At 38.9% G+C, this 72089-nt stretch overlaps 1 protein-coding gene across 1 annotated transcript; it reads right to left on the bottom strand.

The window, feature by feature from the left end:
• Positions 1 to 20530: 20530 nt before the first annotated feature.
• On the bottom strand, positions 20531 to 57838 carry tacr3a (tachykinin receptor 3a). The gene is made up of 5 exons (XM_035417067.1): positions 57077 to 57838; positions 51088 to 51276; positions 50656 to 50806; positions 27594 to 27790; positions 20531 to 25817 (listed from the first exon to the last, which is right to left on the bottom strand). Exons 1-5 carry the CDS (start codon positions 57442 to 57444, stop codon positions 25505 to 25507), a joined length of 1218 nt encoding a protein of 405 aa, XP_035272958.1. The 5' UTR covers positions 57445 to 57838; the 3' UTR covers positions 20531 to 25504.
• Between the last annotated feature and the right edge of the window lie 14251 nt (positions 57839 to 72089).

Here is a 72089-nt window from a genome sequence, read left to right as displayed (position 1 = left end):
CATTGCTTCAATTCCCTCTGCTCATTAACTTAATCATAGTGATTTGTCTTTGGCACGCATTTTTAAATAAGGCCCCACATCTTGATTGCCCTAGCCACACTGTATGGCAACTAATTTTTATTAAGATGAAAACAGCAAGAATATACTACACTAGATTTCCTTGGACATGAGCCGCGGATATACTATTTGGCCTCAGTCTGCATTCTGGAAAGCTTTTGTCTCCTCGCACCACCCATGCAATCCAAGATGAGTCAAGCCAGAGTTCAGAAATATCAGCGAGCGTGCGCAGATCCAATGCAGAAGCGGATGTTCCCCCTGAAGCTTCGGTAAGAGTGCAGTTGGTTCACTCGGCTGGGGACCTTAGTCTTCAGCTCAGCAACTGAATAGCACCACTTGTTCTACAGCACAGCTAGCTAGGGCCCTAACCCCTGTTACACCTGAGCAGGTAGCCACTCACCATTAAATAAAGGATGGCCAGCAGCCATTGGACAAATAAAAGGTAGGTAGATGTATAACAGGTTTCATTGTGACATGTTAGGTTTTGGTAAAGAATTTTGGCTTGAATCTTGGAAGAAAAACATTTGGGTTGTGCTGAGAGATGAAGCATATATTGTCAGAGAGCTGGAGAGATTATAGAAAAACATCCTGTAAAATCAATACCAGACCATCTCTCTCTCTGTCCACAATGACTCGAATGCATTAGGGAAACAGAAAAGTGGACCCGAGTGCCGCCTGACACAAAATATCTCACAATGTATGATCCATGAAACTGAAAGAGTATTTCACTATTACAGTATAGTGTGGAAGGTTATAAACATATGCTTTGTCTTTATTGTACAACAGCAGCCCCTCAAGTCTCAGTGTAGGAGTCTATGAGTCAGTGGAGCATAGGAGATGTATGGCACCTGTCTGTGTCTCGAGAGTTATAAAGCTATGCAGAGGGTAGAATCTGTAGAACAGTGTGCCATCTACTGGACAGTGTATTAGTACCAGAAGATCATACCGCCTTAATCTGAATATTTCATTGCCATTAAAATGATCTCTCACTCTCCTTCTCTCTCTTAATATACATTCTCTCTATCTCTCATTCTCTCTCTCTCTCTGTCCTATTCATACTGTATCTCACAAAATCTAATCTGTTATCACACAAGGCAGGAACTCTATGGCATTTTTTTTTTTAAAGGTGCAGCAGGAGTCACTGGCGGTTAATTGAATACAGTGTTTTCTGAAAAGCTACTATAGGAGGCAGAAAAGCTTTTTTTATTTGATCTTTATACCCAGTCTAGTTCTGTTTCTTTTCCTCAATATAAAAGAGTTCCAGCTTAAAAAACTGCACCCTTCAGTAGCCCATTCTCTTTTTTTTTTTACTTCTTTGTACATGCACAGATGTTGTGGAGTTTCTTTTGTAAACTTTGCATGAATGTGATCGACTTGGTTAGATATAGAAAACGGTGACTGTGTTTCTTAATGAGATTCAAAACCAGAAGAAAAAAAACAAAACAGATGCAATTTCATTATCGGCCAAGTACTCCTATGAGTGCATCACCTGTGGCCACTAATTGCATGCCTTCTTAAACTCAATGGAAAGTGCTCTCCATACTTAAGAATGAATGGAAAATAATATCTCTGCGTGTGTGTGTGTTTGTGTCACAGTAAGAAAGTCTCTCAAAAGATGCATTTCAGACTCCAATGTAAAAAAAAGAGCAGGCCTTCAAAATGATTAGTATTTTAAAATGGCGCAAAACCTCTTTCTAAATGGAACTGGCATTTTTATTGACAGTTTATTTGGACCATTTTAGGAAGCATTGCATAATAAACAGCAGCTGAAGTTATTGATTAAATGCAGTACGAATATAAATGATCCTGTCTAATACATTATTCAAATCGCTCTGCATATCTGCAGCCCTCTAGTCTTTATACACTGCTCACCCACTTTTATAGGAATTAATGAATCATATAAATCACTGAATGTGGTTTGAAGAGACACAGCTTATGAAAAGAATGGGGGAAGGTATGGATAAAATCCATAAAACACAGGTCTATACCATATAACTTATGTGGATGCCTTACTTTTTTTATAACTTGTCACTTTTATGGCACATATATGGGCCTTCTACCCCTTCTTAGTGATATCACACTTTAATTTCTGAAACTAACACTGCTGTCTTGTACTTCTATAAAGGTGGCCTTATACTAGACAACTTCTAGACAACTAAAGTATGACACGCTCTCACATTTAACCGCAATCATGGGCTATTAGTCTTAGAGGGGCACATATCAGCAATGATGGGGAATCACTTGCACAGGATTCTTTTGGAGATTTTTTAACTTAACCCTCCTCCAGTGTGCTGATGTCAGATGAAAACAGCGCACCCATTGGCTGTTGGCAGTGTAAGATCATAAATCACGTCATTTACCATCACAAACATATTAAACAAGTTTGATTTTGTTGGAATAGACGAGAAGAGTCACAAACTCAGTCAGAGCCATCTTAATACAATCTTACTCTAATCGTGAGTTGTGATGGCACTTTGCACTGACTGAGGCGAGACTGGCTAAATTTTAATATGTCTTCTAAGACTTATATATCTTATTAACTGAAGTATAATCATATAAAGCACGCCATTTATTTATCTACAGGCATGGGACTGAGTGGACATCAGCTGTGTTCATTTACTGTTCCCTTTTCAATAACAAGCCCATAGACCTTTGTGCTTTCATTAAAACAAAATATGGTATAATTAACTGAAAACTCTCTTCTCTATGCCCTTCATTTAAGTCATGAAGTCTGGAGGGAGCTTGCATAACAATTGTGTCATATCTCATTATTGGTGTGCAAAATTATATCTGACCTACACAATAAGCAAACGAAATGGTACAAGCTTTCATTATCCTGGGTTAACTAACCAGAGGCAAAAAAGCAGCTATATTTCTGACTTGGGTATGGGTATAATGGCATGCCATTGTACGCTTATGGTACAGTATATCTTTTGACAATCAATAAAGGAAGATACCACATTGACACTGCTCTTAATTTCCTTTCATATTTCTGTTTACCCCCATTTCCTGATCATGGAAAACTAATCTTAAATCAAGAGATATAAAATAGGAGGGAAAAAAACTGTTGTGTCTCTCTGTGAAAATAAAGGCATACCCTTGCATTATATGCTGTTCTTAAATGTAGTAAATGCAACATGGTTTGTTATTTTATTTTCATCTTAATTTAATTAATTTCAGCAACCACTGATGCTATGTAAGTATTCAAAGCAAAGTTAAAGTAGTTTATCTCAGAGTTAAAATCAATTTCAATAAGAGGCTTATGTTCAGTGTACATACACTCAGTAGTAAATTCAGTGTAAGACTAAATGTACCTTCTCCAAGTGTTTCACAAAAAATCCAGGGATATTTATACAGTATATGTATAAAGGCAAAAGTTGGACAGAGAATGCATTTTAGTCTGTTGGGGTAGGAGGGTGGGGGAGGGGTTTCTCAGCAAGCTAGCATGCTACATGAAAACTATACGATCTGGTAGTCACTAAAAGACTCCTTACAATTGCATACTCTTTGTTATGCACACACAATACAGCAAAAGACTTAAAAAGACAGTAAAAAAAAATCACTTGCATATAGCCAAAACAAACTTTCGGCAATATCTCCCAAAATATTTATTGAACTCTCCTGCTGTTTGTTGGAGACAAAGAGGTGGCAAATGAATATGTTGTTCGAGCGGAATGCCTCTACTTAAAAAGTCTGTGTTACTTTTTACCACGTGTTAGATTTTGCCCCGTTCGCCTTTACATATGGTCCCAGTTTTTTGTCTTTTTGTTTCCGGTCAAGTGGTTACCTGTTAATGGTCATGGCACTGGTTATTTATTTATTTATTTATTTACTGTATAGCAGGCTTGCCAGTTGTAATAAATTTCACTCTTATTAATTCCATTTTACTCACTGTCACACAACACAGTTACAGCATTGGTCCTGTCCACTTAACATTTAATTAATTTATTACAGCAAAACATATGATTGTTTTAAAAATATATATCATTAACAACCACAGAACTGGCTTTTAAATTAAATCAAATTTTGTTGAGCCAGTATCATTAAATGTGAACAATCACATTTTCAGTGGTGAATCAGTACTGCTTCGTGCAATGCGATAAAATATAAATGGTAATTCTCATATAAATTGCCACGCTCCATAATTTTGAAGCAATCAAGCAAAAAATGTTTCCTGAATGGTTGTAAAACAAAGGCATTTGCTCTCTCCTTTGTACATCTCACTGGCTTCCTTAGTTCTGGTTCTTCCACTGTGCATAAACAGTAATTGACAGGAATACAAAATAGCAGAGTCTGTCTGTTTTCGTTAATGGAAATTGTTGCAATATAATTAATACTAAATCAGCCGTACGTCTGTGCACAGAAGAAAAAGCATGAGACCGATGTTTTCCCCTTTCTTTCATTTTCTTATGATTTCATCTCTCATGATTTCCTTGATCTTGTTTCCGATGCATTTTTTTTTGTCTGTCTCTTCTCCTGGTGCGGTATATGTGGGCCTCCTTCCAGCTCCCTGTTACTCTCATGTTCATTATTCATCTGTGTGTTATGTTTTTGGTTGCGGCCGAGGCTCTCTGTGCATAATTGAAATAGCACAGAGAACCCTGCCCGGTTTTAATGAAGCGTATAGCCGCATAGCGCTCAGACCAGATGTTCATCTTCCGGTTGACATAACCGTAAGTCCAGAGCTGTGCGTTTGCCCCGTGCCAAGATGCAAAATATTTCTAAAATGCTATTACTGAGCGGGGTAATTTGCGAATCGTGCTAAAGCACGAACTAGGGGAGGCACAGGTGACACTGATGAGAAACAGCTTGAGGTGGAGGTCCCTTTAGGTTATGCTCGCACCAACAATGTGATACAACAAGCCTCCCCGTTTGCAGTCTGAAACGAGATCAGACTTTTTGTTTCAAACAACAGGTAATCGGAATTACTTGCCCAGACCCAACCGTGTCTGAATGTGAACGTCAAAGGTACAAAGCAAACATAATTAGCCGATTAGAGTGGTAAACAGGCACTGACGGGCTGACCAAACAAGGCTTCAAGCACAAGAATATTAATATAAATAATAATGGCTTGCATTTATGTAGCACATTCGTAGACCCAAAGTGCTTTACAATTATGAAGAAGAAACTCTTCTCAACCACCACCAATGAGTAGCACCCACCTGGGTGATGAACAGTAGCCATTTTTTCACCAGAAGTCTCACCACACATCAGCGGAGGTTGAGAGGGCGAGAATGATTCGACCCAATTAAATTGGGGGATGTTTAAATGGCAGGTTGGGAGCGCCAGGTTGGGGATTTAGCAAGGACACCGAGGAACACCCTTCTCTTTGTGTTAAGACTGTGATAATGCATCAGTGCAATTGAGAATAATAAGTACCCAAGAGGAGCAACTGAAGTGACTTCTTTGAAAACTAATTTAGTTCTTCAGCACAGGCGAGTAGTTATTTATGAATAAGACTTGATCTGGGATTGCCGCTTGCCACTATTTTCTGAACATAGTTGGAATGACCACATGTATGTGTAAAGTTTCATGTTGGAGCATGCTCAAAAACCATAAAATAAGTATTCAAATTATCATAAGTGTTATTTATTTTTTATATTGAGCAAATTATAACAAGGCAATCAATTAAAAACATTAACAATAAATCATTTTTAGAAAAGGTTTTTCTCCAAAATGACATATCCAGTGTAATTTTTAATTTAACGGTTGTAGTTATAATAAAGCCACATTTGATATTCCTTCATTCATGTTTATCTTCAAGGTGGAAAGAGGAAGGATAATGATATTGACAGAAAGAATAATAGTTCTGTTATTTTCATTGAGCTCCATCAGAGGAGGACGACTTCTCAGTGTTTGATTGTATCTCAGTGGGGGAGACACTTCAGTTTTCCTGGAGAACTGATTGTTTACACTTTTCCAAGCATCTCAGCAGGCCAGCCATGGTCACATAGCAACCAGCGGCATATTAGATGTTCCAGAATTGCACAGGGAGAAAAAAACTTGCACGGGGCTTCACGCACAGAGAAAAAAAGGATATGATGCTGTTATTTTTCTTCAATGTCTTTGGCCAAGTCAATACCGCAAAAGAGAAAGGGGAAATAACCCTGTTCCGTGATTACAATATTTTCTAGAACAGGTGATGGTTACCAATCTCTCAGACACTGTTATTTATTTACTTCCTGACTGGCGCTCCAACCTCTGCCCAACAATGTCGTCAGCCATCAGTACCACAGACCATGTCATGTGACATTACATCTATGATTGATTGGTAAAGATTTGAAGTTCATTCTGTGTTGCTCATCTTACAGGCCAGATCTTGCATGGCTTTTATGTATAAGTTCCAAACATAAGCATGCATTAAGTCTTTTTTGTATGTTGCGGTTAATATTTCATCCAAAAATGAATTTGTCCTGTGGATTGTAGTTTGGACCATGCCAGCAACTATCTGATCTGATAAAATGTACAGTACAAGTGCAACAAGACATTCTGTGTCGAAAAATACACAAAAAACTAAATTGTGTATCATCATTATTTGGACGCTCCCCATTCTCATTTTTAACATCACTCCTGCTTATCTTCAGCTTTAGACCTTAGTTTATAACTGGCAGTATAATGTGGGAGCAATTTATTTGATAACTATAACTATTCTGCATTTTATTTTGCCCTGAAGGCATGTATCTACCACTACAATAGGGCTTAACAAAACAAAATCTGCCTGTGGACAATGGGTGTACTTTGGGACCTTGCTTGGAAGAAGAGATAGTTTGTTCAATGCATTACAGCTCCCCTCTGACCCCTTATTGAATCTCCCCTACTTTTCAAAATCCCCACGCTCCTTTTTCCAAACCTCAGTTCCCCTAGTGCCCAGTCTAATGGACTTCATACAGACAGGGTTAGAAAAAAAAAAAAGTTTACCAGACAGGGCATTAAACTTGTTTTATGGACCTGACAAGAACAAGTTCACCTTGAGCCTCCAGCTTCACCAAAGTCATCAGAAGACAACCTTTTTGCTCCAAGAGGGGCGCCACCCTTCATAAGAACAACATGGGCCCCCAGAAGATGCTGCCTGGGTTGAATCATGCTTTCACTGATGATCTTCGGACCCGTGTCATCATCATCATATTTTTGACTTTTGGTCCGAGGGAGAAGAAAGGCACGCCAATATGGAACATAAAAAGGCTCGGATTGTGCTCCGCAGAGGCTTCCAACAGTGCAGGTCAGTGCACAAGACCACTTAGTGATCTGCGTTCACCCCACGTTCAGAAAAAAAGAGTCATTCACAGAGCGCAGTGCTGCGTTAAGCCCTTGTTTCTGTAGAAATGGAACACATATCAAAGAAAAGGTGCCGAAAAGGATCTCATAGATATTTATCTGGTATTGTATTTTAAATATTATATACATACGGAACAGCCAAAAAGTACAGTATTAGGCCACCTGTAGTTTTTTTTATAAACCTTAGGTAGGGAAGAATTCAATTAATATATGCACATTTATTGAATCACATACCAAAGAACAGACATTTTTCAATGTCTACCTACAGCACAGAAAGATGGCTTTTTCTTAAAAATATTCTTAGACATGACTTTCAGCACAATGGTCTCCTTTGGCTTTGATTACAATTGAATTCATTATATGAAATCTATCCAATCATTGTGCAAAGTGGGTGGGGTGGGGTGGGGGGGGGTTATGGGATGGAAGTGGAGGAGTAATTAAATTGAGTGAAATCTTAAAGTATTTTTAAACCCCAGGTAGCTTAATACCTTCAGTCTTTAGTAAACTAGGCACTAACATTGCAATAAATATGGCAAAGAAGAAGGCCTTAGGCAAAAAAGGTTATTCCCAGTGAGGAATAGCTAAGAAGCTTAAGATTTCCAGGTGCAGTGTTCAATACTCACTTAGAAGGTTCCATCTGATGGACCGCAACATTAACGGGAGAAGACCAGGAAGATCAAGAGGCAGAAGACAAATATCTTATGTTTTTGAGCAACAGAATCCGTCACATAACTGCACCACAACTACTGAATAAACTCAATGCAACTAAAGAGAAACCCGTTACTCTGACTACAGTGAAATGGCAGCTACGATCTGCAGGTCTAAAAGGATGTACATATATAATTAGATTTTATTATTATTATTATTATTATTATTATTATTTTATTAGAATGTGTATAAGTAATTATGTGGCTTAGGTTTCTCAATAAGAGTCTTTTTTTCCCTACTACTTTCTTGTCCTTCTATTGTCTAGCAAGGAGTTTGTCTCCTGATGTATCTCCGGGTCAGGGCTTCTTTTGGAATGCCGTGTTGACTGAAGGCAACTCGATTGCTCCGGTGCAGATCAATTCCACCAAAACAAGTCTGCACTATGCAGCACACAACAGAGGGCTCTTGTGCGTGTGTGCTGTTTGAGCAACGGAAGTGCAGGAGCACAAAAGTGCTCTAACCTCATCTTCAGCGAGCTGACATTCAAGCAGTGGGGCTTCCAGGACAGAATGCACTGCGGCGGTGGGCTCATTTAATCTCGGATCACATGAAACATCTCCAAAGCCCGTTCTCCCTTTCAGGACGATCGAATAACGGCGGGCGTAATTCTCTACCCGTACCCCGTCTTCCTTTCTTTTTCGGCTGCAATAACAGAGCCTTTAAACCTGTCCAAACAGAGAAGCACATTTGCTCTTTATCTTCCTTTCTGTTTGGCTGTTGGGTACAGCTGAGAAATTCTAATGCATTTCCCCCCCCTTATAAATGTATGAATATATTTATTTCACTTCAAGAGCAAATCACTTCTGCTACACCACATTGTCCTTCTTTATCTGTGTCTCTTTTACTTACATTGTACGAAACACATTGTTTGGTAGAACTATTTTTCTGGGAAAAAGCTCAGAACTTTCTGACGTGCCCTCAAGATCCCTGTGGAAATTTCAAGATACTCAATGAAAATTGCATACATTGGTATGACACTGAGCAGGTAGCAGTATCTTGCTGCGTTTTGTGCAGAGTGACTTGTGTCCAGCATGCACAGAATGTTCACTGGATGAGAGACCATAGCTGCACGGAGTTGTAGCAGTGCTCACTCACTGCTTAAAATAAGGGGGCAGAGGCGATATCGCCTTCAGTAGTGCCTGGACACATAGCCTCAGGATATAATTCAGGATTATGGTTTAACCCTTGAGGTTCCAGATGGCATTTAAAGGAGAAGTTTCAGGTTCGAATCCCAGGTCGTTAACTGCCCCAATGCAGTAAAGGAAGATTCTTTGGTATCTATCAGGTTGCATTAATGAAAGAAATGTGAAATCACAGAGTACCAAAGTTGCCCTAGACATGCTCAAACCACTGTGCCAGTAAAGTCACCACAGGGCTTGGACCAGTCATTACATGGTAACTTTGCTTTTTCTTGGATATTTAATTGACTCCGCCATTTTCTTTCCATCTTGCCCTAGACGTGATGACAAAGAGACGAGCTGGCGCTCTTCACAGCTAGACGGGTCTGTCGCTAGTGATAGACTGCAGAAGAATTCCTGCAATGTCTGAGGCACCTGGAAGGATTGCAGGCCTCCAGCACCTGAGATTACAAGCGACGTCCCCGAGGGTGGGAAGTCAAGATGATGGATTGGCCTTGGTTTCCCTCCAGAAACAGGCCCCCACCAAAGTACACAGACACAACAGTGCTCATCCAAAGAGGAGCGCGTTGACAGCCTTGCCTGTCCACTCATATCATAGAGCATAGAGTGCTCTGTGACAGGACCCATAATACTGCTCCTGAGGCGAAGTTCACAGAAAATGTACAAAAGTTAGCTCATAGCTACTGCTGTTAGTCATAAAGATGCACAAGTTCTTTTAATCACTCTGTCCCACAATGATGATGTCATTACACACAGGACAAATCTTTGAGCAAACATGGTAGTCTTTCCTTGAGCTCTTTCTTTATGTTAAAGTAGAGGCTCTGGGACGCTCTCCCCTTCTGCCCTACCTTTGACACAGTTTCCTAATGTCCTCACTGAAAATGGCCGCTAGTCAAAGCTGATCTGAGACTGATGTCTAAAGCAATAGCCAGATCGTGCTCTGGGGAGCTTAAAGGCTCAGCACACATTAATCAGAGATCCCCCAGCCCGTCCTTAGCAGGGCTGATAAGCTGTTCAACGCGACGAGTGTCCACCGAGATGCCCGTGATTGCCAAGGTAATTGCGGCCATCTTGACTGATGGAGTGACAGGGACCCAGACATCTCCATGGCATCGCCCTCAAGTGCCGCTGAAGTGGTGCCCCGCTCTCTTTTTTCCTTCTTACGAGAAATTAGCTTTTCCGCCGCGGTGCGACGGGGCCCAGGAAATGGGGCCCTCCACGCGGCCGGCCTCCGGGTCTGTTAAACGTTAAAGTGGTCACTTATGCTAAACGCACATCCCTTTTTAGAGAGGGAAGCATAACAAGAAGTGATTACATTACTCTACACTATTTACATGCACTCCCGTGTTATGGCGGAGCGGTTGAGAGGCCACTTTAAGAAGCGAGTCGCTATTCGCCGACGGGACCTAACTTGAGCGCCAACTGCGTTCCTCGGTGGTGCGGTGTCAAATCTGTATGAAATGTTTAAGAGCTGCTCACTAGATGGTCGTGCCGTGTCAATGGTTCTACAAGGGGTCCCCACTCTGATCGATGCCAGGACACTGCGTGTTGGGTCTCAACCTTGTGTTCAGATGCAGCCTCTCTGGTTCATCAGGTCTAAGACTTGTCAAACATGTCTCCAAGTTTCCCCATGTTCCGTCCTCCTCCACGTCGAGTTAAATTTACAATAGGCAAAAATAGATCTTTTGCTTAAATAGCTGCTAAGTACTACTAAGTACCTGAGCAACATAGCCATTGTGGAAGGGGACTTGTAATCAGGAGGTGCAGGTTTTAATCCCAAAGGAGGATGGTCTTTTTACCTTAGACAAGTATCAAGCGATATCTCATAGTTTTATAGCTGCTGTGTTAATAAGTTGCCCAAGAAAGAGCCATTTCTTTTTCAGTTTCCTAACTGACTCAGTCAGCAAAAAGCATTTCGCCACAGGTATTGCCTGGCCACTATAAAATGTGCATCAGTCTTGGCTCTGTCATCGGCAGGTTATGCCTAAGACTCTGGATGGGGTACAACTGGCCTCATCCTGCCAGGGGTCGTGTAGAGCAGAGTTCCTATGGTTACTGCAGATACACCTCCCCCCCAGGACTGCCACTATCTGTCCAATAGTACTGTCTGAACTGTATTGTATAAAGTCACTTGCTCACTCTTCAGAGCCACTGGTGTGTTGGCATGGGTAGTTCAAGAGGCACAAGCAGCAGCTGGGGAGAAAATAGATGCAAAATTGTTTTTAAAAATAATTTTTTGTCTTCAGATGTAACTGTTTTTGAAGAGGAAGTCTCCTGGCATACCGGACTGTGCACTGATATTCTGACAAAATGGCTGCTGGCATTTCCCAAGTGGGGAGATATCATGTGTCTGAAGCTGACGGGAGTCTGCTCTACAGGTCAAGGTGAATCAGAGCATAAACATCAACTGACATGGTGATCCACTGAGACAGCTTCAAACATTTCCCCCTTTAGCCCACACCCTGACCCAATGAACCAAGCTTGAACATAATGTCTTTTCACCTATTTCTAGAAACATTCAAATACAAATACAGATGCAAAAAATAAATAAATAATAATAAACTATCCAGGTACACACACTTACATTGTAAAGTTGAAATGGCATTTTCCCAAACACTGTGTGGCAGTCACAGAAATAAATACAGTTTAATAAATATGCTTATATGCAGGACATGGAGTGGGTTTTGAAAATACGAAAATGTCAAATTCAGACATTTGTTTTACATTACAAAGCCCACATTGATTTAGACATGACCACTATTCTAAATAAGCAAACATGCTCACATTCTCTAGTCAGTTATAAAAGAAAAAAAAAAACCTTTTATTCAAATAACTGATTATGCCACTTTCTGGGCCTTTTAAATTAGATTCTGAGCAGAAAACAATAATTAAATCTACATATTTTAAAATCATTAAGTTGTGGGATATTACATCTAACAATTCTAATTTTATCAACTTATTTAAAGACAGTGTAAATTTCCCTGATTGCAAGTGACAATTCATGGTGGGACATAACAGCTACTCCTAACACCTTACTTACTGCAAAAAAAAAGAACTAAAAAAAAAACATATCTTAGCACTTGGCACTTCTGACTTACTGACAAACTGAGCCTGAGATGTAATGATGAAATCATTTTACAGTATCATTTTCCACAAATATAAATAATTTCAAATGAGACTGTTTGCTGTTGCCATATTGATTATTGCACATAAATCATTTGCCTGATGTGGTTACATAACATGAAGAATACATTAAAAGCATTCTGTGGGAGCAAACATGTGAAACTTGTAGGCTATAGATTAAGCCAGGATGTGACCTTGTTATGTTTACAAAGTTAGAGCATTACAAACCTAGAGCATGCATGGTTGTGGTATCTATACATAAGAATGCATTTTACAGTATATATTATGTTTCTGTAAAACCGTATGTCAGTGCAGGTCTTCACACTTCACATACATACAGTAAGGCATACAAACGCACATGCATGCACAAACACAAACACACACACACACGCACTCAATTCATCAGTCCACTGACCTTGTTTGCATAGTGCCCCCAAGCAAAAACTAATTTCATTTTCATCTGAAATGGAAAGAAAGAAAGCTTTTCATGGTGTCAAAAGTGCAATGACAGATAGATGACCTCACTCATTTGGACTGTGGACCTGCAAAAGGACAGGGGTGACATCACAGGAGATCTACTGTATCTACGCTCTTGATCTACTGTTTATACAGTACACATGCATGCACACACAAGGCTTCCCTACAGAGGTTGACTGGCTTTGGTTTCCAAAACCCCAGGTTTGCAGCAGGTTTGTTTGAGCATTTTCAGTTTATTTTGTATATATTTTTGTTCCTTTTTTATCACACACAAAGTGAATGTTTCTTTTCAATTCGATTTTCAGAACATTTTTTTTTTTCAGTATCCAAAATATTTTCCCATCATTTCTGCTTCAAATGAACACTTTCGACTCACATTCTTTGTCTGGGTCAGTAATAAAGTTTGACTTCACCTATGGGTTTTGCCTTTTTTAAATTGTCTTTCTTTTTTAATTTGTATCTGGCTTAGAGCTCAGTAAATTTACAGAATGTCTTCTTGTTTTCTCTGAGCAAACCCCTGCAGCGCCTGATGAATGCCAGAATGTTTTGCTTTAATTCTTTATTTTTATTCTTTCATCCAGACTTGCTACCATCTCCACAGTAACTAATGAATACTACTTATCTTTCAGCCAGTGTGCGCTGACCTTCGAATAAATTTTAAAAAATAAAACGATCGGTGAAAGGCTCAGATAGAGAAAAACGGCCTCGAGCTTAAAAGCAGGCTTATGATGTGAGCGAAATGCACAAGCTGCGTTACGACAGGTGTATACTGCATGCATGTATGTAATGAATGGACAGAATTCCACATGCTAACATTGTAAGTTTAATGCTTAAACATGTTCTATGTATTTGTGGCACAAGCCACTCGTGATCAGTAATTCTGGACTGTGCCTCCTCCAAACTGACTGATGGCCAGCCAGCTTCATCTGGCCTCTGTCAGAGGACTTTGTCATGTCGCAGACGTAAATCTGGTTGGCAGGTCACGGCAGAACAAACAAACAAACAAAAACATTCAGCAGGTCATGACAACTTTCAGATTTTCATTCAAAAACAAAAGAGACAGACATTTCTGTTATTTTAGTTTCTGCTTGGTCTTCATTTTCAAGTAAAAAAAAAGAATATAGCGAACAGAAAAGATATTAATGAATGTGTGATAATCATTTTACTTATAGCTCCACTATAAGATGGTGAATGTAATAATATCTAAATCTAACAGTATCTCTGTGTACATGTACACAAGAACACTCGCAGCTTAATCCAACAGTGGATACTAAACATGATTCTTTGGACAAACTGTCGGATGGGAGACCTACTCTATTGGTGTATTGCTGTTGCTTGTGTGTGCTCTTTTGAAAGCCCTCTATTCCTCAGCCTTCTTTGCATGATTGCTATTGAACTGAATCACAATGAAAGAGGTGTCACCTGACCCTCTGACATATATATTACAGCCCCGGGAGCTGTCGGGGTGCTGGTTGCACCTGCTCATGTTGGTGACAGAAGGCTTGCAAACACAGAGCTCCTGCAGAAATGCTCACAGGCAGAAAATAGCAGGGGACCCCCTCCCCTCACCTCAAACACCAAAAAAGAAAGCTGAAAATAGCAGTGATAGGAGCACAAGACAAGACAGCGTCATGAAAACACTCGGAAACTGTCTGGCCAGATGTTGCTTTAATGTACTTCTGAACTATTTTGTGTATCAAGTAAGTAGGACTAAACACATAATGCGCTGCTGCATTTTCACAGTTGAAATGAGCTCTTTGATGTTTTCGCTTTGAATCTTCAAATAATCGCATTGTTAATAGCATCGCGGTATAGGGAAGTTTTCATTTGTACGTATGTGCGAAGCTGGGTGTTTTAGCATGGTCTCTGCCTTCAACAATGAACCTCAAAGCTGTCGCCCAAGAAAAGTGTCAGGTAGAATGACACATGGGCCAGACTTCAAAGCTACTGAGGGGCGGTTCTTAAAAGACGGTGCTTTGCTGTGGAACGTCTAAAAGGAGAGAAATGGATGGCAGGAGAGCAGGGAGCTTCTCAATGAATACATGTGTTACACAATGCATTATAATCATGCATTTTATGTATGTATAAAAATGGCTGTGATTCCTACACAGATCACCCAATATGGATGCACATACTCTTTAAATTAAAGCTTAACTTTGTATTTCAAATCCAACTTGCTGAAGTACAGAGTTACAACAACAAAAATTGTGTTGCTGTCCAAATACTTATGGACTGTGTGTGTGTGCAAGTGTGTGCGTGCATCCCAAGGCTCTGGAATAGTGTACCATTTTCTATTAGGTCTTCCCCCTCCACTGACTCTTTTAAATCCCGTATTAAGACACATCTTTTTACATTGGCGTATGAGTTTTAATTCTTGGTATGTGTGGTATCTTTGTGTATTGTATTTTATACCTTTTATTGCATTTACTTATTTTATGCATCTTTTTGTTTTCCTTGTGCAGCACTTTGGTCAACTTACGTGGTTTTTGAATGTGCTTTATAAATAAACTGACTTGACTTGACTTGACTTGCATGCGTGTGTGCACGTGTGTGTGTGCATGTGCGACAGTTTTTTTAAGTGTATGTCAAATCCAATTGATAAAAAAATGAAGCGATTCCACAATACAATTGTCTGAAGGAATCGGACAGAGGAAAGCCAAAGGCTGGTACAGCAGTAAAGATCTCTGGTGTCTCTGCCATGTCATGCATGTTTTGTAGTCTGAAATGTCACAACTCATCGCATTTTAGCGTCACGGGACTCAACCCCTCCTGGCTTCTTCCATATTTGGATATGCACTGCTGCCTGATCGTCGGTCTCAATTAAAAGACACCCAGGAGTGTTTCACTGGTAAATTAATCTGCAGAAAGTCTGCAGGAGAAAGCCACTCGTTGAACTTGAACCAAGTGTCTATAAATTTGCTTTGAAATGGCGATTTAACTGATGTATGCCACGTAAACTAAAACACTTTCCATGGGATCCTTTTCAAAGGCTTTTACGGATTTTATTTATTCATTTTGAAACTCATATTAAACCCACAGGTTATGGTATGACTTTAATTGACAATATTTTAATTGACTTTATTGACAATAAACAAATGGTCCTTAGGAAATCTATTTAAATCAGCATAGCTTAAACAACATCACGCTTATGCAGATTTCTGAACATGAAAATACAGCATGAACGTTGTTCTCCTTTGTAAGTCCTCTTTAGTTGAGTTCCGTTGTATGGGTCTAGAAGCCTGTAATTAGTTACCTAGTCTTACCTGAACTTCTGCTTGAGGAGATAATTTGCTACTATTCATCATAAAAAGTAGATAAGAAGTTGAATGAACTCCCAACTCATCACGACAAGTTCTCTCCAAATTCTTCAATTCACAAAATGAGCGATGTGTCAGTCTGCTCATCCTTCTTCAACAGTCTTGATGAGGTCGTGACTGAATCTGCTAATTTTATGAATGAAGCTCATGATAAGGTGTGAGTAAATAACATTTCCTCAGTTTTTGTTGATGGTAGTTGGCAGAGAGTGTGTGGGTGTTTGTGCGTGTGTGTGTGTTTTCTTCAGCTTAATTCTCTTGAAGAAAATAAATAAATAAGTAAATACATTCACCGAGCTTCTGAATTGATAATAAAACAATGTGACAGTGAACACACGGCACTGATCATAGTCATGTGTGTCACCTGCTGATTGGTCTTCTCCCAGTCTCTTTCAGGGCTTGAAATTGCTATGTTCCTGTTATGGGGGTTCTCTAATAGAGTTCCTAATTATTTGCTCATTTGAATGCCAGCGTGGTTTAATGATTTTAAATTAACTTTTAAAGGTAATGGTGTTGAGACCCTGGGGGAAAGCGGCTAAAAGGCAAACAAATTGGGTTATTTATTTATTTTGCTTTTGTGATATATCAGGGCAGATATTTACATGCCTAACACACACACACACACACATACAAATGCTTTGTGACACACAATTTTACATATTCAAGACAAGCTTTTTTTCTCTACAAAAATAATTTAATGCTAACTTTTAAATCCTAATCTCAAACTTAGCTAATGCACAGCATACCAAGAATTAGTCAAATACAGTTCAAGTTCAACCCAACCCTCCTCCTCCTTCCCCACCAAACTGAAAAAATGGGACCCACAATTACATCAGGTTGTACACAAACATAAACCCCATGCATAGCATCTTAGTGTTCCAGAACATGTGGTGGAGTTCCGGGCACATATGCAGGAACATCCACCCACTGCGTCCCGTCTTCACTCTGTACATTCACCAACATGATATGAAAGAGGATGAAAGACTGATAATTTGCATTAACCTACTCATTTTGTGCATTTCGTGGACGGTAAATCTTAAACAGCATTGTCACTTTTTCTTGCTGTCACCCGTTTTTGCTCCATCTTATAATTCTATTTTCCATTTTAAGGCTTTGTGGTTTCAAAGAAACAGGGGGAATACATTAATATGCCATTAGCAGAGGAAGTGTTTTATAAGCATGCAAATGCATGAAGGAAAAAAGAAAGACTGAGGAGGAGGGGAGTAAAGATAAATTTTTGTCCCTCTGCTTGCAAGAATTGCAGGTTCCCTGAAGGAAAACAGAGGAATAATTTATGAGCTGGTGGTAGAGAAAAGAGCTGCAATATCACAAATCAGGTCCGTGCCCCTGTTGGACATGTTAGGGAGCATGCATGCCACTTCCTGGGGGCTACAGACACTGAAATGGAAAGGGACTTCATGCCATGTATTGGTCATTGAGAGTATTCAGGACATCAAGACAACAGAGGATCTCTTGATGGTCCTAAATAGAGGATCGATCCATGACAATCAGAACCTGTTGTGAATTTATTTTCACTTCTAAACAATAAAATTGACTCAGTATGCAAAGTTAACGATGGGGCTACAAACTGAAATTGAGGGAAATAAAGAAAATAAGTAAACCCTCCACCTATTATGACAAACACAAGTGTAATATTAAAATGATTCCTATTCATTGAATATGAATTGTTGTTTCTCTCAGACTGCTTTCTACAACCAGGGCATTGCACGTATAATGAGCACTGCTTTAAAACATTTCCAGGAACTTGGGAACCGTTCTGAAATTTGATATACATATTTGACAGATCATAAAGATCATATTCACAATGGTTCAGCAGGAAGTGCAAACATAAAACATTTAGCTATGGTTTTGCAACATTAACTGTTTTCAGAAAATGTATATGTTCAGGATAGGACAGTGTGGCATTCACCACTGCCCTTGTATGGGTGTCCTAAACTCAGTAAAACTGAGTAAAACAAAGTTGAAAAGCCAAGCTTTTCAACTTTGAATGCAACAGAATACCTTTGTCATGGCATTTGAAGTCTGTGACAGTCCCGGTGTGTAACTGGCCTGTCTGATGTCTTAGACATGAAAACAATGCAGTGCTTGTCCATAGGAAATATAGCTTGTGAGAAAATGTGTCAAGACAAGGGTTTTTTTCTTTGTCCTTTTGTTGCAGAAAGCTTTTAGACACTGGCTTTAATTTTCTTCTGTATTGTGAAATAACAATTTGAGTAGAATGTGTTGTCATGCTTAAATACTGATCACGAGAAATTATGTATTTTGTGGACATTGTAAAGGAGAACCTTCTAACATGGAAAATAGTGCATTTGCGCAGTTCTGTCCAGTTTTATCCAGTTTGAGATGTTACTGTATGTTTAGAATATTGTAAGCATAGAAGAACAATGCACATCGTATTACCCTGTGATGGAAGGAGGGGTTGTATTCTACTTCTGTTTTATCAGCCTATATATTTCATATTTAACCAAGATCAAATTGGGAACATATGAGTTTGGGATAATACAAAACAAAACAATATTTGGACGCCTGCCGGTAAGACTCAAGTGCAGCTGACCTCCATTGCTTGAATACCACTGAACTGCTATTCATGCTGTCTTGCTCCCCATTTAAAGTTCATAACAATAAGAAAAGCAAAGGGCAAAAAAGAAAAAAAAAAGAATAAATACCAAACAAAGCCAAAGAAAAGAGATTTTAAACAAGAGAAATCATTAACATTTAAATTGAATTCCTATCTCTATCAATGTCAGTTATATTGCCAAACAGTCCATAAGCTTCATGGTGTTACAGAACTCACAGAAATTGTATTTTTGCCGCATAACCATGGCATTTACAAACTTTAGGAGTGTCTCTGTCAGTTTGGCAACGAATGGTGTGGCAAGCCTTGCAAAAAGTGCTTTAACAGATTTACTGGGTAGAGATAAAAGCAATAGCTCAAATGATTATTTCTGTCTCGTTTTGTGTCCATAACAAATGGCCGAAGCGCTGTGGTCGTTTACTTTTGTATCAGTAACCAAACCCTTGCATATGCATGCAGGTTGTTTCAAGTGTAAACCATGTGAGCCCAGGTATTGGATATGGGTCACTTTTAAAAGTAGGTGTAAACAGGCAGTCAACAAAAATGAGATAAAGCCAAAAAATCCAAACTGGGCTTGAAGACCTGCGGTGTAAACGTAGCCTTAGACACTAGTCCATAAAGGCTACACATGCACTTAGTGTACGCCTGTTCTTTTACAACATGCACGCGTGTTTGAATCCGGAATGTTCTTGAATCTGGGATGCACCTATGAGAACATTCCATTCGCGCTGCACTGTACAGCACTAATTGGTGAACACGTGTGAGATTGGAAATTGTATGCATGACTAATCAGCCTTAATGACATTCCTGCACATATAAATACCATATCCTAACAAGGGTTTTTTTTTTTTAATGATCTAAGGATGAATCATATGCAAGTCAAATGCTTATGTAGACATGACTGATTTAATTCCTGACCCACCATAATATATACCTTGTAGGAGTTCCAGTGAACACATCCATTTGTGGTTAAGAGATTATTTGGTGGGCAACCTTTGTTTTGACAGCTTCCCAGCCTGTTGCAATAACATTAGTGAGCTCACTGTTCCATCTGGAGGGCTATTAATTGCACAACAACCCCCTAAATATGTGCAAAACAAAACCTTGACATCAAGCCATGTAAACATGTGTCAGCTCAATCATTGTGAAAGAAACTACTGAGATTTATAGATGAACAAAATTCACATTTATTCATATCAATATTTTGAAAATGATACACAAAAAAGACAGAAATTACTTGACTGGGAAAGTATCCACTTAGGAATAGCTTACACAGAACAGTCAATAAACATGCAGGCTATACGATTTGAATTTAAATTTACAATGGTCTCACTTTATTTTAAGCACCTGCTTATGCAGTTCTCAATACATGAAATACATACTGTATTACGGCACTCCCTAACATTTAAATGTAAGCACAATGCCTAAACATATTCTGCTTTAGATTAGTAAAGCCTATACATGAGGGAGTATACTCTCACAGTTTTATACTTGTTTATATATAATTTGCTTAGCTTTAAATCCTACCATTAAAGGGTCATACACATTGTTCTGTCAGTGTTGGATGCGTTGACGCATCAATATCTATATGGTTGCATTGGGAGAGTGGCAACATGCCCGTTTTGTCTATTCATCACCTTCAAGTGCCTTTTTCTTGAAGCCAGGCAAGTACCATTGAGCTAACTTGCTAACATTAATTTCTCAGATGAATTTTTCTAACAAAAATGAATACACTACGTTGACAGCATACAATAAGCATAATTTTTCACACGTCCTTCATGACGTCATGTAAGTGCCCTAAGCCAACAAATAATAATAATAATTACACACATCAGACATACAACTTTTGAAATGTTTTTAACAATTAAGATGAATGAGTAGGTATACGGCCTGTTTCCAAGGCTGCATACAATATGATAATATCCTTCATGTTTTTAACACAACACACATATGCTAAAACATTTTCTGGAACGATGCAGTCAGTTTGTTTTACACATAAACAAAGACTAAAAATGTATTCACATACTTATACTTGTTCAAACATACAATTACTTTAGTAAGTCAATACACATTTACATTTCATTAAAAGTAACACAGTGCACTGCATCAGAATGGCATAGCATTGAAACATTTAGAAATGTTCTTCTTTCAAATGAAATAATAATAATAATAATAATGCATGTTGTTGGTATGTATTTCTATACATTCTTGAATAATACTTTCATGATGTCTTTAAAAATTCTATACATTCTGTGAATCTACTGTAACAATAACAATACTGCAGAGAGAGAGAGAGAGAGAGAGAGAGAGAGAGAGAGAGAATACAATATTACAATATTTTACAAAATAATTTTACAGTATGCAAAGGAAAATGCAGGTACATTTCACCAGTCAAGTGGATCATCTAAAATGAGCCCAAATTGTTTGAAATGAACCTTCTGCCCTTTTCTTAAATATAACCACAGTGTGAGTGACATTTCTATTTATAGCACGGATTTAAGGATCACACAACACAAAAGGATTATCACTCAATGCAATCAAGAGATGAAACCGTGGATTGGTACTGCTTGGATTTTGGTTGAATCACAGGGCTGATAGCTTAAGAGATAACATACAGAATGCTCTACAATGGAAAGTATCAAACAAATAGAATTATGGGGGGACAAAACTTTTGTTAAATCCCATGTTTTTTAAAGATATTTTTGAATTCTTGTAATACGCACATTCACTTAAAAGTAAACACATTATGACTCAACATTGCTCAGTATCTTCATGTACTATAATTCAAAGCAACATTCACCAAATCAAAACAATATTTGTATTGAAAAAAAGAAAAAGAAATCATCACATGTTCATTATGTGTTAGACCAGAATGAACCTCATGTAAAAGTGGTACTGACACAAACACAGACACACGATGCACTATGACATTTGAATAGGTTAATTTGTGGCACACTTAACACCTACAATACAATCTTCTTTATGGTGTAACTACAAGCCACATTGCTTTTCAGTGCTACAGCAGCTTCGAAGCACATCTTCAGAGTCAAAGAAAACATACAGTTGTTCTCTGAAAAAAAGAATCAAACAAAACTGCTCTGCAATCCAACTATTGGCACTTAAGATTTAATATGAACCTCACTGAAGGAGATTGATAAATGAATGAATACGCTCCAAGGTTGTATGTTGTTGAACATACCAAACCCAAGATCTGGACAATGGCCGGGCACGTAAGCAAAAACAAAACAGTTTCCCTATATTTTCACCTTTCCCCAAACAATTTGATGAGAAAAGTATACAAACATCATAAAAAACCATACATTCCAATTGGATTCCATTCCAGTGGAGTCATATTTTCCTACTGTGCAGGCTGCAGCACATTAAGACTTCTGGTGTCTCTCATAAAACAATACCCCAGCCAAAATTAGTATATACAACCACGCTGAAGAGAAATTAATTGGCAAAGCAGTGGAGGTTTGTACAGAACCGCCTCAAGCAGAACCACGGGGATTTCAAAGCTTCAGAAGGTGAAGCAGACATAAACACCAGGAAGTGTGTTTCTCTCAACCCCCGGCAGCAGGCACCATGAACGTCATCACTGCAAACAACAGACCCTGACTTCCACAGGGAAAGACGTCTCATACGTACACACAGAGGAAAAAAACCAAAAAGTGGGTACAATGAATTTACAAAATTAATGAATGCAGTCATAAAAAGAAAAGCAAATTCCGATTGTATAATGTTCTTTATAACAAAAGGAGACCAGGAGGACAAAAAAATATGACAAACACAGTCACATAAAGCAACTCACAGCCCAGCTTTGGCTTTTCAGTTGAACGGCAACAGTCTAATTTTCAGATGGGGACATTTCATAATAACTGTTTTAATAAAACATGGTGTAAAACTAAAATAAATACCATAACAGACCAATTAAGGGTAGTAATAATAGCATATCACTTAAAGTGCAAATACGAGGTAGCATAAGTATAGCACACATAAAAAATAAAAATAAAAAAAACTAGCTAAATTTGAACCACTGTTTGGCACACACTGTAAATTACTGATTGCTACAAATTTAGCATTTCATGCATCTTGATATATATGTGTTTTGTGCAAAGCCACAGAGATTAGGTTGCATTCACTGAAGGAGAAAAAAGAATTATTAAATAAAATAAATAAATAAAATAAGAAAATCAGAAAAAATACATTATGTAAGAACAAGAACTGTCGTTCCTGTAGTAGTGACACAGTAAAAACAAGACTGAAGGAGAAAACACTGAGAAAAAAAAAAAAAACTCTGGGTTTTACAACACAGGTATTTAATTGTAAATGTATGAATACCCTGGCTTTATAGAATTTCCGATGTTCGGTCCTGACGCATGGTGTGCATGCCGAAAATCTGTTTTTGGCCTACTTTCTAGCATTTAGCGAGTCATTCATTTAGCTGTAGTCTGTGAAAATGGAGGTATAGTCTGTGAAAATGGAAAAATGAAAACGGTATTCAACGTGTACCTGACTGATGGATTTTTTGGCAGCCCAGTCGCCCCAAGGGAATAGGCTGGAACAAACATCGGCATACACAAATGTGCCAAGCCTGACTTTCGGAAGCTCTGTCTTTAAATGGTACAACCTTCCGAGGAACTGTGTAAATACAACTGTTGCTTTATCACAGTACAGGGTATGATTAGAGATACAGTAACCAAAAGCCATTAGAAAAAGCCATATGTGCTTGTCGGATATGACCATTTGTATATACATCTGTGGTTGAAAAACTGAATAACACAAAATGGAAACATTTAGTTATTTAGAAAATTTTAAAAGCAGAAGTGTAGCAGGTCTTGTCTAAAGATAATACGCATTACACACGCATACGCATATACAGTGGCCTGAGGTAGCCAAATATAGTTGACTCCATAGAAAGGAAACACATAAGCATTCATGAGAGTGATTTTTCATTATAGAGAAAGAATATAATGTAAAAATTAAACAAATTCAATAGGGTATGGCGAAAAAAATGCATGTGTTATATATAACATATTTTCAAAATATTCAAAATTATACATGCACAAATATTAAAATGTCCAACAACAATATATAAAACTAAGTATATTAATCATTATAATTTATTTGTCAAACACGACCAACACATTCACAAATATTCAAAAATGAACTTCATAGTTTGACGGAAGTGTTTTAGATTTTCCTAGACAAACATTACATTTTATTAGGGAAACAGTCATTATTAATTTCAAATACAGATTTTATATTCTCAAATATAGGTTTCCTTAGATCATAAATAAGCCAAATCATTTCCCTAATAATAACACATTTTCCACAATCTTCTGTGTAACATACAGGCAAAAACAAAGGGTCATCATTCATTTCAGGGTTTGGACAGGAGATACTTCATGCACAATCTCCCGCTCCAGGTACCATCTGGAAACAAGGGGATATTCTCTACTCTTGCCAACTATATGAAATACCCTGCACAGCTGAATGGCTGCTAAGAAATGATAATTAGAGCCCTGCATGGGCTTTGTGCATTAGTCTGGAATAAGTTAATTAGATTTTATGCCCTAACATTAATGACACAGTCTGAGTGATGGGTAAGTCTGCATATGCTCGAATTAGAAAATATTTTTTTCATTTTTGTTATTGTTAAATAACGACGATTGCTGGAGACCATGAGCAAACAAATGTGACAGCAGCCATTTTTTTCCCTGCATACAACAACCGCTGCTGCTTCTTCTTCGGCAGACTTGAAGATGAGCGTGTGCACCACTCAATGCCCTGACAACAGTGCCACTCATGATTCAGGGACAGCATGCAACAAAGAACAGTTGGGGGGGGGGGGGTTCACACAGTAGGTCAGTGTTCTGCTTGAGCAAGGTATTCCACACATTCTCTGAAAGAATGCGCCTCTCATTTCATCTCAATGAATCCATATTCTTAGCAATTTGATATGATTTATATGTTATACTGGAGCATCTTCTTACCATGAGAGTTTGGGGGACAGCGAGAGATAAGAATATTCATTTCAGACTTGGATTTATCAATAGGTAGGCAGATAAATAAGCTTGCAGTAAACACCAGGATAGCTAGGTTCAGATAACCACTGGACCATATGCTTACAGCTAGAAAACATAAGCCAGCAAGCTGACCAACTGTTATATTTTATTGATAAAGGACTCTTGAAATAGAAAGGGGTTGTATTTCTCTATGTATTTACTTTACATACTCAATGTTTGGCAGCCACACTCTCAATTCCATATTTTGTTAAAAAACGAAAACTTAGAACCTTTCTACTGTAACATAATAAAATTATCCGAATCATTCCAAAAAGCGAATAAGAGTTAAATATTATGGCATCCACCAAGAGCAAAATAATTGGCTAGAAAGATTCCAATTAGAGAACAAATCATAAATTATAAATTCTTGATCTGGAAAATAAATACTGTATGTTTGACGTCCCCTGAAAAGTAATTGCCTGCAGCATAAAAAATGTGTGGGTTTCTTTAAAAATACTAATTGTTTCTTGAAAACATAACTTTAAGACAGGTATAAGCACGAAACAAACTCTTCACAAGCTCCTGGGGAAATGAAGCATTCCAATTAACCTAGGAGGAATCATCGGGAAATATGCAAACAGAAAAACAACAACGACAACATGAATACAGATTCCCACAGGAATCCACCATGCGTTAACAGGGAGGAGTGAATCCCTGGGAATCTGCGTTCCTGGAGTAACTGTGTGATGCGTTCCCCCCGGAGACCAATCCCAGCAGCCTTTTCTCTGATGCCGTCGCCATCGCCCTTCAGGAGAACTCCTCGGGCGAGGCGTTGGGGGCGCTGTAGAGGCCCGCCCTCGGCGCGGGCTTGGCGCCGTTGGCGGGGCAGCCGTTGGCGCCCGTGTGGCGGTGGGGGGCGCTCTTCTTGCGGGCGGCCTGGGGGTGGTCCCCGTCGGCGGGGTCGTAGGCCACCGCCACGCTGGACTCCACGCGGGAGAGGGTGTACATGCTGCTCTGGCGGGTGGGGTGCAGGCGGGTGCTGCGCAGCTCCAGCTCGTCATAGCTGGACACCTTGATGAAGGGGCACCAGCGGAAGGCTCGCTTGAACCCCGCCCGGAACCTGGACGTGCCGCAAAAGGAGACGGCGAATGAGCAGGAGTCCCCCCCACAACTGTCACCCATCCGCGTTTACAACAAACAGTTATTTACATGTAAATGTATGAATACACTGGCTTTGCAGAGTTTCCTACACTCACAGTCACACACAGTCCTGACCCACGGTGTGCATGCCAAAAATATGTTTTTGTCCTATTTTAATTTAGTCATTAATTTAGCTGTAGTCTGTGAAAATGGAGGTATAGTCTGTGAAAATGGAGGTACTCAATGTGTACCTGACAGATGCATTATTTGGCGCATTCTCTGTCTCCTACAACATAAACTGAACGCAAATCTCATGAATAGACTTGAATAGACTTGACTGTTGCTGTCATTACTTCCACTTATTGAGCAGAGTGAGCATGCTGAGGGGTGCAGGTTAAATTGCTCTGGTTCCCACAAGAACACATAAGAAACATATTTCCAATGCACTGGTTCACGTCAGGACTCTTTCAACCTGACAAAGGGCAGTACTGGAAGGAGGACTGATCTATAATATGTCTTGTTATTGTTCTCTTTTCTTCTTACACCTTCCTGAACAATCTTCTTTTGAGGTCTACCACACTGTGAAAAACCCTTGAAAGGAAAGCCACACACTGAAGGGGCAATAATTGGTGCAGGCTAAGAAGGGATAATCGCAAGGCTTTTAATGCCCGACTGAATACACACCCGGCATGGATTGCAACTCTAATTTTTCCGGAACATAACAGAAAATCTAACTTCAGCATGACCGAATGGCTTATTAGTTCTGGACACCCTGTACAATGCTTCTTTTGGTGGAGGTCTTAAGGTGACCCATGTTTCTTGGCAAAAAGTTAATGCATTTCTACAGAAAAAAGTTGATGTACTGTAGCTGCCTCATCCCTGCTCCCTGCAAATTAATTCAGCTACACTGGTGGCACATCTTTTCGCTGATGTCCTCTACAGTACATACTGTACCTTGCCTCAAGCAATAATTCTGTCTTACCGGGTCTTCAAGACCTGCTGTTTCACAACTTAAAAGGGAAGGAGCTGCACTCTCTGGGTTGCCATAACAAAACACTTAACTGTGAAGAAGCTATAGGGAAAAAATGAAACTATAGACATTTAATTTTCCATGTATGGAATGAGGTACACATTCACAAGACGATCCAATACATAGCTGAAGAGCTGGTGCACTAAAGGCCACAATAATAAAAAACCAAATGGCTGTTGAAAAAAGCCAATCTTCAGACAGCTGTAATTTCACATCAAAACTTAGCTCAGCTATACAGAATGTATTCCCACAAAGACAGAATGCTGGTTTAAAAAAAAATGTTTGGGGAACACACTTGTTATTCAAAGCTAAATAAAACTAGCAGTCTTGTTTGCCAACACCAAGCACCCCCCCCCCCACCCGCTACCTACCTTACTAAAAATATACTGACAACAAGTTCATCAGCATGCATTGCACACATCATTCACAAACGAGAGCTTATCACTAGCAGAACTCAGTCTCAATGTTAATCTGTCACAATGCTCCTTTCACTTAGAATTTTAAATTGTTTTTTTTTTTTTGTAAATGGTATCTCATTATTTTCTCAACTTTAGGAGATGGGCAGCCAACTGGAAAAATCTAAAACGAGGAGTCAAAAGTAGAAAAAATATCACTGCTCATTCCAAGTAAAGCAGCATTGTGAACAGATTGATAAAACTCCCTGCCCGTTCACTGGCCCTGCCACAGAGGAACCAGCTGCAGTGGAGGAGTCCCCTCTGCACCTACCTGCTATTGAGGCAGCAGTAGATGATGGGGTTGTACATCGTGGAGCTCATGGCCAGCCACAGCACGGACAGGTACACCTGCTGGATGTACTTCCACTTGTTCAGCAGCTTGTTGACCCCGGTGATGATGAAGTAGATGTGGTACGGCAGCCAGCAGATGGCGAAGGTCACGACCACAATGATCATCATCTTCACCACCTGCACAGAGAGCGGAGAGGTGACGTTTCGTCCGCCAGGTTGGATCTGCACCAAGGGACACTGGGGGTGGTGCTGTGTCCTAGGGAAAACCCTTGTGCTCTGGACCTTCGATCTACCGTAGGTCTAACCGTCCTGGAAATGTACATACAATTCAGTACTAGAGCAAACTGGCCACATACAGCTTGTTTGCTTGGCACAGTTCCTAAGCGTATGGTGAAAATGCACATACACTGTGGTTCACGTAAGTTTAGACTGAATTTAAGTGGTTCAGCAACCTACATAGCCAATGGAAAGTCAGATAGGCCCATATGATACACAAAATCAATGTGTAAACCGCAGTGACTGCACCTGTAAATCACTGTGTGCACACATTCCAAGAGGAGACAGCACTATTTATTTGAACCCATAAACTTGAACGGGTAAGCGAAGACAGACAGCCCCGGAAAGTAGAACAGCGTTAAAAACCTGTCCAAACAAGTTAAGAGTCGTGAATGACACCCCTCCCCCTCATGTTCCTCCACAACCCAGCACACCCCCTCCCACACCCAGAGCCCCCCGCGGACCATCTGAAAAAGAGCTTAATCTTCTCAGAAACTTGCACTCTCCGGCTACAATTCAGCAAGCAGCAAACGCCTTGCCGCCTTCCTGCTCCGGAGCCTAATCGAGCGCGAAAGAAAAAACAGTTCGAGCGCCCACTCGCGCGGCCTCTGCCACGGTTCACGACGTCGACGGACTGCCGCGAGAGCGCGGCGTCACGAGCAGGCCATTACGTGCGAGGCGTGCTATCTGGAATTTCCCCCCCGCGTCCGCGCCGGTCGAAAGGCCCTCCCGCTCGGCTTGACGAATGGCGGTAATTAAATCGCGCGCGGTCTACTGTGGCCGCCGAGGAGGAGCCGAGCCCGGAGTTTGGCCCCGGCGGTTCTCTGCCACGCGTCAGCGAGCGCAGCCACACACCGCTGTTTACATCCGCGCTTCCTTCCCTGCGCTCTACCGGCGGCCTCACAGAGGTATTCGCAGAGACCGTCGGCCATAACCGTGCGTCGGAAACCGACTGAAGACGTTCGCTTTCGAAATCCGATTTAGAACATTTGTCAGCAGAGCTTCCACTTGGGACCGGTGTTAATGTTATTTTTGTAGAATGGACTGACGGGTATTGAAGTCTTACAACTGAGTCACATCACACCCCTGTATGAAAGAAAAAAAGCCGTCAGGGCGAAACTGCAAAGTATAAAGAAACTGTCCATTACATTTCTTCGTCTTTTCTTGAGCTCATTGTAGCCTGTGTAATCAGGCGTTATAGCATGCACTGTTTACTCATTAACAGACTATACTCAAATACAATTGACGGCATACTATTTTGCAAGCTGGAGATGTCTTTTATTTAAGACCATTCAGGGGTTACTGATGGGAAATAAAACTAATTCCGGTCAAAATTCTGAATTCACAAATCAAGGAATACATTTTCTGTGTCAAATTATATAGCAAAGCAGTAAATTGGAAGCAAATCAACAAACTAATGCCAGTCTCTCCAAAGTAAACTTTTCTGCAATAGCAATAGCTGGACAATGAAATATATTGCAAAAATACAGAACAATGCATATGTTATATTTTTGTCACTAATTCTGCTAATTTTAGCATATAATTTTAGCATATATGCAACAAACTGCATTTTCATGAACTACAGATGAGGCTATATTGAAATATATTTTTTAAAATCCAAATCATAGTAAGAAAAATAAATGTACAAGTGGTCTAAGGGGAGAAAGGATAAAAAAAGCTTTGAAAAAAAAGCAGTTGCGTGAAGTGCCATTGCTGAAGAGTGTTGAGATTACTGCTGCAGAACCTAGGACCACATGACCTGTTCCACATGTGGTTGCCTCACATTCATTATTTAGGTTGTGTGTCTGCACGGTGTCAGTATACCGTGCTTCAGAAATCCAATCACAATGGTAAATGTACACAGAGCTCGGACTGTGGCAATTTATATCTTTCATCAAGGACCCGACGGCAGGCCATTATTGACTCATTTAATATTTATTAGTCAATTATAACTGAATTACAATTTGTGTCTTGCGTGGGCGCCAGATCAAAACATCAATCAGTGAACTGATCAAATTTCACAATGGCCAATTTCTACAAATCCTCTCAATTAGAAGTAAATTAAGTCCATTAAGGAGCTACAGGCAGGAAAATTAATTCACCTTGCTCAAGTTGCTTGGTGTGTGAAGGGAGGGGAGACAGTTTGTCCTTGTTTTTATCAAGAAACACCAGAAATAATTAGGCAAGTTTTCTCAGGTGTCCAGTAATTATTGTGGAACTAAAATTAAAAACTATTTTAAAAATCCCTTGTAGTATAGGTAGTCGAGGTACTGAAGCTACACTTAATGCAATACACCAACCACCTAGAATGATAAACAACTACGGGTTGAATTTAATTTTCACAGTTGGAAACATGCATTTGCAACATATAAAATATTAAATACATAAATAAATAAATAATGACAAAGAAATGAAAAGACATCTGTAGAAGTTCCACAGAAGTTGCAAGATATAGGTAAGTTTAGTACTTCAACAACAATGTATACAAGGTGTAATGCAATTCAAGTTAAACATCAAAGTTTTATTTTGAAATGCATATTGGTGCAGTTAATAACCTGGTGTAGCTGATTTCAGTTTTTTAAGCTGACCGGAACTCGGAAAAGCATTCTTAAACCATTAATAAACATTAAACTGCAATTTAAAGACAACTTAGGGAAAAAATTATTATTTTTAAATAATGTGCTATTAACTGGAATCCATGTCAGTGACTGAAGTTAAATGTGAGCCATAACCAAAGAAGTTAATTGTTCTTTTCAAATCGTTCTCTCAGTTCTATAGATGCTGAAAGGGTAGTCTTGTCCATCGTCCTTTTTTCATAGCCCATTTACAGTCAAAGAAAGGGCTAATCAATTGGTACACCTTTTTTTAAACGTAACACTTACATCCAGTATAGGTCTACTATGATATAATTGTCATCTATCTGTCAGAACTGCTTACTGTTTACACAGAAGGGCTCTGCTCTTGTCTAAGCAGAGTTGGATTTACTTAGTACTTGAATGGGTGGATTTCTGTGAAAATTAAGTTGTTCCTGGAGGAGACAGTTGTAGGAGGCACTATTCCCTGTAGACAACTCATTTTAATCAAGTATTCCATCTCAGTGATGGGTTAATATCAGACTGGCAACATGATCCAAGGCAGTCAAATAATTCTGGACGTTATGCGAGCCTCCTGAACTTAAAATGCAGTTCCTACTCTCAGAAAAATATCTCTTATATTGAAATCTCCTGAAAGATTGGCAGTTTTGTACAACTTCCTGTTGCAGATCACCATTGTTACATTGAAATTGTCTGAAAGATTTTCTGGCTTGCTTTTAAAGTACTTCTGAACCCCCTCTCTCACACACACACACACACACACACACTTTAACAGATCTTCTGTCCTGTTTTCAGCACAAAAATGCAGACAAAACTGCATCTGAGCAGCAGAATAAAATGATTTTTACATGCTGGAAAAGAAGTAGAAATACATTATAAACTACGGGCTACATACATCTGCCACTATACTCTATAAGAGTTGTCAGTTCCAAAGTCATTCCAAAGTCAAGTTATTATCTACAACAAAAAGACGACCGTTTCACCAATTTCAATCCAAACGTGTCCATCCTTTTTTCCCAGAAATCCCTTTCATGGAAGGATGAACAAACGTATCCTCTGCTCCACCTACCTGTGCCATCAGTACGAGTAATAAATACTGAATGCTGTGTACTTTCTTTCAGGGGTTCAACAAAAATACAGTGGGTGTGCCTCTGAACACATACTTCCACTTTGACACTAGTGGAAAATCTTATGACGCAGGATTTCCCCAACTTCCTGAGATGGTATGAACTTGGGGACTGAAACTCCCCAATGGCACTGGAATATATTGTAAAATATATTGAGATCAATGTATTATCTATCAGAACACTTACTATATTGGCAAATGCAATAATTATTTCCACTTGAACATATAGCACTATATTACACTTCTGTGAAATATATTTTCCACATAGATCCACATATTTATAATATATTGCAGTACATTATTTCTGTAAGCTGACCTGAGGGCAGAACCTCTGAAGATTGCGCGGAAATCATTTGTGAATAGAAATACCCAAAAGATGATTGTCTAGTGATCTAGCAACTTTAGGCACTGCTTGTGTTCTTGGGTGTCAGCTGACAACCACCATCACCCCACCTCAGTCCATTAAATCTGCAACAAACACTTGTATAGCAGATCTAGTAGCCCTACACGTGTCACATCTAACACTATATCTACAAAAACCCATCTGCTGCTTAAAGCACTATATTCTAAATCTCTCTTTTTCACCGAGAGTGACAATTAAAGTTATGTTTAAGTTTCAGTACTGACTATTGTGACACAGATGACTTAGCATTGGCTCTGACTGTTGCAAAAAACCTGTATGTAAGCATTTTTGCAAGTTGCTATGAGCATCTGCTAAATGAATGAATGCAAATGCAAAGCCAAGTTTGCCTAGGAATTCTGGAGATAAAATACATGGAAACTCATCATCGCATGCAAGAGAGCACCTGAACTAGCGGACCAAAATTTAGCATGCATGGAAATTGATAAAAGTGGGAACTACTGAAGGATAACTGAGTGAGAGCATTGACAGCCTTGCTGTATATGTTTCTAGAGGGAGATATTACAAATTCAAATGTATTCCGAAGTAGCTTTGACTAGAACTTAGGCCTTAGAGATGCAAAAAAGTCACACTTTGCCATAATATAGCATAGCGCAAAATAAAAAGATAACATGGAACTGCACAACTCCATCATTGCTGCTGTGAGATTGTAACTGCTGAGGCAAATCCCCCTTTTAGATGCAGCGGTGTGACCATTATGAGACATTTTCTGAAATGAGACACGCTGGAAAAGTGGCTTCGTGACTGCAGATCACGGAGCCTCCCTCTCACACACGCGCCCCCGATAAAGGCTTGAGAATGTCAAAAACGTACAGAAAAAGACACCCTTTTGTTTCCTTTATCACTACCGATCCACCGAAAGCCCACGGTTCTACGAAAAAAAAGAGCTCAACTTGACCTAGAGCCGTCAAAAAGAAAGTGGAAAAGAGGTGTGAACCTGTTTACCGATCTGCCGGCACTGTGCCTGATTCTCCCCGCCAATCCATCTTTGATAATTTCACAGGACCGCAATGTGAGCTAAACGCTAAATGGTTGCAGGTGCCGGTCTTTCTTTTGTGCAAGTGATTAGAGGACTGCGCGAGTGTCTGTAATGTGCAATTTAGCCCAAAGAGCCGAGATTACCATCAACCGGAATGTGATTAAAAACCTTCACAAAGCAGAAACAAAGTGGAAAATACAGTTCCTTCCAAAAGTATGGGATGGGTAGAGAGGAATTTGTTATTTTTGCTATATAGTTAAGGTATCTGGATTTGAGACCAAAGGTGAATATGATACAAAAAATACAGATTTTATTTCACTGGATTTACATGTGTATATGTATTACCATTTTATCGATTTTCATGTTGAGCCCCTTCCTTTTCAGCTGTGCAAAATTAGGATACAGATGACACACAGGTGTTAACAGTTGCTCAGGTGTTATATTTTGCATTAAATATTCACACAAAAAATGGCACCAAGTGTCTAGTCTTGGTTTTAACCTTTGTTTTCATCTGTGGGGATTTCATTTGGAGTCAGCAGCATACACCTTCATGAAGACCAGGGGACCAACTATGGCTGAAAAACAACTCATCTGTAAGCTGAGAGGACAGAGGAATTCATTAAGAAGGATAGGACAGAAACTGGGTATATCAAGCAGAGCAATTTGGAAAGTCTTGAAAAAGCAAAATTACTGATAAAACTACTGGTGGACTCAGAAATAAACACCATCCAGATAGGCAAAGGAAGACAATTGCAGTTGATGACAGACAAATCCTAAATGCAGTGAAGAAAAACCCTAAAACAATGGTCAGTGACATTACCAACAATCTCCAGACGACAGGGCTGACAGAATTATAGAGCCAATACGCGAAGATGCAACCTCTCATCAGCAGCAAGAATCTAAAGGCCTGATTAGAATTCACCAAAAAATACAGATACGAGTCAGAAGAGTTTTGGTTGTGGACAGATGAGACCAGAATGAACCTTTACCAAAGCAATGGGAAATCAAAAGTGTGGAGAAAGGAAGGAACAGACCATGATCCAAAGCATACCACCTCACCTGTGAAAAATGGAAGAGATACTGTCAAGGCATGTTTGGCTGCTTCTGGAACGGGCTGACTTATCTTTATTCATTATGTAACAGAGGATGGCAGCAGAAGAATACATTTGGAAATGTAACATATTTTGTCTGGCTAGCTACAAAGAAATTCCTCCGACCACATCAGCAGGGGCTTTATCTTGTAACAAGTCAATGGCCCCCAATACACTGCCAATGCAACCAAGCATTCAACAATGGGAAAAAGTGGAAAGTTTTGGATTGGCTAAGTTAGTCACCTGATTTAAATCCAATCAAGCATTTCCGAAGAGGATGTGTAAGGTGTAAAAGTTCTAACCAAACTGCACCTTTTCTCTTCATTCTGGACTTTAGTAATTCCATTGCCCGCACACTGTCGGTTGTAAACAACATGCAAATGGCAGCTGGAAAGACCAGGGGTGCGTCCCATTACTCTTCACTCCTCACATCCTTCCCTCCACTCCCCCACTGCCGCTCCTCTCCTACACAGAAGTATGCGTAGAGGAAGAGAGGAGAGGAGGGGAGGAGAGAATGAGGAGGCGTGAAGAAAATTGGGACAGCTTATCTGCTTCTCTGTCATCAAATGTGACGGTGACTATTGATGAAATAGACCAGTCATGATTTTTATATTTTGTAGAGTCCACAAATAGTCCCAAAGGCAATCACAGACCGTACACGTGGTCAGCCAATTTAAAGCTGCAAAATACCTTTTAAGTTTCAAGTAGAAGTAATTGCTATTGTAGCTGGTACAAACATGGATCTAATATTGTTTTTCACGTCAAGACACCAATTAATACATAATAGGCACAGCTAAGTATACAAACATAACAATTTACAGTAATTCCAGAATCCCAATGTGCCCAATGTCTGAATACACAGAGAGCAAATTCACCCAGCTATATCGTGGCAGCCTACATTGCCAGTTCATTTCATCTCACATAGACACATTAAGAAACATTTCAACAGATTAGTGAAACAGATAGGTTGCTTCATATTATGTGTTATGGTTATCCAATGCTCGCCATTAACACTGAAAAACAATTATTTCCCACTATGACATCGGAAATCAAATTTGCTGGTAATAAATACATCCTCTGGAAATGGTTGGTTGAATAAATTAATTAATGCATATTCAAAATATTCGTAGTTTCCATGTTTACCTAACATTCATGTACAAGCAAATAAATACACCTGCTTGCCCGTATTAAATGACCAAATTTGTCCATAGGATATGAGCCACAAAAATGAACTGGCATTTTGTTATCTGTTGTAGGAAATCTAGCTTTCAGGTAGGACTTGATGTGTGATAACCTACTGAACCACACACAATGTCTTGCAGAATTGGGGAAAATGCAATTTCTCTGCCATCTCCGCTTGGGACTGTGTCAGATTCTGTGGGATGGTCTTTAAATCCCACAGAATCTGACACTGTGAGTGGGCAGTGATGTCACCTATAAATATGAAAAGACCGCGGTAGCATACATCGATGTATCCTTCGCCAGAGGAGGCGTAGAGCCATATTTGAAGCCACTTCGCTCATCTCCTGCGATATTGGGACACTGGAGGGAGCAAGGACGAAAGGATCGGCTTCTGGGGCACAGAGGAGAGGAGGTGGTATAGATTTTTTATAGTATTGTGACGCACTCAATATAACAGAACCACAGCAACCCCTAGGCCGTGGGACAGTCTTGCAACCTTTTTAACCCACCAACACTACCAGCCTGGAGGAAGGAGAATAAACAGATGGCCAGGACACCAAGCGGCACCCCTGGGTCAGCCGGGAACTGGGCTGACTAATACCCACATTACGGACAGGCACACGGAGCTGTTATGATGTGGTACAGGGAGGTTATGATCCCAAGTATGCAAAGTAAAGAATATGTACATACATGTGTACCTATGTGTCTGGATCACAAAGGGACCTCCATAGAAAGGTATCGAGAGAAATGATAGGTGCAATCATAAGATCACGCATCGTCATACAAAGCATCTTATTACTATCACTATCGCAAGTATACTATGTAGTTTCTCTCTTGCTGGAGGATTAGTGGGGTCTCTTGGCGGTGGGGCAAGGTGTTATAGGCCTGTTCCCATCCAGCCCTTATTTGTGTAAACAAAGGGAACAGTGGAGTGTGGAAGGCTTGCTCAGGATTGTAGTAAGGGAAGTCCAAAGAAACATTGAGGGAGAATCTGCTTAGTAGTTCTCCTGGTACCATAGTCATTGCCATATGGAATAATTTGGTTATGCACTTTGTTGGTAAACATGATCATGTCATGTCACCCCGTGTCTAGCTATAGGCATTGCATGTGTTCATATTCGCACTAACTGACATAACTGGTTATTATGTTTATTAATAAACCATCATATTTTTACCTCATCTGCACCTTCCTCTCTAACTCTTTTGTAGCCTCACAAATACTTACAGCCATGCTAATAAGAACGTTCTCTAGCCAGTGCATATGTCCTAATCCAAATTCAAATTCAAAATGCTTTATTGGCATGAAATACATTTGTAGATATTGCCAAAGCATACACACAATCCTCTGTCTCTGACTCCTGACAGTGTGACAGTGTCCCGGGCACTGTGGTATGCATATGCTTGGATCTCGGAGTCAGAGCCTACGGCTCACTCAGAGCTAGATTCAAAGTCTTAAGGGACCTCTGAGTTTGGTAGCAAGTCTCAAGATTGAGTTTTTTATAGCCACAGATTCAAAGTCATAAGGGACCTCTGAACATTGAATTCGGCAGCACGTCTCAAGATTGAGTTTCCAGCAACAGATTACAACTCTTAAGGGACCTCTGAATACTGAATTAGGTAACAAGCCTCAAGACTGATTTTCTGAAAACAGATTCCAAGTCTTAAGGGACCTCTGAAAACCAAGCCAGATGACAAGTCTCAAATTTGAGTTTTTAGCAGCAGACGCTGGTGCCAGGCATGAACTCCGAGGTGCAAGTTTGCTGCCCAGCACCAAAGCATACATACCAGGTCTCTAATGTTTATATTTGTTTAATCCTTCCTGTGATAAAAATCCAAATCCTTAGAATAGAAAATATTATCCGCATATATCTGGTTCCAACCCATATTTGGATGGGCTTTGTCCCCTAAGGTTAAGGTTGACACCAGGCAAAACTGTGGTGCACAAGATTAATTAAGCCATTTTCCAACACAAGACACTTCACTGCAGGAACAGTTTCCTGGAAATAAAAACCCAGGTACACCAGTGACAATGGTGGCAGGACTGGGAGAGTGCCGGGGTCAGTGCTACATATATGACGCACTGCTGTTTACTAAGAATCTGTGGAGAGGAAAGCAGGCACTGTAAAGAGGCACTTGATTAAAAACAGGAACAGGAACAGAAGGACTATTTACACCTTACACTGGACAGACCCTCTTTTCATAACCCTGCATGGGCCCTGTCCAGTTTAGAGCAGCCAAATAGTATTTCACTCTGAAACAACGCTTATAAAACACAAAGCATTCATCTTCCTGCCTTACTTACTCTTCAGCATTAACACTGTGAACCACAGATTCATAACCTCCATCTGTTTTATTTTATTATTATTCTTTTTGTTTTTATGACACTGTCATTTTTGAATTTATGGAAAGTAATACACTGGCAAAGGAATTTTTTGGAAATAAATGCTCACTCTAGAGCTCCTAAACCTTGCACTTGAAATATTGCCTGAAGCAATCACACCAAAGTTTATTCATAAACTCAAGGATTATGGGAGTCCCATAATTAAGAGAAGCAGATATGGATACGTATGGCTCAAGAAGCTTGCAAATATACTATATTCCCTCCGTTGAGAATGTAGCCTATATCTTTCATATAGTAGATCCATGGAGAAAGCCAGCAGATTTATTTTGTGTCTAAATAATCCCCGCCCTGCAAAAACACACCCAAGCTCTACGGGAGCCTTCAGGAACGGATATGCCCTTATCCAAGTTGCCTGGTCGAAGGGTGGTGCTTTCACACGTTTCAATCAGATAGCCTGAACATAACCTGCCTCGAACCAGGTTAGCCAAAGTTACCGTGGCGATATGCCCCAATTTAAAGTGAGTCAACTTTGCGATATGAAAACCCCAGGGTTAGAGTTTAACAGCTCACTAACCCCGTAATCTCGCTCCGTAGTACACCCCTCAGGTTTCAGCAGAAACAACAACAATGCAGAGAGGTTCGTTCAAGAGCTAGAGGGTTAACCCTGGAATTGCTTTTTCTTGGCGTCAGCTGAATTTCGCCAAGGCGATGAGAAGCAATGCAGAGTTGGTTTGTTTTCTGTGGACCTGTACGTAATGTGTCTCCAGTGTGAAGCTAGCGACAATAAGGACTTTCGTGAGGGTCTGACATGTTCAAAATAGAACCCTCCAACGATAAAAACACTATTACATTTGCCATAATGGAATTCATTAAGCATAATGAACATAATGAATTAAGATACAATTGGATCTGCCTTATTACTTTTGCTCAGGGTTGCTCATTTCACGGTACTAACATTACAGTACCTCTAGTTATCAAGCTCACTACGTTATGTGGGGTATTTGAAGTGAGTGGGTGGGGCTGAAGACAGAGGAGGATACTTCTTTGATTGTAAACGCAGGACCATAGCAAGGCTAAAACATCCTGCATAGTATACCTTTAATGACACACCTACATTACTGCAATGGGAAACATCTACTCTGATGGAGACTCATACAATATGTACACATTTTAAGACACTGAGACTTGGATTTGAGGCACTGGGATAAAACTGTGTACATCATGGTCTGCTTTGTTCAAAACATTTAATCCTGTTTACTAGTTCATTTCTTGCCAATATCCTTTCTGTCATGGTCTGTGAAGTGAATGACATGGGATGAAGTGCAAACAATGTACACGGGCATAGACCTTCTGAATAATGCTGCATATAAATGTCCAATGTACATAATTAAAGTACATATTCTGCTCTTTGAGGTCATTGCACACACCGCACTAAATGATATAGGTTTTGTGGTTCTGTTTGACTTGGCTACAGAAAAAAAAATAAAAAATTGAAGCGCAAACAAATTAGAACAACATGCAGATAATGAGCTGAAATCCAGCACCTGGGTAAATGAGGGACTATAAGTATGCAAAGCAGAGGCTCCCACACAAGCAAGGGTAATCCACCCAATTAGGAAAGTAAAATCCCAGTATTAAAAATTTTGAAGATGTCCCGATGACATTAATTATGGCTAGCATGGCTGCAAGAGGAGACCTCAGTGACTTTGAGACAGGCACAACCGTTGGGGAACTTTCGGCAGGAGCTTCAATGCGCAAGACAGTTCAACTTGCTTATCTTTCATGAGAAACTGTGCTTAAGGTGATGTCACCATGGAACTCTGGATACATACATTGCATATTTGGCAGGGCAAATGAAAAAAAACACACTGCTGTTGGGCTGTATTAGAAATTTAAGGATGGTAAATTGAGATGCTATTATGTAGATCGGACTAGTTCTTGCTAGTTTGGCTTTGTTTACATGGGTGCATCATGTAAACTATGTATATACATGCCAGTCTTAATAACTAATGTTTTATTTTAATAATATATTAAAATTAGTATTTCACAGCCTGACCTTTAAAAGTTTTTTGCATGGAGATTAAAACCATAGGAGTATTTTTTTTACAGGAAATCATAAAAATGGAATAAAGATCTTGTCAGATTTTAATACGCTTACTTTATACCTGTTCAATGTTTCCCAGAGCACTGCACTTTTTTTTATATTGTCAAAAAAATGTATCCTTGTGGCTGGAACCTGTCTCAACTTGCATAAAGTTACCTCCAGAAATAATGGTTAGTTTGCCAAGGTATGGTGAAAAGTCTTTCCTTCTTGTGACAGTTGTCACAAGATGGCATAACAGACAATGTCAGTTTGACATAAAACTGTCATGCTTTTGCCGGTAAATGTTATGACAGATGTTATCGTCATAACATCTACCAATGAAAGTGATGACAGTTTCATGTCATTTGCCGTAAACTGACATAATCTGTTATGCCATCTTGTGATAGCTGTTAAGTCATGCGTATGACAGTGTTATGTCAGTCGTATGTCGAAGGGTTCAAGTAAAGTTTTACTGAAAAAATCTTGGCCCTTTTTGAGGAGGAGATTATATATAATATACTGCTTGCCATTTCCAGGCCTGTGTCCCTACCTCAGTCCTCACCGATCTGTCTGATCTGATTCTGTGCGAACTGTGAGTGAGCCGAATTTCTGTTGATGATTCCGTGCTGGAGGCTTGACAGTCCACTGATTTGTGTGGCTGTTTTGACTTTGAAATGTTGGTGTGAAATGGCCATTTGAAAAGCTTGGTAAATTGTTTTCACTTAAACTGAAAATACACACAGCACTATGCTGTCTGTCATTATGCTGTCCAGTTCCAATGGCTTTCTGAAATAATTTTGCTTATTTAATTCCCTTGAGTCATGATACGGCAGATTAAGAAGGACCAATGTAAGCTTCTTAATTAATTTTCTGTATGTTGTAATATCCTCAGGTTTAATAGGAAAAACAAAAACAAAACAAAAACTGTCCATGACTTGGATATATTCTATGTGGAGGTGACATGGACTGTGATTAATGACAAGGAAAACACATTTTATTTCAACCAGGTTACCTGAACAAAGAGTACATGGAAACTGTAACTGTTTAACAGCACATTTGCCTAGCAGGCGGCAAAATGAATAATTAACATAAAACTGCTGCTCAACATGTGAAAAAAGCAAGTGCATCTCAACTAATTGGAAGGCTTTTGGAACACTCAGGCTAGCCGTGTACATTTTTGGAACATCAGTCTGTTTTTTAAATTAAACACAGAATACTGATGAGTGTCTTAAATGCACAAATTATGTATAATGCAGTGAACATCCCAGAAACCAACGAAAACATTTACCGCATGGTGAATAAAACCTTTGCATAAAGATGAGAGGAACTTTATTTACTCAAGAGAGAAGGATTAGAAATATATTCCCCAGTGAAAAATGTCAGAGCAAGGCAAGCAAGGATCAGGTAAGTTCAGGTCACAGACCATATCACAGACCATACCCCCAAACATAGCTAATACCAGACCACAGACCAGGATACAGAACAGATAACTAAACAGAACACAGACTAGACCACAAACCAGAACACGGACCAGGTAACTGACCAGAACATAGACCAGGTCACAGACTAAAAACACAACACAGACAAATATAAACACTGAGGCTGAAAACCCATGTTACATTTTTTTTTCTGGTTTTAAATTTCCTCAGTTACAAATAAAAGTGCTATATCAGACTTTCTTTTATGCTGAACATTTTCCTGTGTGTGATTTCCACAATGATTTATGTTACTTACAATAAATGCATACAATGCACTGAAGGAGTTTAAAGCAACATGAATTAAATATAGCCAAGTTATACTGGTACTGAAAATAGCAGAAGAAAAAGCTGTGCCGTACAAAATACAATGATTAATAAATACATTGTCCAGACAAAGACAAAATCGATGAAGAATGCATTCATTATGTTCAGTGACATGCAGTTATCTTTTGGTTTTAGGGAGGACAGAGTGACCACAAAACCACCGGCATCCAACGCACTATTAATGCACCGCATGTTCAGTCCTTTCAAAGAAAAATGCATTTTGTCATATGCAAATGAGCCAAAAGGCCCTGAAGCTTGAACTCTGTCAAGATGGCTACCTCTAAAAAGATGACATCAGTAGCCAATTGACATGCACAGAAACTCAACCACCCCTTGTTCATGCACCCCTTTCTTCAGTGAAAAATGTTTTTTTTGGCTGAGGTTTCAAAGCAGACAGCCAATGCCTGAGGAAATCCTCAAACGGTTTGCATTCGTTACATGCTCCTGTATTGGGATTTACAGCCATATGCTTTGAAGGCTTGCCACTCTCATCCCTCTCCTGCTGATACATTTCACGTTCCGTGCGCCATTTCAGTCAAGCATAACTACAATTAAAGAATCTTTCTCCTCCAGCACCTGTGCACCACTCGCACGCCTAGGTAAGCTTCTGAGAGAACTCAGCTTAGAACCCACAGTAATCCTCTCTAATCAAAATCAAACATGGGCCAAAGAGCATACAGTGAATGGGAGGAAGGTGGTCAGAGCATACACAAATCCTGCTCACGACCCCATCTCCCCCTCCACACACACACACACACACACACAAATCCAAGAGTCCAGGGATTGGCAAAACAGTTTAAGGTCACCAGCTATGGTGGTTAAAGGGATAGCTGCCATATCCTAAACTAACACACAAGATATCAATTACAAGATGTCAACTCGGAGGAGGACGTCAGGTAACATTGAAACGTCAGTTCCTGTTCTCCGTGCATTACAGGCCTGAGCGTAAGAACAAATTTGTTCTTTGCCGTTGTCATTTATGTGTGCTCCGAATTCCTTAAGAATCAGTCCACTGTATTCCTTTTCGTCTCAGTACTTTTCCACAGTTGGTGAGCACCCCACCTTCTCTCACTGATTGCTGGAGTGCGCAGGCACATCTGTTTTGTTTACTTATCAATTACACAATATCTATTTATGCAAGCAAACAAACATATGACAAATTGTTTATTTAAGTTTAATATTACATACAAAGGAAAATTATTAGGCAATGCATTTGCTCTAAAGCCTGCAAGCTAAAATGAGCTCAAACGGCAATGCTATCAACAACAAGCTATTTTGATATTGAATATAGATGATAAATGTCATCACTTTGTATATTCCTTCAAGATTAATTATAGATTTTGTAGCTTACTTTATAAACAAGTGGATCTTTGTTTGTGGAACCGACAATGTTATTAATGCCACTAAGCCACTGGATGGCCATGCCCAATGGTAATGGGACTGGACCTGTTAAGATGTTGAACACCAGATATATAATAGACCTTTAGCTCAGGATCGGGGTCCAAAAACCTCTATTCTCAAAAAGTGCAACGGCCCTGTACCGCAACAGAACCCAAGTATGCCTAAATGGTGATGCCATAATACTGGATCAATTTATCACAGCACTGGCAAATGTGTCAATACCAGCTAAGGTTAATTTTAAATCTATAATATGGGAAACGTATAAAAATTGCTAATGGCCCTTATCTAACTCATAACTCCATCTAACTGCCACCATCAGGTCACTACTATGAAATTCCAATGACATAAAAAAACAGTCATGGCCCATTTAATCTCTGCAATGTCCATGTAAATCAGGAAATTAAAGTAGCCTTCCTTCAGCTTATTATGTAGTACCGATATGTCTTGGAACCAGGAAAGGCGATTAGAGCACATGCAGTTAAAATGAGTCCATATTAAATTTGAAACTTGTGAAGCAATTATGAATATATTTTTTTTACGTTTTCTCTGGTGAGTGCTGTGCTATGTTTTATTTATTTTTAATTCAGCTGATACACCAAGACAATTTTCCATCAAAAATCTTATGAGATAAAAAGCATTTAAAACTTTGTACTAAAATAAGTTAATTAATTTCAAGTTTAATAAAACAGTAATATGACCCACTTCCATTTTACCTCCTACAGTATTCACTCCTAGGAGTTCTTGGACACAAGTTTTAGTAAGCCTGCATTAAATTTCAGTACAGGTCAACTCTATTGCCAGACTAACAGGTGTCTTTGTTTGCTTGCTGTCATCAGTTTTAACCTTACCAAGCAGTGCAGAATACATTTATTTTCAGCTTCCATGGTTACCACGTCAAGCATGTTCCAGGCTTACTTCTTGTAAATCACGAGGTAACTTGAATGATTGGTGCATTAGCTAGAACATTTTAATGACAAATTGCATTAATGACGCTGCATTAACATACCATGCAGCCTCTTTGCTTAAGACTAGAGCCTGATCCATCAGTTGAAGCATCTACTGAAGAACAAGATGGAGTCTTTATTTTCTTATACATATCTGACATTTGTTCACTAAAAGATTAATGCATATACTAAATTTGACTCAATGTAATGACGTACACACATTTAACATACTATCAGTTTAAACAGGTCTGTATTAATACAAACTTTATTAGTTTTGTAAAATGAAGTCAGTTAAAGCAAATTAAATTGTTGTGTGATTAACATAAAAGTACATTTATTAGGTTGCGCAAAATAAAGGAATATGTTAGCAAACCTTACAACCCTAAAAGCAGACTGAAATTCCACCTCTGACACATCTTAAAATTATGATGTATAGGTATACAAACGTCAGTTTACCAAGCCCAGCCATGCAGCCTGTCAATTAAAACCACAAATTAATGGCTTTTGTACTATGAATGAAACAAATACAATCCACAGTGCAGTGTCTATATTAGGCCTTAATGAGATTGTACTACCTTGCACACAGAAGTGATTAACATTATAGATTGAAGGCAGTGGTAAAATTTCATTTTTATTATGTTTTCTTTTTTATTTTTCATTGGGTTTGTGGAACTTCATTAATCCCTTTCCCAAACACAATTCTTTGAGATACCATTTTGGATCAGTGATATTTCAATCATGTGGGTGAGCTGGATGAGCTTAAATGCGGAATTATAAGGTAGGCATTTGTCAATGACCTCTGATGAGCTTATTCTCTCTGCGCATTAAAATTTAGACATTAGTGGACAAATACTGTCAAATACTTAATCGTGCTTGAAGGACAGTGTAGGGAAAACCACTTTGAAAGTGTAGTTTTACAAACTACCAATTACTTCACACTGAAACTCCAGCCAAGGTGCTAACCTGAAGATAACTGTAGCTTGAAAACTACAATTACTTAAAAAAAATGGTGTTCAAATGTACTGGTTGCATTTTTAGGGAAGCTCATATGTGATAATTTTTTTACTTTTTTCCATTGAGTCAGAAATTTCACATACTGTATATATGACTGCAAACTTAGGTCTCCACCAAAAAAAAAAAATGAATGGCTTATCTATTGAATGTGAAAATAAAATAAATAAATAATAATAAATAAACTTGTAATTATCTATTTAATAATCATAACACAATGCACACATCATAAGGCCTAACCAAAAGAGGAGAATACTGAAAGCCGCAGTCATTCTCTCCCTATTGAAAGGACTGTCCACTGTTTAACTTGACATAGGGACATACTACTATAAGACTTCACAATACTGAAGAAAAAAACTGAAATGGCAACACTAGGCTTCATAGTGAGGCAAAAAATAAAACAAAATAAAAATAAAATAACAAAAAGCTGAGCCCGGTGACCCATTGCAACTTTACAAAAAACAAAAAAAAAACCCTTAGCTTGAAAAGTAAAGGAATGCAATTTCAGAGGCTATTGCAAGTTCATCCTCCACTGTCATTTACTTTGGTCACTCTCACTAGCCAATAGCCAAACCCATTTTAGATGACAATCGCTCTGATGACAGTTTTTAGCATTCGAGATCCCATCCTGGTGGCTCCTGGTGAGCAAAAATCACTCCGATGTAAGGCTAAATGGATTTCATATAACTCCCCATTCTTCAACCTAATGGCCAAAGAGATGAACTAGCATTACCATTGTTCCTGAAGTATATGACCTCCAATTAGGTCTGTCAGATATCATATAGAGCCGAGACACTAGAGCAGGGATGCCATCACACGGCCAGGAATCTAATCTGAACTGTGCGGGTGGAGACTGTGAATGGGAACCCATGCAGGGCAGTACATACATCAGCCACGCCATCATTCGGAGAAGGAGGGTTTCAGTAAGTAGGGCACTAGCAGGTTGCACTGGCTACTTTTAAAAATATGCATATTTTTTGGGAGCATGGAATATGGAAATAACATAAATAATCAGTGCATAGACAGGAAACTAAACAAGAAATACTCACTTCTGTCAAGTGTCGCTGATGCAATGACGTTTTATTAATCATTTATTTAAAAATTTTGGATTATTAATTTTTTTTTCCAGGAGAATATCTGCATTTCAGAATGCATCTGTTAAATCTTGAATGAAATCCAGCTGTTGCTTAAGGCTGTCTTTTCTCCTGATGATACACAATTTACATTCGGTGCAGATCTCAGTCTTTATGTGATGCTTGCTTGTTTTTAATTGTTAGGTCTGTTGCTATTGTCCTTGCATGATTTATTTTTCATTTGTAAGCTATGCAAAATAAATTAAAATCACCTGGGTGAGGTGTAGCAGATGAATACTGTCACACTCATTCAGTCAGACAGTTTTTTGTAGTGTATGCATTTGACATTGATCCATGTTTACCTTTCTTCCTTTGACTCTTCAATATTAAGCCAACAAACTCTTTTTTTATAAGTGACACAATTGTCCACTGAATTGTATAACTGGTCACTTCATTAAATTGTCAACTGCCTATAGGGTCCCCTGGAGGATAACAACTGAAATACAAGTTTAAAACCCAGCATTACATGTGATAGAGTCTAACTGGTGGCCCTAGTTATGGAGCCTCATGTCAAGTTGTAAGGTTTATTATTGCATAGCATAGTGTGTAAAGACATTATGAAAGATGCAATGGCCCAGATTTTACATTCATTATAATAAAATCATGAAGATTTAGTGGGTGCATTGTGAACTTTTCATACCTCAAATGATTTACACGGGACAAATTATAGGCATGCAGTTTACTTTTGGTATTGTAATTAGTTATTAATGATTTTAGCTGTTCCGACGTGACTTGCACAGCTGAGCATGTCTTTCACACGTTGCCACTGCCGGATTGTCATTTGGAGAGAATCCAAATGAACGCTGAAACAGGTGCAACCGTACACTATTATTTACCGCCAAAAAGCTGTCTTACAGCTGCAACACTATATGACAGTACAGCGGACACCCCTTGGTCTGGGACTGTTTTTCATGTTTTTAGATAGGCCCCTTAGTCCCAAAAAAGGCAAATATTAATGCCACAGTATGCAATGACAACATAGATGATTCTGTGCTTCCCTAACAGTTTGGGGAAGCCCTTGCCTGTTTCAGCATGACAATGCCCCCGGGCAAACAGTGAGTACAAAGTGAAACAAAAACATCAAGTACAAAGCATTTCCAGAAGAGTGGAGGTTGTTATAGCAGCAAAGGGTGGACCAACTCCATATTAATGCCCATAATGTTGGATGAGATATTGGATGTCAGGTGTCAAGATACTTTTGGCCATATAGTGTATTTTTCTTTCTTTATTCTTTCATCCTGTCCAATGCAGTATAAAGGCATAAAAAGAGCCTATGAAGTTACGAACACTGGGGTGGTACCCTAGAGGTACCTAGCCAGCAATACATAATTCATTTGTACCTTTTTTGCTGGTAAAAAGCACTTCTTAGAATAAATAGAATAAAATTGTACGTTCAGGGTACAGTTGGGACATGTGTTCCCTAAAGGACAAAAATGTACCTCCGTGCACCTTTATTTTTGAGAGTTTCACACAGTAACCGAGGCATACTATCAAGACATCATAGATGGAATCCCTCAATGTAACTATTATGTAAGCCTTGCTGGGGTCCTTATGGATGCATTATGAATGCATACCATTCTTATGTCTGCGATCATTAGGTCAGGTCTATGCCAGCCGGTGACAATGCATACTCAAATCCATCCATCTATCCATTATCTATATCCACTTAGTCCTGGTCAGGGTTACGGGAGGTGCTGGAACATATCCCAGCATGCACTGGGCAGGAATACACCCTGGACAGCTTCATACTCACATATTATTTTTTATGACGGCAACAAATGTTTTATGGATAGCTTAATATGTACTTATTAATATGTTCTATTCCCCAACAGAATGGTCTCAGGAAGTGAGGTGATGTAAAACCTATTATAAAGTATTCATAACATCCTATGCAATTGCAATGCTTTTGTGATCCTCATGGCTGCATTATGAGTCCTTCATGAAGCAAGGGTTAAAAAGTAATCATTACCAAATGTCCTCTTTTGTGTCAGATGGAGAGTTCAGACAAGCATTAAAAGGATAGAAATGAACTCTCTCTGAAAATTTAAACCAATCCAATTTATGTTATCAGACAGCAGCACCTTAGGACATTTGTACTGGGTCAGAGTCTGATCTCTTGTTTTCAAGAGGAATAAATTGGTTTACTGCCTGCCTTCCTCAGATGACAATGTTTCAGCATCTTTTAATCTGGGACACTTGAACTAGGACCCTGCTGCACATAGTAGTTATTCATTTTCACAGACAGAAAGGCCAAAAATAACAAATCTCTTGGTGCCACCTGTGGAATTTGTCCGCAGGTATTAAAAGCCTCCCCAAATCCTTACATTTTTATATTTGCTTACATCAAATATGCACTCCAGCTGTGTTTTATCACAGATTCTGCATATACTGTTCCTGCCAAAATACACAGACCCCACGATAATTAGAAGTTACATTTTAAATATGTATGTTGTTTTACAAACAGGTTTGTAGAATCCATATGGAATCATGGCTTCAATCAACATTTGTTTTAACCTTGTATTGCAAATAAATGTGAGTCTTTTTTTTCCCACAAAAACACACGAAACTTGTGCATGATCACGTTTGATCGTAAACTGTAAGAAGGTTCCAAGAACATTTCGGCATTTATCATTTTTTCTTATCTGTATTTGTTCATGGCTGTTTCCTTATGCAAATCACATGAACAGGATTACGCATACAATTTACAAACAGTCTGCATTCATAAGCTCATATCAATGCAATTTCATATTTGATTGTAAGTCAGTTAAGGAAAATTTCTAATGAATACAGGATCAGCTTCCTGTTCTATAGTCTTTTCACTAACACACCATATAGCCCCAGGATAAAGCTTTAAACTGTACGCTATGCTGCAGTTGTACCAAAGGTTTTGCTGAAAAGTTGTAGCAGAACTTATATTAATTTCCAGTGCAGTGCAGTGCAGTCTTAGCACTAACACAAGCACAGCCACCAGGATACATTTTTAAGCTTTAAAGATGAGGGCGTATTAACTTCCTGTGTTGTTCAGTGCACCGTAATTAAATTCTCTGATAGCATTCACCTGTATTATTTGCAGATCCAGGATGCAATTTCCTCCAGAGTTCAAGCCTTGCATTTGCGCAAGATGACACACTAGAATTTATTTAACTGCATGCTGACAATGAAATGGTAATGAAAAAGAACGCCAGAAAAGATGTTTGGGCCCTCAAATGAATATTAGCATTCACAGAAGGAAGTCCCCTTAATCAGAAAACCCTTGCTTTGACTGACATTATTAGGTGAAAATATTCCTGTCCCTGTTTTGTTAATACTGCACAGCACTTTTATTAATAATGTACAAGCACACACATATAAGCACACACAAATGTAATACACTCCTGACACGCATGTGCACTCACACACACACACACACACACATCAATCTGTATTTCTTTCACATCTGCAGAGATGTGAAAACACAGTGACCCAATGTCAAGGCACACGGTATCATATCGTTCCACTTCCACTTCTCCTCCAGAATCACAAAGGACCTTCCCTTGAGTTTCACAAAATGTCATCTTCTGAATTATGTGTGCTTTTATCATGTGCAATGTGGATGCACTAAATCCTCTATTAATCAGCTGGGTTCGCATTTAGGAAGCCTGAAAAAACAAGGCATAATTCACTGTGGCCATAACAGATCCCATGGGACTCTTTAAAGTCATTTCTAAATCATCCTTTTAACTCTTTTCTGTCCCAGAAGATTGACAGATTCAACTCACTCTGATTAATCATCTGAATTTGGCCAGATGCATTATAACTGCTAAGCTGCTAGATTCTTGGAATCTTTTCAAGTGATTTTTAATTTTTTTGTAATGAGGAAATATGGACAGAACATAAACTGTAAATTTCTTGGGTGGAATTGGCCTTTAAGTTGTGCAGTGGCTCAAAACTCATTCTAGCCCAAACAATCTGGCATGCTTTACGGTGGTCTGCACTCCACATTGGACCTTGATAAGCAGAGAAGAGCACCTCACTCACGGTGCTCTGCGATTTACGGATGGCAAGCTCTAAATTACTGCACATAATATTTATTTATTTATTTAATAATTTATTTCTTTATTCATTTGGTGATTAATCACTTAGATCTGGTGTGATCAATCCTGATCCTAAAGTGTCTGCCGGTTGTCCTTGTTACTCAGCGCTTAATTAATAAATTAAACCACTTTATTACACAGTCTGCTCATCCGATTTGTTGGTTACTTTCATTGTAAAACTTAAATCAACAGACCATGTGGCTCTTAATGACCCCTGAACTAGTCACAGCTTTGGTCCATAATGAGTTAAAATGTATGGCCCACGGGTGACTTGCTTGACACTGCAAATCTGTGCACCATTTAAGTTCCAAGCAAGTTGAGGGTAAAGCAGCAGCCATTGCATCTCAGTCTCAGTTACTCTAGAATTCACCATTCTAAATTAAGCTCCCCTCCTTTGTGAACTTGACACAGCAAGCGCTTTTGCACCTGCATTCGAGAAACTACACCTCCCAAGTATCACCACATCAGTTATTATGGGTGGGTGGTGAGAAATGTGCATTGTAGTTTTTAGTTTTATTTCTCAGCTTCCCAAAGCGTTGCTTTAAAATTCCTCCATGTGTGGCCTCTGCTGAGACTGCTCCCTACCTTCCGCTTGGCTCTCAGCTGTCCGTGGTAATTGTCTGACGAATCTCCTGGGATCTCCCCTCCCCACAGGGTGATTCCCACCATGGTGTAGGTGATGCCCATCACCACTAGGGGCAGTATGTACACCAGCACAGTCACAATGATGTGGTACCTGTGCAAAGTGCAATATAATGTAAAAAAAACAAACACATAACTATGCTTGTCAGACATAACACAGAATCAAAACCACAGCTGTATGAACACTATATGGCACTTAAAACTACAATGGAAAAGAACTGTACCATTTTTTCTCAAACTTAAGCATTTACACGTATGTCAGATACTAGATAGATCCAAATCATGACGGATGCAATGGTGTTGGATGAATTGTGAAGAAAGTGGAGAAAAAAGCATTTGTTTTTTGCATAGATAGAAGAGTGGGCGGGGCCTCACGTGAACGGGTCCTCAGCTGGGCGGGGCCAGGCCACATAGCAGAGGGTCCTTCGGGGAGTCTTCTTGATGGTGGAGTAGAAGCACAGTGGGAAGGCCAAAACAATGGCCAGTGCCCAGATACAGACAATCACCACCTTGGTTGCCGTGGCTGACAGTCTGGGCTTCAGTGGGTGGATGATAGCCATGTACCTTCACAAACCAGGAACAAAAAGACCGCAGCAAGGTCAAGGGTCGCGGATATCAAGAAATTGTTTACCTCACGGCAGACCAATGGCAAACAAGGTCTACACCCAACTGCAATGCGCCTCTGTGTAGCATTACTATTTTACAGACCAGTGAACTGCTACTACTGAACAGTGATGGTGTATTTTTAAAAGCATTTCTGCTTTCTGTCTTGTTTGGAGATGAGACCAAAAAAAACCTATGACTGTAAAGTGCCACATTCTGTTTAGACCGCGAAATGATATTTTCGGAAATCAACACAACACAACACAACAAATGTTAAGCTCAATGTTTTGAACTGTTATTCAAAACATTGAACTTAAGGAAATCAAAAAATATTTGTACAAGTTTACTCATAATCTGTTTTGTAGCATGTTGTCTTATTTTACAATAGTATGAAATTAACGGAACATCTTATTTGACTGACTGAACCTGTAACATCCCATAATTAATTTGTTTTGCCTGTAAATAATAGATCACTGTACATGCTCTATGAAATGAAACTTTTGATCTCATTACTGTGACTTCAATGTGTACAATTGAATTCATATAACAATAAGGACTAAGGACAAAATATAAAAAGGCAATAACAGTAAAGTGAATTTTCCATTACCATGTTATTAGGTGTACCTCATAAAGTCATAGAATAAAACACATATGTATTTGACCTTGTCACAAACATGAAAGCTACATAGTTACATGACAAGCTGCACAATTTAATTTTTACTTATTTAGAACTGCCTCACAGTTTTGAACCTTGCTCAAATGGTTATTCATTTAGCTTCAAGCTTAAATTGGAGTTTAAGGCTAACAGAAACTAGGCAGAAGCAACAGTGCAGTTTGTGATCTTTTCCTAACTATATTTCGTGAAAATGGCAAACAGTAACCACGGCCACAATAATTTGTTTGTACTTGGGCTTCTCTGTCTAATGCCAGATCAAATATTTACGCTTCAGGCAGTTCTGTACAGTAAATGCAGAGTGGAGAAAGGTGCGTGATGCTCTTCAATCTCATTTATGTGATCTCTGAGAATAGTCTGGCTAGGACTTTTATATGCTGACTGAAAGTAAATCGCCATGGTCAGACAGGCAGGAAATTTGCTTTCATTCACCTTTAAAGAGAGCAGTAAAAGAACTGATCGGTAGATTAGAATCGCATGGCATTCACTTGAGGTCATGAATCTGATGTGGGCAATTTCAGATGTTGTCCATTTGATGTAGCTCTGTGTGAAAACGTGGTCCCGCGTGTGTGTGTGTGCGTGAGAGAGAGAGAGAGAGAGAGAGAGACAGACCGACAGACAGACACTTTGACTTCATCCCTTTCTCTTTCCATTATGCCTCTCAACACACGAAGGTTCACTTTCAAGGATCATAAAAATAAAAATAAAAAAGAGGTTTCATGCTGAGACAGGCGAGTTCACATGACATGTAGTGTACTGTAGTTAATCAGTTAATCCACTGTGATTGTGGAACTGAGACCATTCAGTGTAACATGCTTGTGCTGTGAAATCACCACAAATCTCAAAAAATTGTGGCCTTGGAGGCACAAACAATTCATCGGTGCAAGACAACTACACATTAGATTTTTCTGTCACTCACAAACAATAAATCACCACTAGATGATCACTCTAGAAGCCACTACACAATGACAGAGATAGTTCTTTCATGTACAGCTATTCATCGATTCTTGATTTGTGAGACCACCCAGGTGTAAGGTTTAGATAATACAGCTGATAAAACTGATAGGACGTTTATCGCAGCACGAACCTTCAGTAGTACACCATGTTTTGCAACAACAAAAAAGAAACAAAAGCAACTATCATCGTCATCATCATCAACATCTTGGCTCTGGCCTATTAAAAATAATTTGCTGACAAAAAGGCCACTGGCGTCTTATACTGTTAAGAAATGGTTTGAAAGCATTTTTGGCAGCTAACAAACAGACTGAGGTCTATTTCTTATATCAGGGACGATAATAAAAAAATAAATTAAAACAACAAGAGCTTACACTTTATTTAATTCTCATATTTACGTTGTCCTCGTATTTCAGGTTTTTTCAATTTGTAAAAGTTTTTATTGTTTTTTTTTTTTAGTTTTTATTATCTTTTTTTTTTTTATATGCTCTCAACATTGTGACGCAGAAATGAAACCTTGGGTATGTCTCCTCCTCAACATAAAACAAAAGGTAGTGACACTGGTACACAGTGAATTGTTCAGTTTTAAATCAACTCTAACGGGCTTTATGTGAGTCCACTATGGCCAGAGTGGCCTCATATGAACTCTGTTACGCTATGTCCAGATTACAGGCTGAAGTGGCCCAAATCCAATTTTTTGCCAACATGTGACACAGATCAGATTTTTTTTCTGAGCTGTGCGAAACACATTTGATCGTTTCCGAGCAGATTTGGGCCACTTCCATATGTGATCCTAGGCTGAAAACATAGCATACTGTCAGATCGGAATTCCTGTGTTTTTTAAACCTCACTTAGATGCGCAGGTGCATATCACTATCACCATCACTCCATTGGCCTTCCTCCACCTTCTCACCCTCATCTTCACCAGCTGATGAAGCGTCATCCGACCTCCACAAAGCTTGAACCGCTATTTTGTTTGTTGCCACGATGGACTGTCGCAAAAAATGTTATGTTTTTGTTGTTGTTAATGCGAGCAAGTGAGCTCTTTCAGAGCAGAGGTCTGTTCTCACTTACGTCAGATATCGGTCACTTACAAACATGAATGCGAACAGTCAATGCAAAAGGATCGGACCCGAGCAAAACATCGGAATTGAGCATTAAGGCCTGTAATGTGAACTTAGCCTTAGAATTGAATTAACACCGAACATTCTACTGTGTATGAACCACTTTGTTTAAATCCCTTCATCCTCCTTCAATTTTCTTTACAACCAAAGGACCCATCAGGAACAACAATGAAATGGAGTATTGATCAAGTCTAGTAAGGAATCCTTGAATGCTTAACAAGTTCTGCAGGCACACAAGTGGCATGAAATGATGAGCCATTTAAGAGTCGAGTGTGGAGGAAGTAATCTGTATCGAGCTTCATCTGTGACTTGTTTGAGTAACAGGATATAAATGGAGGTACCAGACATAAATTACTTTCATTTATTTGCTTGTCGACTACTCCCACCCAATTTACAGTAAATAGTTCTCCATTTAATAAACCTGTTACCTAGTTTCGTGACTGTTCAAGTTGTAAAAGCAGTCCAGGGTCGGTTTTGATTGGAATTGTCTTTGGTTTACAAAATATAGCTCCCAAGCCACTGTGCACATAACAACGATGTGACCCAATGTGTATTTCTTAAACCTCATTTTATTGAACTCTCTGGGCAAGTTTGCATTGATGCCAACTATACATATGCTCCAATGATAACAGAAAAAAGGTAAAAAGGTATTATTAAACACACCTGAGTATAGTTTTATCAGTTGATTTATCGGTTATTATATATTATCGGTTATAAGCTACCGGCCGGTAGATCTCCAGGAACAGGTGTGGGCAGCCCTGGTGAAGAGGCTTCTTATTTAAACTTAGTTCCCTGAGGTACTGTATCGTAGACAAGTTATTTAAATGAGAGAATGAGTATTGTGAGAGCATGGTGAAATTTGCTTTGTAATTCTCATCGGTTGCAATTTGTTTATGCAATGCTATGTGCGTATCCAGGTCTATGTTTATTTAGCCATTCCCTGATCTACACAGTATGACAAATCCATCTCCGTTGGGCGTTCTTTTCTCGGTAGAGCTTAATGTTTGTTGGGACCAGAAAGAGCAGGTGTGTTATCTGCTTTGTGTATGAAGGGACCACATTTTAATGTTACCTCATTTTGAGAAAGGCTTTCTGGGCTCAAATGCCAATACTGTCAAAACCCATTTTAAGAATGATCAATATAACAATAGTCCTTCTCAAATGTACATATATTTCCATATTTGCACTCAAATTTGTCGGCATAAAACATGGCCCCATTTAATGCACTTTCTTATCGTCCAACATCAATATTCAAGACATTTAATTGACACATTTTTTGCAGAGTTGCACTGCTTGATTTGGAGCAGAACAGCACATGAGAAAGCAAAACTGGCTTTGTGAAAACCAAGGGGAAATTCATTTTATTTGCTCTGGAACTAAATCTGTATTTGCTGCAAAAGCATTTTACAGTGGAATTTAGAGTATTTAATGAATTTAGCAATGAAATTCAGTTCTTCCTCCAATTGTATGAACTAAAGTGTGTATGTCTAATAATAATAATAATTATAATAATAATAATAATAATGGTATCGTATACATTGTATTGTTATTGTGTGTGGCCTCACAATTCTAAGCATATTCCTTGGTTCAATGATTCAATGAAAGGGCTGTAGTTCTTGGCTCACTATCACTGAAGGTTTCTTATCCCTCAGCTTCCATTCATTCATGCAACTGAGTGACACCATGAGCTTCCATATTCAAAATGGAACATGCACGCACGCTCGCACACACACACACACACACAGAGAATATTACTGACATCACCTCTTTCTCCAGGACGCGGTTTTGACACAAACAACACTGCATCAAGATGGCAAAAAATCTAAAATAGCCGAAATCATAATCCAAGGTGAATGTATTACTAGTCCTGCAGTTTATCAAACAACTATTGATCTTATTCCCAAGCCTATAGCAATTACTTTCTCTCGCTTTTTATAAAAGTCAACGACATGTAACTTTTTTAAAGAGGATAATTTCCGACTATTTGCCACTGATCACACTTTAAATAAGAATTGATATTACATAAACCCGTTAAGATGCAAACCATGGACTCTGGCACTGCATTTAGATAGCTATCCACTTAAAATCTCATGTAACGATTACCCATGGATATTGTATTCTATTAAAGATATTTAGTGCGTAGGTATGTAAAGCTTATTGAAAATAATTTACACGTACGGTAGCCTACAGTGTTTCTATGAATGGGGAATGCGATTCATATATTGCGTATATATGCTGAGCCCATTCTGTTGCAGGGACATTTTTGCTTGCAGACTGTTGTCAGATTAGAAGCCGAGAAATGGGGTTAACATTTCCCCCCAACACCCATTATCTGTAGGCTACACACTCTAACCCAACGCGGGGCGTATTCCTATACCCTGTGGTTTAAATTCAAGTTCGGCAGTACAGAAAGCAGTATATGGAAATGGTAGGAACCGTACAACAAATGCGCACCCTACTAAAGTCATTACTGCATATAAGGCTATAGTTTATCTAATATAAATTAGGAAATATTTTTGTAAGCTTTCAAGTTAGTTCATGAAAGGAGGTGTAAAATCTTATGATTGTGTATTTCTAGTTGCCTATAATCGAAAACAGAAATTGTGAAGGTCCGCATGTCGATGTACACTACTCGCGCTTGCGAATGACAAGCCGCATCATCTCCAGAACAGTGTACTGAATGAGCGAATGAATGAAGGAATATACGTTAATGCTGTTTGCCTGGAACATTACTACAGCGAATATAGTCTCGCAATGCAAAATGTAAAGCTGCGCGCCTACTGAAATTCCGCAACTGGATTGCAACTATATTATTGGCACAGATAACATCATGTTTCAGACCCGCATCTTTTGTCACATTACGATCACGCAGAAGCGACCAATGGTCGTTAGTGATATTTTAAAATAACATTTTTCCACTACTATCATAACCAACTGTAAATTTGGGTTAGGGTTTTATAAGGACCTCCTTGTTATACAAGCTCTTCTGATATTTACACCATGCCCTTACCTGTCAACTGCTATCGCAGTCATGGAATAGATGCTTGCAAACACTGCAGTGACAGGGAAAAAGTTGTGGAAGTTGCAGTACGATTCTCCAAAGTACCATTCACCATGAGCGGCATATATAAAATTAATGAGAGTATTGAAGGCGGCCGTCGAAGCATCAGAGAAAGCCAAATTCAATAAAAAATAGTTGGTAACGGTTCTCATTCGCTTGTGGGCCAGTATTATCCATATTACAATCAAGTTCCCAAAAACTGCCACAGCAACAACGGAACTGTAGGCGACAGACCACAGCGCCACTCTCCACGGCGGCTGCACAAACTGGTTCGTAAAGTTCCCAGTTATGTTGGATGTGCTGTTTGATGCTTCCATTTGGAAAATTCTTTTTTCTTGGTATTAAAGTAGAAATCTTCCCAGAGTCTGTTCGCTGAGCCGGTGTGCACCGGTGGACAAGTTTCTTTGCAGTGATCCACACGACAACTGGCTAAAGCGCACGGGGTCCCTCTGATCACCACTGACAACTAGAAGCTGTCTGTTTCGATGTGTAGTCTTTTGGGGGCATCTCATTAGATTGCAGCACTGTGATACTGTTATGAGAGCAGTTTCTGAAGGCAGTCTCCGGTGAATAGAGCGAATGCAAACAAAACAGATGGTAGCCTATGCAAAAGCAGCAACAAGTGAACCAGTCTCTCGTTGAATACAAATGGGCTGTTGAAAATTGAGTTTATTACAGGTACAGCTACAACGTTCGGTTTTAATCAGCCATGCCCACAGTGACGCAACTGCCTAACTGGTTACTGGTGCACAGACGGAAGTGGATCGATTTTTTTTTTGTTACAAAAACCAACTGCGTGGAAAATAGCGCTGCACTAGTACATTTCACATGGTAATCGACTGGGACAAGAAATCCCATCCGCTTCGCAGTAGCGTACTACTAACTAACTACATGCAATCTGGAATGATAATGGACAGATTTAAGGAAAGCACAGTTATTCGCTTCGCAGGTATAACAAATCAAAATTGATCTCCAATTACATAGACTGACATATATAAAGTAGCCCAAACCAGATGTGTGTGTGTGTGTGTGTGTGTGTGTTGGGGGGGCTTTTTATTTAAAGTGTGATCAGCACCTGCAATAAAAATAATAATCAGCATAATATTCTTATGATGTCAGTTTGCCATTTTGACCTTCTGTAGAATGATTTCTCAGTCTAGTGTTATAAATTGCTCTGAAAAGCCTGAGGGTGGAAGTGTTGTTTCAGCCCAGACCATATGAGAATTGTAGACCTAAGGCTGGTTTATGACAACAGCTTTATTTGTGTTTGTCAATGACACCCATCACAATCTCTCAGTGTCTAGTAGAGTCCAATTTAATGAGAATCGCGATACAATGAGCATTTAAGCACCAACACATACAGTAAGAATAACATATTTTGTCACTGACATTTACCTTCTGATTCTTCATGTTCGGTATCTGGCAATCTTGGATGAGTCAATGATGGGGTGGGGGTGGGTGGTGGAGGGGGGGGGGGGGGGGGGGGGGGTGGGTGGTATGAGGACAAGGAAACCTTCCAAATGTCCGTCCACAGTGTACATGCACCATGTAGCCAGGAAGATAACTGCACTGCACTTTCATATGGTGAGTACCGCAAAGATGATGAAACCACCGACAGTTCTTTTGTGAAGCACCAGCATATGACTTCCATACTTCATATGCTGCTGCTTCTAGTTAATTGTGACAATAAGCCACAGAGAAGCATTAAAAAAAAAAACATAAAAATGGCTTCTATTCACTAGAGAATGAAACCGATTGAAACTGATGCTAATTAACAGCAAGCTAAGAACAAATACAATCAGGAAAGTTTAGACAGAGTTTGCATAGTCAACATCTAAATATATCAGGGGTTAAAACATTTAAACAAAAAAAAATTAAGTAATAATTATAGTTCTAAATAACCTACAAACACATATAATAATAATGTGCACTTCATGTACTTTGTTTGATGTGCTTCACATACTTTATAGTTCCTGTTTCATATACTACATAAAACATGTATTATGTGATAAAGGAATCAGTCTGAAGCTCACGGTTATTCAACCATATTGTTTCTGGAAAGCAGCAGATCAGTGTGTCATTTGTCAGGTGCTTGTGATTTCCTGCCAGATGTGTTCTATTATCTTTTTCTTCACTTACTTGGACTTATTCTTCTGAATTTCACTTGCAATAATAAAGGTGGACATATATGATGATAGTTCAGACAAATATAATGCATGGAAATGATATTTATAAATATTTGCAGGCACCATCTTTCTGGAGTTAAATATGTTCAATGGTAAAATATATGTATATTTTTTTTATGTTGCTACAGTACACAGTATTTGTTATGAGAAGCTAAACTTCATTTATCATATACATAACTCATAGAGGTAGTTTGACTACAACATATGCTTTGAGTTTTTTTCTTAAGGACCAAATTAATTCACTTTTCCTTAAACGTGAATGGAGTGTTCTCCACTTTGAATGGGTAGACAGCCTTTATTTCATTAACTAAGCAGCGTTGGAGAATGTATGTTGCCATCAAGCTCATGTGCTTTAGCCAATGTTCTCAACAGCCTGATCATAATACAGTGCAATCCACAGCAGATGTGCATTTGCATAGCATGCACTTACACCTGTCCAAATAATCAATCAAGCTAGCTTGCGACCAAAGAAGTGAAAAGCTTCTTTTTATAGTTTCTGTGAAGATACAGTTTTGCTGCAGATGGAATACACCTGGGAGGGTTGATGTGCTCCCACCGCGAGTGAACAGGGCCAAATGCAGGCGACCAAGCCTAATGTTTCACAAACAATAAGGGCTGTTCTTCAAGTGACATCACTGATCACTTTAGCAGTTCTGGCTTGTTTAGAATTTTCCAATTGCGCACGTGCCTGATACACGCCTTTTAGTTGCAAGATTTTATGAGACAGCATGTTTTGCTGAACTGATGTCACTGGGGGAAACAACTGATGCCATTTGTTAAAATCAGACCTATCTATGCAGCCTTCCTCGCCATACATTGAGTTCATAAAATTGATTCTTCCTTATTGGCTTTTAAACATTCGTTATATGCTAGCAGATGTGTTGCACAGCTAGAGTGTGATGTCAGTAGTCGGCCATAAACGTTAACTATGAACTTGCGGATGCTCTTGCCAGCTTGAAAGCCGTATTGGTGCAGTTGGTACAAATGCCTGTCTCGCTTCCTCCGAGAGGACCCAGTTTCTAACTGGATGTATCATGCATTGTTCAAGCATATTTTCCAAATTTTGAAACGTGCATGTGCTTGAAATGGTTTATTTTCTTTTTAAGAGCATAAAGCACAGCACAGAAACGTTCCAGCAAACAACCTCACCAGCATCAATGAACAAATAAAGACATGTTGTTATCTCTGCTGAGCTAGATTTGAATAACTGATGACAAGTGTTCAAAGCTAGAGGGGATTTATATCGGATCCCTCCCACTGAAGAAATGTCCCTTGGCTGAACAAGTCCTTAATATAATGACCCCTGTGATTCAGCATTTCTTGAAGCATTTGGGGTTTTGTTTGTTTCAAAGACAAATGGAGATAAGACAACCAATCATATACAGTGAGCTCCATGATGTTTGGGACAAAGAAATTGATTTTTATTTTTTCATTTTTTATTTGGCTGTCTTTTTTATTTGGCTATCTGTACTCCACAATTTTATATTGGTAGTCAAACAATATGCCGTTTGACTTGTATTAGAGTGATGGCATAAGCAAAGAGCCATCAAAAGGAACATTGAACTATATTACAACAATACCATTCAATGAATTAAGCACAAGTATTGGACTGCATAAGTATTGAGACAAATGATACTTATGCAGCCTCAAATTTCACAGGTTTGCCATATTACTTGCATTATTTAAAAATGGAAAGAGTGAGTGTCGGGGCATGGGTTATATCCTTTGGAAGCGTTCGTACAGTTTACTTTTATAATTCAATTCACTTTTCAACCTTTAATTAAATCTTGGAAGATCATTGAGGGAAGCCCTCATTTACAATGATGCCAGCTTACAGAAAAAAAAAAATACATATTCAAACAAACAAACATAAAACAAATAAAACAATGTGAACAATCCGTTAAAACAGCTGCAAACTGAGGCAGTAATGCTTAGGATCAAAGTTCTAAAATGCCCAAAAGGTACGATACTTTTTTGAAATGTTTTGAAGCTTGTGCCACAAATCTGGTGAACACAAAACTAAAAGCAGTCTTTCCAAGCTCTGTGTTAACACGAGGAACCTGGAACACATGCCAGTCGCCAGAATGGGCTTTATAAGGTCCTGAAGACCAGTGCAACAATGATGTAATATAGGGAGGCAATTTTCCAATAAGAGATTTGTAAATAAACAGATACCAATGTTTGTTGCGCCTGCAAAAAAAAAAAAAAAAATAGCCAGCCTTCTCATATAATATACAATGATGAGTACCATGTGCGTCACCAGTGATAAATTGTAGGGCAGCAGGTTAAGTATTGTAGTGGCTGCACGCCTATAAATCATATGGCCATAATCCAGACATTGTCATAAATACTGCTTCAACAATTCCTTTCCTACGAAACATGGAAAGGCTGGTTCTGTGTGTGCTCAGGAAGCCATGTCTTTGCCACAATTTGCTGACAAGATTTTCAATATGAAATGTGAATTTTTCATGGAGGCACACGCCAATATAAGCTTTTGTTTTTCTAGTTTTGTCTTGTGTCCACAGGTCTTCTAGAGCAGCTACTTTGGCATCTTTCTGCCTCTGCATCTGCCTCTCCCTGTATTGAAAATGAAGGATATGATGAGTCTTCCAGTACAGTTATGTAAAAGGAGTAAGATAAGATAAGCTAAAAGACACAAGATGAGAAAACTGCAGATACAGGTCAGAGAACTGAATATGACATCCAAGAAAGCTATTGTGAAGATGAAAGAAGAGAAACAAAAATACATTTTCAGAATTTTTGTGTATTCCAAAGTCAACAGTATATAATGTCCAAAAGAAAAAACTAACAAATGAAGGACTTAGGAATCACCAGTGATCAGCCCAGCTGCAGAAGACATCAGGAAATGATGACAGGATGATTATAAGAGCTGTGAACAAAAGTCCTAAATTGTCAGTTTGAGTAATTGCTAATTATATGCATACATTAGGGGATGAAGTATCATAGGTGCTCAGAAGACTGAGAGATGCAAATTACAGAGGCTACAATTCCACATGTCACCACCAAGAACAAACAGCCGTGAAAAAAATAAATAAATAAAAAATACCTTAAACCTTCACCAGAGTGATGCAAAGGTGAAAGTGTACAGAAAAAGAGGGACTTTTCTGGACCCTAGGCATACTACTTCACCTCTCAAGCATTGTGAAAGCAGTGTAATGGCCTGGGTCTGTATAACTGCATCTGGAACCGGTTCAGTGGTGTTTATAAATCATGTAACCAGTGATGGCAGCAACAGAATGACAGCTGAAATGTACAGAAGCATATTTTTCACCAACATTCAGGGAAATGCCACCAAACTCATTGGATGGAAGCTTATCATGCAGTGAGATAATGACCCTAAAGATACAGGAAACTTAACTGAGCAACTTATCAGAAAGAAACGGTGGAAGAGCTTGACGTGACCCAGTCAGTCACCAGATTTAAACGCCATTGAACACGCTTTTCACTCGCTCAAAATGAAGCTGAAGTTCGAAAACCCAGCACACAACACACAGCAACTGCAAGAGGCAGCAGTATAAGCTTGGCAGAGAATCTCAAACGGACGCATCATGAACCTAGTGAGTCACAAACTTGATGCAGGCATCAATTTTAAGGGGTATGCAATGAAATATTGACCTTGCAAGTCAGTCAATTTGTCAAAACTTACTTTGTCCCGATACTTATGCTGACTTAAAATAAGGAGGCTTGACTCATTGAATGGCATTGTTGTAATGTCATGGAGAATGACCACTTTCCATTTAGGGCTGTAAGGCTTCTTTATGAATGTGCACATGGAGAGATATCTACACTTAGGAGTGAAAAAAAAAAAACTTTGGGTGAGAAAAGGCAAATACAAATGGTTCATAGTACTTCTGTGTAAATGGAAAAACTCCCTCTGAGTTGAGATGGTAGAAAACAAAAGTGTCACAGACAGTTTAAAATGGCAGTAGCAGCTGCAGATAGCGCAGGTGGCTAAACCACAGCCTTTTTGTGTATTACCAAAAATATAATTTATACACATATCTTTAGTCACTTGTGCCATAGTTCATCTAAAGTTCATCGAAATATAGTTAAATATATGTCAAACAAAAGTCATGAAATAAATGCAGACATCAGAAGTTTGCCTTGTAGTCTTTCATTGATTTTAAAGACAAATATAATTAGTACAGAGGAAAAACAATAACATTTCCCACGTCTGTTTTTACATTTAATTGTATATATATGGACAGATATTTTTGTCTTATCTCAGCTGTTCCTTCCACCCTCCTCTGTATCTCTTCATCATATTTCTCATTTAACTACAACACAAAGACATGTCAGCACCATTGTCTTTACATGACACTGTAATCCCGAACCATCTCTTATAATCAATTCCAAGTTTAAATATGCAGAACGGTGAAGAACTGTGCATTCTCATAAATTAACCTGAATGCACTTTGTTCGGAAATGTCTTTTCCAGACAATAACTGTGCACAAAAAAAACTGTGCATGCACTTAAAAAAAAAAAAGATCTGTATTTTTATTTTGTTTTAATGACACACTATTGCCTTTTCAATTTGTTGCTCTAGTGACACTGTTCTAGATTTAAGGTTCCTTGGTTGTTCACTGTTCACTGATTTCCCAAGGGATGGATCTTGCATATGAACTTTGTGGCTCATTAAAAATGTTAATTTGCCCAGTGCAGCATACATTCTCTTCCAGATCACTCAAGGGCTAATATTCCAGTGAGCATGTTCACCTTATTTGATTTTTCAATGATGCATTTGTTAGCTAGGAGTGTTATCACAGGAACTATATGATGATTATTATGGGTCATATAGAAGGAAACTTTGCAAATAATGTCTGCTATTTGCAGTAAAGCCTATTCAAGCCTACAGTTCAAAATAATTTAGTTGACAATATGTGGCATATGGTACATGTTTCTCTTTTGATGCTTTCACAAAAGCTCAGGCTCTGCAACTATATATGAATGAAAAGAAAGGAAGGGTATGTTTTTAGAAAACCTTTGAAAAATCAATGTAACATGGTTGTGTATCAGTCCTTACAATGACCACAGGTGGATCAATATCCCTGAAGGAATTGCTAGTGTGCATCATGTGTGCTGATTATCAAGTTCTCAAAATTGTCAACACCCTGTGTCCCCCTGTAATGGCAACACCATTCAAATGGAAATAAGGAATATTCAGAAGTGTGCGCTTAAACGGCTCTCAGACTATTCCACTTCCATTTAGAGCTATTAGAAAAAATAGAATTTCATTAGAATTATCAGGACCATCACAGTTCAGCTTCTTCTCCAATGTTTCCCCGAGTCACAACCACGCAAGCATGATGAGGGTGATGAAACAATTTAATACACGAGCAGCCTATGTCTTGTAATGTGCTTTGACGATACGGTGTGTGATGGCGAATGCATTGACTTATTTTCATTGCCGAGTTAATCCGCTAATGCGCTCACAGGCACAGGCTGAGGAAAAAAAAAAACATTAAGATTTGCTTTGAATCAGACCCTTAATTAAGAATGTTTAAATGAATGTACCCACTTTATAAAATTCATTTCTTTCACCCGACCGCTCCCAGCTGTGTTTGTGTGCAATTAGCCGAGGTATTATTAGACTTTTCCAGAACCTAATGAGGGAAATGTATTGATTTTCAAAGGTCACACGGCTTCAGCACATATAATGCATATTCAAGGTGAAGTGTCACAGCCGTTCCCAAACACAAATATTGTTTTGCACTAGGAATTCTGGTAGGTATCTTTATAGCTTAAATTTATAGCTTTTTAGAAAAATGTATAATTGAATAATTACATACAATAAAGCCCATCAAAGCATCTAAAATATTAATTCAAAGTTACTGCTGCTACAGTCGTAGAAGTTCAAGTTCTGGTAATGGTATAGTGGCAGTAACATACTATTTAAAATGCATATTTGTCATGGAAAGCAATATCATTAGAGAGGTTTGAAATGTTATATCACATATGGGGAACACATCACTCCATATCATTTACATGGTTAGAGAGATGATACTGAATACATTTAATGCCTTCATGTGGTGGTGAAAGGTAACATTGCATAATTAATGTGTATTTTAATGGAGAGATGTGCCAGTCAAATACATTGGTGATGGTTATTTTAAAATAAATGCAAGTCTTTTTTCAGTTACCACACATATAATCAGTAACAATCAGTAACTCATTGCATAATCCAGACATTTAACAATCAGAAGAATCTGTACTAAATTATCCTATATGACCCCATGATCTCTCTCTCTTTTTCTCTATATATGGAGCTGGTCCACCCTTTGCTGCTGTAACAACCTTCACTCTTCTGAGTGGATGTTGGAGCATTGCTGCAGGGATTTGCTTCCATTCAGCCAAAAGAGAATTAGTGTGGTCGGGCACTGATTTGGCAATTAGGCCTGGCTCGCAGTTGGCATTCCAATTGATCCCTAAGGTGTTGGATGGGGTTGAGGTCAGGACTCTGTGCAGGCCAGGCAAGTTCTTCCTCACCGTTCTTGACAAAACTCGACAAAAAAGGCAGAAGAGAAATATCTTGTTGTCTAGCAAACAAAAACATTGTGCAACTGCACCACAACATGGTGGCGGGAGTGTTACTGTTTGGGCATATGTGGCTGCTACAGCTACTGGCTCACTTGCCTTCAATGATGATGTAACTGCTTATTGCAAGAGCACAATGAATAGGACAGGTGTTTGTGGGGGTTATCTTCATTACAATGTGAAAGTGTTGCATAAAGCTGTTGTACATAAGCAATCTCACACTCAAGGTTGTATATTATGGTGTACATCAGCACATTGTGACCGCTGTACAACCATGCTGATATAAACCATAACCTACTCCCTGTCGTGTGATATTGCTTTAGCATTATCATAAGCCATCCCTTGCTTGCTATTGACTTTATTATAAATGCTATTTTTATGTAGCATTTCTTGATGAGTTATGAATGAATTTTCTGGATACCCTTGAGTAATGTGACAATTATTTTAATTGGAAAGAGTACATTCATGGACATACTCAAGCATACACACAAATATTCCTGTTATCCAAGCTCTAAGGTCTCTTCTATGTCTCTGATTGACTACTCGCATTTTAGATCCCTGTTACTTGCTATAAAACATATAATTTCTTTGAGCTATTTTTTGCGATGAAAACTGAATGTGTCTCCAATTTAGGCTGCAGTCTGCCACAACAGGTTACTGTCATTACCTTAGATAGAGCGACCAAGTCAATGTTTGCACACGTGCTTGTGCATCTGCGTATGAGTGTATATGTGTGTTTTTTTTTTTTTTCTTTTTGTATACAATGAACAAAGGACAGTGAATCAGTGACTGACTTTGCTATGCAGTGGCCATTCAGACAAATAGCATATGAACTCTACCTTTGGGGCACCATTAGGCAATCAATGCTTCTCCCATTAACAGTGCAAGCACAGAGTTATGTTTCCATAGCCAAAACCTGAGGGCACCTCGCATATGCTAACAAGTCTTTTAAGAGCGGAACATATTGCGGTCACAATTTACATGGCATGCGCAGGGCAGCATTCCAAAGGAACGGCCTTCCCTATGGCCAGCTATGCTTTGTAATGATCTGATCCTGCTACTCCTAATGAGGCCATTGCGAATGCGACATTTAGTGTGGGGTGTCCGGGAGTGGGAGAGCTGTTGCATCGCCATTGCCTGCCAGTTAACAATAACATGAAAAAATTTCCCCTAATAAAAGAACTGAATAAATCGTGCACACTACGGCTCGCTGTTATAGGCTCCACCAGGCCTGGAGAGCTGCAATGCTAAAAGCTGCAATGCTAAAAGATCCCACTTCCTGAAAAATAGTTAACAACTCACCGTAAACATACTATTTGGTGTGTTTAGAAAGCAGAAGAAAGAGGACTAATGGTCTGGCTAATTTTATAAAGACATTGTTCCAGTGTATGGGTAGATGTCAAGGTCTGCTTTTGAATACTGGCCATGCTGTTTGTGATCGTGTCCAGCTGTGCAGTGTGGCAGTAAATGATTGGCTGTAACAGTGCCCGGAGAGGGATGGATTCTCTCAGTGGAACGGCTGTGTCTTACTGTACACCAGCAGCCCCCTCTGGTCAAGTGCCTGCTAGCTGGCTGGCCAAGCTGTCACAACTGGAACAATCAAAAATGGGATTTTTTTTATTGATTTATTTTTTTGAACTACAAACCTCTTAAAGTATATTTCTTGGAAAAAAAAAAAAACTCAAAGGTGTAAAATCATAAAAAAAATGTATAAGTGTAAGAGGAGAGATAGAAGCTGGTATTCCAATAATACAGAAACTGCAATAATCACATCCCTGCAATTAGGGGATTAAATAATGTTAATACAGATACATTATTATTCCAAATGTAAGTTTAAAAAAAACGCAGGAGCATCAATAAAACATTTTGATTAGAGAAATTAAATTACCTTATGGCTATCTGTATCTTACATTCAGAGCCAGACCTTGGGTTTTGGTGATACTGAACAAGAATGTTGTGGCCCCAAAGTGCTCCAACATAAATCACACTCACCACTTAAAATCTGAATTTTGTGGCCCTAAACGACTGCATAGAGTGTTTATGCCGATGGTAGCTCTGCCACTATCAATGATATATGTGTTTAATATACACTGTTCCAAATTCCATTCAACCATTGCATAAAATGTGCATTTTGTTATACAACAACAGCTTTTACATTTCTGAGATGAATGTGCACTATATATATATATATCCTACACTACAGAACTGTATTCTTGGAAGAGCTACTCTTTATTTCACATTCAGATAGCTGTTCCAGTTGCAAAGTTCTGTAGTCTAATGGTTCAAACCTGAGGTTTAAACTCTAGCTCAGCACCCTGCAATTGCCACATAATTGTTAATGTTTATTCACAATTATAAACATAAACTTTTATTTTTATTTTGTGCCAGTTTCTTTCCATAAGGGCCACAAGATATTCACTCCCAATGTAAAGGACTAGACAGCAGAGGTGGAAAGTCTAGGGGTTAGAATGTAAAAGTCCTTCCATATGCATCTTTTTCACTAATTACTTCTACCTCCTGGCTGAAGAATTGTGCTAATTAGCAAATCCAGGTGATTGGAACAAAATACTGGGGAGGATGTTTACTTTTTTAGCCTGGATTTTCCACTGATGATAGACAGACTTTAGTTTACATCCAGATGGTCCGGCAAAGATGGATGGCACAGCCATTGTACTGCCTGTGCATGCCTAATGTTAGCTAAGATACTCACAAATTTAAACCGGAGACACTATTTTGTCTGACTCTGTTGATGAATGGTATTTAGTTGAGTCTGAATTTGAGGATGAGGAGTCGCGATGGTTTGAGGGTGAGAGGTTGAAGAGCGAAGGTGAACTGGCACGCAACATCTTGTTTGAGGACACCTTGTTACATTTTCAATCGATCTGGGTTGCCTCAAGATACTTACTGAAAGTGACATAAAGATGTTTTGGTGATCTGTTTTCTAGCTTGAATTGCACAAAAAAAAAAAAAATCATTTTCTGCGTTGGAGCATTGCTGCCAGGATTTGCTTCCACTTATGGCTGAATGGAAGCAAATCCTGGCAGCAATGCTCCAACATCTAATTGTTATATCAGCAAAGGGTGGACCAAAAGTATGTTGGATGTTCACATACTTTTGGCTATCTAGTGTAATCTAATCTAAGCTCTAAACAGTTTTTCTAAACAGTTTTTACAAATACACAGTGGAATGGTAAATGTTCATTTAACCTGGTTTATACAAGTTCAATAGGGATCAAATGTACTTTGTCAGAGTTTAATGCTGAACATTTATTGTGCGCTAATTTAGGAGTATAACAACTTTTAGCATTGAATTCACCCCATAGATCACATAGTTATGGCTCCTGAAAGATGATCATCCTTCATGCAGAGAAGTTATTTGCAGGTCAGGTCTACATCATTGGTGCAGCCAAAATCCCAGTAGTTAACTGTGGTTTACTAAACTGGGCATGAAAAATAAGCTATAATGTATGTTCTGGGACACAGTGGTGGATTGTGCCCACTGGCAGAGGAACTGCAAATCTGCCATTGCAGATTGCTTGGCAAATGATGCAAATGGGAGGGCAATGAGCTTTAATGCGCTAGTGGATTATTACACTTATGGCAAGGGACCCCCCTCCTTCTACCCCCCTCCACACCTCAACTAGGTGCTTCCTCAAGGAGCGGGATACACCTCTGAGCCCGCCCGCCCCTCACATTTATTTCCTTGGGAGTTCTAGGCGGGGCTGCATGCCACATACACACAGCCAGCGACTTCATACGTTTCCCTTCACAAACCGGGGAATAAATTAGAATGACAGCGGTGCTGTGAAGATTTCATGGTTGTCACTCTTGTTTTGAGGAGGACCGGGGCCTTCTCCCCGCTGCACATTTGCTCCTGATTCCGAGTACGCATCGGGTTTTCAAATTTTCAAAGCTCCACTCCATTTTTCAATTAACGCCTCCTCAACGGCATGCCGATACTCGCCCTGAGTAGCTACAGTGGCATTCCTTAACACAGTGAAAATGAACTGACACCCGTTGTTTCATAAAAAACAAAATTTAATTTAAAAAAATGAATAAATAAATAAAGTACATTATGTATGTGTGATGAATGTTATGCAATAAAGACGAACAGTTATCCTTTATCGCTGACAGCAGAAAGATTAAAGATTATCATAACCACATTTTAAAAGACATATGCTCACTGTCCCTTCTGATGTGAACCACGCTATTAATATGAAGCCGTTTCTTGAGATTAGTGTAGGCCAATCACTTTGGGGCAGTAACAGCCCGGTGGTGCTTGTCGCAGTGTGACGCTCTGGCTTGCGGAGGTGTAAATTGAGGGTTTTGAGCCTGTCGGCGAGGTAACCTGCCGTAACGTCCCTGTGATTACCTTTAGAACCAAATTACAACCAAGACTCCTGAGCAGGACCCTGGGGAACTTTCTGGGATCTCTGAAATGCTAATTACAGCATGGGAGGCATTAGGACGGGCGATAATTGGACATACCAAATTAGGGTGAAAATTAGACGTGTTCAGCTCAACAGTGAGTGCAACAAAATGCACTTATTCTGGAAAGGAGCACTAAACACATTCAGCATCAGAAAAATGTATATGGCACATGCATAACTTAATTCAAACTAGATTCATAGGCCTATAGAGAAATGTTAAATATTTTAACCTAATAATGGCATTTTTATTGCCATTATATATTTCAATTTATATATTTTAAAAAATGCCATTTCTTACAATGCAATTTTATACAAATGCATTCATGTGCAGTACTCATGCAGTGCGTACACGTGAATGCAAATACTAATGCATAGTTAGTATGCTTTCACAATTTAGCTGGTGAACATTGATAAACTGTATATCGTATGCAATTTCACATAGGAGTATACACATATGCTATCATGTATTGAATGACAGACACATTGTCCATGATTTCATTGTATCAGTTTAAATTAAGTAAATGTAATCAGCATGCAATAAAGACATGTGTCAATGTTAAACTTCAATACTCAGCTATCAACGGCATTGTACAATGTGTTTCTCACTTGTAATTCCTTATTTCATATTCATGGGTAACATTACATTCAATGCACCTATTTAAACATTTTGTAGGATATCAAATATGTACCTCTATGTATAACAGAAGTGGGTCTCATTGAGGCTTTTCCCAGTGTTAAATTACAACTTCATGGTCTGACTGTGAAACACTTAACTAATGTCAGATGCTTTTAATTTTCAAATGGACTGTTTGGAGTGAAAGGTCAGATTTGCTTCCAGAAGATTCAATAAATGGGCATTCTTTCAGGGCTGATAAATAATTAGAGCAGCCAGCTAGCTGTTCATCTGAGATTGCCTCTAACCTCAGGTGATGTGCAGTTGCTTGCTGAACACAAGTTTGCAATAAGAACATACATGCATTACTTTATTGTATTGTATTGTTCGGTTGACTGCTGCTGTTATACACGGCAATACACATCGCTTACAATTAATGTTTCATCCACATTCACGGTTGGACATTCACCTGACATGAGTTATTTGAAACTCATTAGATCACGCCGGTCAAACACTTTTGTTAGTTTTCCTGGAAACTTGGTATTAACCAAAAGGGAACAAACAAAAATTAATTTATTGAGAATATTGCTGAAAATAACAATCATTTAAATAGTTGTACTCTTTAGCTCAAAGAGGTTCTCAGTCTTTTTCTGACATCTAAACAAATAAAAAAATTAAATTAAATTAATCTTTATTTTAATAAAGGCTCTCATCAGTCCTTTTGTCTTTCCATTGTCCTGCTTTGATTTCACCATCAGAATATTGGCTATGTAGTTATGGTTAGCAACCCCTAAATTATGCTTCTCCTTGAAATTGAGCACTCCATGACTCTTATTAAATTGAAGACAGCCTTTGTGGCCTCAGTTTTTCAAGTATGTGAATCATGCAATGAGGTTGAAGAAACAGTTTGATCACAGGTCTTTAAGTTTAGCCAATCACAGAGCAAGTTCAGTATTATTTCCTTCCTCTTCATAATATGAAAAGCCAAACTTATGAAATGATGTGGAATCAGCCAAAAACGTTCTAGTTCTGCCTGCTTACTTCTCCTTTATAAGGAATTTTATGAGTCCAAAAGATATTATCTGTACTATATCAGAGTAGAATATATACACTATCAAAATGTGTTGATGAGAATTTTATGATGGACATTAAGTATTATGCATTGGATGTGTTCCTAC

Source organism: Anguilla anguilla, chromosome 5 (genome assembly GCF_013347855.1).
Source record: "Anguilla anguilla isolate fAngAng1 chromosome 5, fAngAng1.pri, whole genome shotgun sequence".
Lineage (NCBI taxonomy): Eukaryota > Metazoa > Chordata > Actinopteri > Anguilliformes > Anguillidae > Anguilla > Anguilla anguilla.
Note: the sequence above shows the minus strand (reverse complement) of the source record. Positions and strands in the feature narration are given on the sequence as shown.

Excerpts from the sequence above, each read along its gene's own strand:
- tacr3a (XM_035417067.1), bottom strand. The coding sequence starts at position 57,444 with ATGGAAGCATCAAACAGCACATCCAACATAACTGGGAACTTTACGAAC. Across the intron at positions 51,277-57,076 it reads ACTGCGATAGCAGTTGACAG|GTACATGGCTATCATCCACC; the intron begins GTAAGGGCATGG and ends TGGTTTGTGAAG. Across the intron at positions 25,818-27,593 it reads TACTGCTGCCTCAATAGCAG|GTTCCGGGCGGGGTTCAAGC; the intron begins GTAGGTGCAGAG and ends CGGCACGTCCAG.